The following is a 72089-nucleotide window of genomic DNA, read 5'->3' as shown; positions in this document are numbered from 1 at the left end:
AACACTCCACAATATTTTGGAGTGTGTGGACCTTTCATAAAAACAGAAATGTTTGCATCATGTAATTTATCAATGTGGACAATGTCTTGATTTTACAGAGAAAGGCAAGGCTGGCATAACTGAAATCAGTCCAGTGGGTCTTTATTATCCATTGCAGTTTGGTTCCAGGACCCTTCGTGGATGATAAAATCTGTGAATGCTCAAGTCCCATTAAATACAATGGCATAGTAAAATGGTGACCTTTATATAAAATGGCAAAATCAAGGCTTACTTTTTGGAATGTATACATTTTTTGAATATTTTCAAGCTGTGGATGCTTGAATCCATGAATAAATAACTGTGGATAAGGAGGGCCAACTGTATGGTCACCCCTCCATTTTTGAGGGGGATCAGTTCTGGAACACACACCCCCAGCACAAAAAAGAAAATCTGCCGATATTCAAGCCCTATTGGCTTGAATGGCAGCGCAGCCCTGCAGGCACCCATGGGCGCACACCCCATTTTAAGTCACTCCATTTGCCCCTCGTGAGTAAGCAAGGGACACGGATTCAAAGTCTGCACAAATGGAGGGATGACTGTACTTTGATTTGGTATTTGGATAGAACGTGAACTTGTGAATGGCTGCTTTTTGATTGTCAACTCTGCATCTGCGTCTACACTGCAAAAATAATCCAGTTTGATGCCACTTCAATCGTCATGGCTCAATGGCATGGAATTCTGGGAATTGTAGTTTTGTAAGACATTTGGTCTTCTCTGTCAGAGAGCTCCGGTATCACAACAAACTACAGTTCCCAGAATTCCATACCATTGAGCCATGACAGTTAAAGTGGCATCCAACTGCATTATTTCTGTGGTGTGGATGCAGGCTCTGTCCTGAATTTCGACTACCCCATATTTCTGTTTTGAAAACCTGTCACTAGCACTACTGGAGAGTGAAATGTTGAAAATAGTTCCCACCTAAAACTCAGATTGATTGTCTTGCATTACTTTTGTGCTTTTGTCTGTCCCTTTTTTTTTGGATGCCTAAACTGTATTCTGAATGCTCAACTGAAGTTTTAAGTTACTGCAATGTTAGAAATTTGAATGAAGGACAATTTCGTTTGACAGGACAGAATTCCTAATTTGCAGGGCAATGATCTCATTTAGCCTTTCCTCTGTATCCATACCCCAGTGGAATAAAAATGCCAGCAAGCAAATAATACACACTGCAATAGTGCCTTCTTCATAGGGAATGAAGCATGAGAGCTGGGCATAAAGCAGCAATGTGTAACACATTCAAACTATATTTTCCCATGTTTTTTGGTGGGTTTTTTGGGCTATGTGGCCATGTTCTAGAAAATTTTCTTCCTGACGTTTTGCCAGCATCTTTGGCTGGCATCTTCAGAGAATGCTTTGCCTGGAAAAAGTTGGGTGTATATATACACCCAACCAACTGTAGGGGGCAGTACTCATCTCCATTTCTAAGCTGAAGAGCTCGTGTTGTCCGAGGACTGCTCTGGCGGTTATGTGGCCAGCATGACTCCACTGAACGCTGTTACCTTCCCACTGAGAAGTGGTACCTATTTATCCTACTTGCGATGTGAAGTCGAAGGCTTTCATGGCTGGCATCATAGTTTTTTGTGGGTTTTTTGGGCTATGTGGCCATGTTCTCTGCTAGAACATGGCCACATAGCCTGAAAAACCCACAAAAAACTATCCTACTTGCATTTGCATGATTTTGAATTGGTAGGTTTTCAAACTGTGCTAGTAGATGCATCTTTTTTGAGATTCTGCAGAGAGAAGGCAGCCAAAATCTTCTTTCTCCGATGCCTTGTTTCTCCAGTGCCTCAGTTCCTTAATAGCTACTGAGCCTGCAGCCTTTTCTCTTGTGCTCTCTTCCAACTCTATGATTCTATTATTCCCTCTGTCTTCACCTATGCTGGCATAGCCACACCAAACAGAGTTTTAGAATCATAAAATTAGAAGGTGCTGCAAGGATCATCTTGTGCAATCCCCCTGCCATAGAGGAACAAAGAACTTCCAAATAGGTGGCCATCCAAAAGGACTTCCAAAGAAGAGTCCAGCATCTTCCAAGAGCCTGTATACATGGACCCAAAGGCCTGTCTTTCACCTGGTCTAGCATTGTCCTGTCTGGGAGATGTAGGCCTAGGCCAGGACTGGCCAGACAAGATGCCAATCTAGCAGTCCTGGCCTAATTCTGGCCCCAAAGTGCCTTAATCTGGTCCAAAACAATCAGCTATTTGCAGCATAGTTTCTACGAAATTCTGCACAAACAGACTGAACAGCAATGCATGCTCCTTACCTACCACTACCATCATGTCTATTCTGAAGGTTCCTGCCTTGGCCCCTGATGTTGTAAAGGCGTACATGGCCATATGGATGTGGTCAGGTGCCCCATTTCTCCCCTTATGGGCTGCAGGAGAGGATAGAGAGGCAACAGTGGTGTGTGCACAGCAGCAGCAGCCCCATGGCACAGTGACAAGCGTGCAAGTAAACATCTGCTCAGTGCCATGCCAGCCCAGGGAATGATCTAGGTTAGAACCAGGAGCAGGATGCTATGGCCTTGGCTTGTGGTATTCATCTGCTTAGCCCCCTAAGGCAGTCTGTTCCACTGTTGAATAGCTCTTACAGTCAAGAATGTTGTAGGTGAAATCTTTTCTTGCAATTTGAATTAACTGGTTCATTGGTCTCTGAAAACAAGCCTGCTACATCTTCCACATCACATCCCTTCAGGTATTTTAAATATGGTAATTATACCATCTCTAAGTCTTCTCTCCTCCAGGTTAAACATACCCAGCTCCCTAATTTATTCCTTACAGGGCTTGATTTCCAGACCTTTTATCATTTTGGTCAACCTCCTCAGCTGCTTAATGCAGTGATGTTATTAAAAGTGCAATTTGGGATTCAGGAGAATCCCCATTCCTTTTTAATTCAGCTGGCATCATTGGATGACCACTGATCTTTCAAAAACAGCTCTAGAACCAATGTAGCTGATGATAAGACCTACGAGGAACAGGTTTTTTTATTATAAATATTTTATATGGAACTTTTCAATGTGTGAAGTCGAAGGCTTTCGTGGCCAGCATCCATAGTTTTTTGAATATGGCTACATAGCCCGAAAAACCCACAAAAAACTATTTTCAATGTGTGTTTTTGCACATATATTTTTCAGCATGTCCCATACAAGAACCCAGAAAATTATTACTCTCCCTCCCTGCTCATTTCACAGATAGAAAGTGTGAGGCTGAAAACAAGTGTTTTTTCTCAATGAGTCTGTGGTGACGTAGGAGAGGAACCCCACTTTTTCAGAAGCAGTAATAGCACCCCTTTCGCTATACTGTTTTGATTTTAAGGCTGTGTACAGTTTGATCCCATGATTTTTATTTTTCATTTTGTCGAACAGCTTGTTCTGATCCAGGCTGTTCCATAAAAGGAAATCCCCTGCTGCTCAAATGGAGCGTGCCTCTCCTGCCACAGCATCACAACCTGGGTGTCATGAAGAAGAACAAATCTGTCAGTTGCTTCTGTTGAAATTAATGGACTGATGCACAACAGGGAAGCTTTGTGTTAGCATTAGATGTGTTGTAAAGAAGTGTCCAAAAATATATTCTGGTACTAAATGTAAGCGTGAAATCCACAGGACTCCTTTCTGCTGTGCAGTATGTGTTTATGTCAGAGTTTGTAAGTCCTACATACAGTAAATGTATTTAGAACACAAGTCTTGCTGATTTTTTTTAAATAAAAGAGCGATAGAATAATAGAATCATAGAGTTGGAAGAGACCGCAAGGGCCATCCAGTCCAACCCCCTGCCATGCAGGAAATCCAAATCAAAGCATCCCTGATAGATGGCCATCCAGCCTCCATTTGAAGACCTCCAAGGAGGGAGACTCCACTACACTCCGAGGAAGTGTGTTCCACTGTTGGACAGCCCTTACTGTCAGGAAGTTCCTCCTAATGTTGAGGTGGAATCTCTTTTCCTGCAGTTTGCATCCATTGCTCAGGGTCCTAGTCTCTGGAGCAGCAGAAAACAAGCTTGCTCCCTCTTCAATATGACATCCCTTCAAATGTTTAAACAGGGCTGTCATATCACCTCTTAACCTTCTTTTCTCCAGGCTAAACATACCCAGCTCCCTAAGGTGTTCCTCATAGGGCATGGTTTCCAGACAATTCACCATTGTAGTCGCCCTCCTTTGGACACGCTCCAATGTCCTTTTTGAATTATGGCGCTCAGAACTGGACACAATATTCCAGGTGGGGCCTGACCAGAGCAGAATATAGTGGCACTATTACTTCCCTTGATCTAGACACTATACTTCTATTGATGCAGCCTAAAATCGCATTGGTCTTGTTAGCTGCCACATCGCACTGTTGACTCATGTTCAACTTGTGGTCTACTTGGACTCCTAGATCCTTTTCACATGTTGTCTCCTTAAGCCAGGTGTCCCCCATCCTATATCTGTGCATTTCATTTTTCCGCCCTAAGTGCTTGTTGACAAGAGAAAACAAGTTATAGAATAGAAATGATAAAAAAGAAATTGTCTGATCTTAAATAAATGTAGAGCAGGTCTTTTATTGGTTATTTGAATTTTCAAAAAGTACATTATTTACTGTCTTCAAATTCTCAGAATTTTTTTTTTATTGCAGATGGGAGACTTGATTTCATACACATCTGGCACCTCCAAGGTTGTTGGCCAGAAAAAGTTTTGGTGAAGTGCAGTTTTATTTTGGGCGTGATGCTAAATGAATACATTCATGGAGTGCTCAGAGCACTTCACACATGTCATCCCAGTTAACGAGAAAGCACCAAGGGGGGCTTGAAACAGGATAGCCTTCCATAACCTGACCCACTCCAGATGTGCTGGCCTCCAGCTCCCATCATCTGCAGTCATCATGGCCAGTTACCCTGCAGGATGTAGATGGTGGTAGATTTGGGCTGCATCTACACTGCAGAATTAATACAGCTTGACATTGCTTTAACTGCGATGGCACAGTATTGTAGAATTCTGGGATTTGCAGTTTTATGAGATATTTAACCATTTCTGTCTGCCACAACAAACGACAAATCCCAGGATTCCATAGGATGGAGCCATGACAGTTAAGGTGTTGGATTGCAGCTCTGGAGACCAAAGTTCAGTTCCCAGGTCAACCATAAAAACCACTTGGTGACTAGGATGTCACACTCTCTCAGCCTTAGGGAAAAGCAAAAGGCAAACCTCCTCTGAACAACTCTTGTCAAGAATACCTAGGATAGGTTCACCATAAGTTGGAAACAACTTGAAGGCACATAACAACAACAAAGGTTGAACTGTGAAGATACTAGCCACAGCTGCTGGCGAAACATAGGAATAAACTCTTCTAGACCATGGCCTTATAGCCCCAAAAAACCACCAAAAACTAAAGGTGAAAATGCCTTGACAGCACACAGCAACAGCAGATTTCAGCTAAAAGTTGGGAAAGAGTTTGACCCAATGAAGCAGACTGCTTTGGAAACTGATGGACTCTCCCTAACTGGGAGGCATTTTAGCAAAGTTTGGATTATCATCTGTTAGTGAATGTGTTGATGTACGTCATAAAGGAACAATTTAGATCAGATGACCTCCAAGGAAGTTATAAAAGTACAAGGCACTGAACAATAAACTTCTAAAAAGGCACTTCTATGCTTGTGGAACTTTGAACACTGTAACCCTGTAAGTATCCCAAGCCATAAGATTCTCAGGGGATTCTGGAAGTTATAGTGCCCAAACTGGCATATCCCAGCTCTGCTATGGATTGTTTGCTCAAATAGACAGGTGATTCTAAGTACAAGTAAAGCTTTTGGCCCAGAAAATTTGAATAGCAATCTTGTTTTGTAGTAATTATATATAAATATTTTTAATTCACGTTTTACCAGTTTTGCTAAGTTGTCACACAGTCGCTTTTGGGAGTTAACAAATGGCTTACTCTTGAGGTAAAGAGATGTTCAGCAGAATTGCAATTTTTTGCAAGAATGCATTAAAATGCCAGTGGTTCCTAAAGTACCTTCTCTCAAACATTTTGTACTCTTCAGTGATTGATCAAGACTGCCAAAAAATTTAAAAAAGGGAAGAGGATCTCATTCTTACATCTCAGGCATGTTTTTTGTGGTGGTGGGAAGGAATGATTTTCCAGTGCGGACAGCAATGGCATCAGTAAGAATTCTGGCAAACAAAACTACTTGGTCTTAAACCCAGGAATTTCAATTTAACTGGCTCCAGTTAAATGCATGGGGTGGGGGAAGATGCATTGTTGCTATGCTGGGGAATGAGTGGCATATGGGGTTGCCAAGCAGAATGCACAACCAGAAAATCCCAAACTGGTGTAAAAAAAATCAGAGACATAGCCATGTTGGTCTGGAATGCAAAGGGATCTTGTAGCACCATTGAGACTAGCTGAGCAAAAGAGGTTGTAGCATAACTTTTGTAGTCTTGGCCTGCTTTATCATCATCTGAGGCCCATTCTCACTTACTGAAAAATCCAATTCCTGATCCATCTCCGCTCTGTTTTGCTAATCGGTTCCAAAATGTCCCTCATTCACATGAGGAGTTGGGACCTTTTGGAATCACTGCTTTTTGGCATGATTTTCGTCTCCATTAGTTGGCACCTGTTCCCCAGCCTGGCCTTGGCACCCCCCCCCCCCAGTCTCCATGCCCCCTCCCCCCAGCCTGACCTTGGCCCCTTCCCCGGTCTCTGTGCTCCGTTCCCCGGCCTATCACCCAGCGTGAATCTGCAGGCAGCCCCGAAGGCACTGCCGCTCTGGGAGAGGGACCAGGCTCAGCGCTTGGGGCCCAGGTAGGCAGCTGGCAGGAAGTCCTTCCTCCGTCTCTGCCAGGCCGGGCCCCTCTCACCGCTCTGGAGTGCATGTGGTGCCAGCTCTTCTGGGAGGACCTCTCGGCCCTGGACTTGATTTTTGGAGCGTCAGGCCTGTTTAATACTTAGCCTACTACAACACCAGTGAATACCTTGTGTTGTAGGCTATATTTTAGAGGAAGGAAATGGTAAAACCACCCCTGAGTATTCCTTGTCGAAGAAAATCCCAAGAAATTCATCGGGTTGCCATAGGTCGATATGTGAGTTAAAGGCACACACACACACACATATTGCCCACCCTGGATGTAATATTGTCAAATAAATCTTGCAAGCTTTGATAGCACACAAAAGGTGACCCTTGAATATCTGTTTTTCTCTGTTCCCAGCCTCAGAACAAGGGAAATGGCATTGGGAAATGACTGATTACTACATGCAAGAGGTTTTTCATCTCTTGCCTGTACGTACTTAAGTCTCCTGTTTGAGAAAGAGGTGGAAATCACACAGGAGTCATTTGTGAGATTCCTGGCAATGGCCAAGCAGATTCCATACCACAACACTGCCTTACCCAACCTAAACCTAATCTAGATCCAGCACTGAATGTTTGCTTCCTTGACCTGTCTCCATGCATAACACATCTGGGATTGTGGTGATAGTTCTGAATCAAGCTGTGCCAAAGGATTAGAGAGCAAAACATCTCTACCCTGTCTTTGGAAATAAATGTCTCACACGCTGTAATTTATTGTTAGCTCAAATATGTATTTCAGACTCCCCCCCTCTCAACTTTCTTCTTGTGCCCTAAGAGGAAGAAATGAGATTGTATTGTATTCAAAAATGGATCTCAGGCTGGTGTGCAATAAAATCATGGTTTTGATGGTTTTTGTTGTATGCCTTCAAGTCATCTCTGACTTATGGCAACGCTAAAGTGACCCTATCATAGGGATTTCCTGACAAAATTTGTTGAGGGAATTCTTCCACCGCCCTTGTTTGCTGCATGAGGGAGCTGCAGCGGACAAACCACGCAGCTCCCCCGCACAGCAAAAAGAAGCCGCAAAAAGTGGCTTCTTTTTCCGGTGCTGTTATGATGCTGCAAGGCGCCAATGGCACACTTGCGGCATCATCAAGGTGCCGCAACATGTGGATGCTAGGCATCTGTCACGTCAAAATGGCGGTGCCCATGTGTATGAGGTGCCTCCATTTTTACGCCCTTGTTATGTGCAAGGGGCAAGGCGTGTCAGGAAGCGCCACCCCTCACACGTAATGACGGCGGCCAAAAGGCCCCATCTATAGAGCACCAAAGATATAGCCGTGTTAGTCTGTAGAATCAGTATGTAGAGAGATCTTTTAACACTTTTGAGCCTAACTGAAAAAAAAGAAGCTGGCAGCCTGAGCTTTCGTAGACTTCAGTCTACTTCCTCAGATGAGGGAGTTTGCTTTTGCCTTCTTCTGGGGCTGAGAAAGTGTGACTACCTAAGGTCACCCAATGGGTTTCCACGGCTGAGTGGGGATTCAAGTCCTTCTCTCTAGGGTCATACTCAAATGCTCAAGCTACTACATCATGCTAGCTTTTGGGTTATATATGGCAGAAGGATTTTGTCTAGACTGTTGTTTCATACAAGTCACATTCTCGTCAGAGCAGGAGCTGAGATACCAAAGCCTGTGCCATTAGCTGGATCCAACTGGTGTTTGGTTCATGGTGTCCAAGGACATTAGCAGTTACCCGTCACCCATCACCCCTGCATCAGGGGGACAGGTGAGACAGAAAGCTCCTTCAATCAGGGGGCTGAATCTGAGAGAGTGGCCAGAGTTTAAAAAAAAGGCAGGGTTCTTATACTTTTAAGAATTATACACAAAAAGAATTTCATCAGCTGTAGCTAAATGAAATGAGTTAGGAGTCAATGCAGTCCTTTTATCATTGTAGTTTATCACACGGGAGGAATTTCTCTTAATTTCGAATGAAAAGAAAGTGGGGCCAGAACGCATTCACGTGAATTCGCTAGTTCAGTGAATTTATGTGAATTCGAATTGCATTCAAACTGACTTCCCATTGCCTGGAAATAGCTTGCTATTGCCTGAAATTGCGTGTGATCATCTCTCACGCAATAACATGAAATCTCATGACTGCTTTCGGACTGACTTCCCATTGTCTGAAATTGTGTGTGGTAGTCTATCACGCAATAACGTTAAACCCCATGATTGCGTTTGGATTGCCATTGGATTATATTTCCAATTTCCCTTGTCTGATAAACTCCAAAGTTACATCAACTAATGGCCCAGAGTTTGGAACATCAGATAGCTTCTGACAATGCAGATATTTTCCACCCATGCTGTATGAATTATATGTCATCCAAAGTCTGGAACACTGGATGGCTCTGGAGAATACAAATATTTACAATCCCTGCCATATGCACAAGAAAAGCTGATACACATATTTTGGCTTCCATGGAAATGACTGAAAGACTAAATAGTATGTTGCTCATTAAAAAATGTTCCTTACCCTCCCCCCGCCTTAAAGTCATGCCAGTAGGTGTTCCCTTTGTTCCTGGTATTTGAAGATTGCAACAGTCCTTTACATGTACAGCCAAGTTAGGTCCAGATGTTGTATTACCCTTTCATATTTCTGGGGTTCCCCCACTCCTTTGAGTAAATATTCACCCAGCATACCTAAGGAGTAAGAGCATAATGTCATCTTAAATTAAGTTCTCTTGTTATCTCTTCCCCACCCCTGTTAGTTATTTAAATTGTTACCTTAACTTACTCGGAAAGTTAGCACACCAGTGTGGAATTTCTCATAAGCAGAGCTCTGAGTCATGGTGAGGGGGAAGGGAGGAAAAGGAGATAGCATTTTGTTAGCATGTTAAATTACTTTATGGTGGGGGAAATCCCTGGGTACACCAGCTTCACTTTATTCTCATCAGTGGAAGGTCAACTCCATATAGTCATTATGCCAAAGCTGTTTTTTATAAAAGATTTATCTTCCATATTTCCCAGTATGGCCATTGACCATGTAAAACTGAAGTTTTTGGAAGCTGTAATGCAAAAATAACATGCCAAGCTCTGCATCCTATTATCTGTATGGGTTCATTCCCTGATTATGTGACTAGCTAGACAGCAAATCTCGGCTCCACTGGCCATCAGCACCACCCATCATCACAAGAAGGAAGCATCAATAAACAAGATTTGAAAGTGGCCTAGATGACTTTTTAGGTGTTTCTTCCAGCCCTGTGATTCTGGGCAGTAAGACTGTGGTAGATTAGGAAAGCATCCATTAAACCAACAGAAAGACTGTAGCTGAGAAGCACAGTACATGTTTGACAATGCTGAGGTGCACATCCCAAAGCAGTTCAGTGACTAAGGTATATGTTTTTCTTTTTTTAAAAATAGCTATTGCAATTGGTTTGGAGGCATGCTGTTTCAATGATGCACCCCTCCAAAGTGGCCAGAAGCTGCACCGAAGCCACACTTTAATCCTTAGGGCTGGAGCAAAAAGGAGCCAGGATAGTCTGACTCCTGGTGCCACCTGTCGGCCCCTGCGTCCACGCTCCGCCTTGGGAGCAGGCCACATGGACAGTGGGGGTTCTGACCTGCTTCTGGCTGGAGAGGACTTGGGATGCTTTTTCATGCCAGTCTCTTCCACCCCAACATCAGTAAATCAGATGTTATCAGATTCATCAGTGGCTGCTTCCACTTCTTATTCTGTAAGCTATATGGGGAACGACTGAATTGGTATATTTAGACTGAATATGGGGGGGGGGGGGGGAAGCTTTCTGATTGTAGGTCATGTAGATAAAATTTATTTAGATGTTATTCTCTTTCCATATGTAAAGTTATTATATTTCCTAATAAAGAATTTTTAAAAAAGATTTATTTATAAGGGCACAGCAGTGAACAAAATGGGATGAAGCATAACATAAAACTGGGGTTGTCAGATTGTAAGGGCCTGAAGTTCCAGTTTTCATAGATCATTTTTAGGTAGGAGGCAAGAATGCAGATTCTTCAGTTTTGGGGGCCTTAATTTCAGACACGGGGAAAGGACAGTCTACAAGCTCAGCTATTAAAGCAACAGCTAGATATAATTGGCAAGGCTTCATCGATTTGGTTCTGCAACTTGCAAAAATTCTCTCTTTATTTACTTAGCTTCTTCTTTCCCTCCCAGTTGTTTTACTGTCAGGGTTCATTCTCTGCTTTGTTCTGTATGGACCTTCTGAAATATGTAAGTTAGATTAAGTGTTCCTGTCTACTATGTAGGAGAAGTGTTTCCCCTCCTGTCTGCCGATGTAGTATTCATTTCACCTTGCTCTGGGAACAGCTGCTTTAGCTAAGATTTCAGTCTTCATTTCAAAACAGGAAAATGTGTTCTGTCTGTTAATTTGAATGATAAGCTGTGAGCAACTATGTTTGGTACTTAATGCATAATGCGGAATGACATCACTAGCAGCTCTCTCTCTCTCTCTCTCTCAGGTTTTGACCTACCTCAGAGCTAGGGTAATCCTGAAGTGGCAATCCTACCTAAAATGAAGGCCAAAACCCCACATCAGGTCTTCATCTGCTCTGCAGAAATAATCAGAATTCCATAAGATGTTTCCATGGCAGTTAAAGTGGGACCATAGGACTATAATAAAAGGTGCAGCATGTTTTACAAAAGGCCCCTGAATAGTATATTTTACCATATTTGTGGCCAGTAGCGCAATTTAAGACAGAGATTGGACACAGCACATTGCAGGTAATGGTGTTTCCTTCAACATCAGAGAGCCCTCTCCCTTTGCCCTGCACTTTTAAAAATCTATGTTATCTTTGCAGCGATGCCTTAGTACGCTCCTATTCAGTGGCATTGCTAGGGCTGGCATCACCCAGTATGGTAATTCATGGTGTCACCTCCCATCGACTCCCCCCCATACCACACCATACAGAATCCTCAGTAATGATTTTTTGTACTATTGTTACTCATAAATTATACCATATATACTCAACTATAAGTCGACCGCATGTATATGTCGAGGGCAAGTTTTGGGGGCAAAATTATGGATTTTGCTATGAGCCATAGATAAGTCGAGGGTAAAATTTAGGGGCATGTAGCAAAGATCTAAAGGATGAAGCAAAGCAAAAGAGTGTCAAAGAACTTATAAAATTCCATCAGATATAACTTTTTGTGCTTACTCTTAAGCCTGGGTGGATGAGAGAGTAGAGGAGGTCAGTGCTTCACATATTATACTCTTGCTTTTTACCAGGATATGGTTCCTTTTTTAAAATAAGAGTTAAGATCCAGTACTTACATTGACCCATGGATAAGTCGACTCAGGTTTTTTGGGTCAATTTTTTGACCTAAATTTCTAGACTTATACATGAGTATATACGTAATTCCCTTATATTACTGAATGTAATAGAAGTAGTTGGGACATATACAAGTAGCAGAATTAAAATTATACCTTTAGATTACAATATCATACATGTACATTGTTTCATGTGGTTCAGGTCAACATTTGGTAAGATGTGATGTTTTAAAGAAAATCTAAAAAGAGTAATTAAAAAAAAAGTCTAAAAGGCAGATGTTAGAGGAGCAGTGGTGTCACCCACCTGAAGGTGTTACCTGATGTGGTCCATATCCCACAAAACTTCTACTGATGACCCTGCTCCTATTTACCCAAACCATTTCTTGCTGCAGTATCTCAGTGCTTCCTGGGCTTGTATTAATACACCAAAAGGCATCCACGAGGCCTCCTGTTTTCCTACCACCACTTTTTCCCCAGATATCTCCCAGTGTGCTGATGGCAATTAAGGCTAGGGTTGTATTTGAAGATGGAGTTACAGATCTGGGCTGTGTGCTAAAGAGAAAGTTGGATTAAGGTGGAAAGGAGCCAGGACCAATTCCCCAAATAGGGCCTGTTTGTCCAATGTCCACATTTGCAAGCTCCCCTGTTGTAGGGCAGGCTTTGCATGGGATCAGATTAAGCTGGGCAGCACTACTAGGCCAAGAGGAGTCTCCTTAAGACTTGAGTTTAACACTTTGAGGTTCAATAAAGGAACCAGTTCTGGGCCTCTCCCTGCCCTTGGCTCAGCTGGCATGACTGAAATCAGAGAGCATGACAATAAAACATTCACTCATTCTGCAGCTGAGCGGTAATGCAAGCAACACTTGAGGGCCTCTTGCCTTTTCTATCTTTTAATGCATCACAGGACATGAAAGGTAAATGGGTTGATGGAGGCACCTTGCAACTAAGGGTTCTAGTACATCTGCTCCAACTGCTCCGTTGTTGTTGTTAACTACCCTCAAGTTAGCCCCAACTCATGGTGACCATGAAGATGAGACATCTCCCAACTCCCCACCTGTCCTCAACTGCTCTGCTCAGATCCTATAAATTCAGACCCGTGACCTCCCTAATTGAGGTGTTTATCCCATGAACAAATAAGCCGGCTTACCTTTTCCGGCTTGAATTCAGGATATGGGATGCTCCCAGATGTTATCAGACCTAAATCACCACCTATCTACATGGGATGCCACTGCCTGAATGCATCCCAGGTTGAAGCCTCGCTCAGCCAGAACTTTTTTGAACTTGGGGAGCTTAGCTTCCAGCTTCAAAAATTGGTTGGCTGAGCGAGGCTTCAACCCGGGATGCATCCAGGTGGTGGCATACCACATTGATAGGTAGCAATTTAGGTATGATTAACATCACGGGGTATCATGGATCCTGAATTCAAGCCAGAAGAGGTAAGCTGGTTTATTTGTTCATGGGATAAACTCCTGAGTCTATCCATTTGGTGTGTGGTATTCCTCTCTTATTTCTGCCCTATATATTCCCTAGCATTATTATTATTATTATTATTATTATTATTATTATTATTATTATTTATATACTGCTTTTCCAAAAGATCAAAGCGGTTTATATAGAATTAAAACCAATTACAAACATATAATAAAATAGATAAAAATACAGATATAAAAACAATCATTAAATAGGGTTATTAAATCATTAAATAAATTATTGTCTTTTCTAGTGAGTCATGCCTTCTCATGATGCGGCCAAAGTACAACAGCCTCCGTTTCATCATCTTGGCTTCCAGAGGGAGTTCAGGCTTGTTCTGTTCTAGGACCCATTTGTTTATCTTTTTTGTTGTCCACAGTATCCCCAGCACTCCTCTCCAACAATACATCTCAAATAAATTGATGTTCTTCCTATCAGCTTCCTTCACTGTCCAGCTTTCACATCCATACATGGTGATGGGGAATAAACATTTCACAGATGAAAGCAGGAGCACATGTAGCCAAGTAACATCAGAGTGTAGTCAAGATAGAAAAACTTAATGTTGAGGAATTAGGAGAGGTTGCAACAGTTTGCTTTTGCCTGAGCCTACTGGGGATTTCAAGACTACACTCCCTCTTATCATCTCCATCCCTCCTTTTCCACAAGTTAAGTATAAACTATTTTTCAAAACTTTTAATTCAATTTACAACTAATGAAGTAAGCTGAGGACAAAGGGGGAAAGTAGGAGGAAAGAAAAAAATGGGGCATTTTAAAAACAGTTGGATAATAGAGGATTAATAGTACTGTCCCTGACAAATTGGGGCAGTTGAAGTTTATGCTTGTTGCTGTGTGTTGTTAATTGCCACAATGTTGACTGTGACATATGATGACCCAACGAATGAGAGACCTCCAAGTCACTCTATTATCAACAGGCCTTGCAGACTCAGGGTTGGGATTCCAAGATTGAGTTTATTCATCTGGTATTCAATCTTCCCCCTTTCTTTCTGCCTTCTACTTTACCAAACATTATTGTCTTTTCTAGTGAGTCATTTCATCTCATGATATTGTCAAAGTACAATAGTCTCAGTTTAATGATCTTGGCTTCTAAGAAGAGTTCAGACTTGATCTAGTTGAGGACTCATTTATTCGTCATTTTTGCAATTCATGATATCAATAAAACTACATTTCCAGCACAACATTTCAGATGACTTGATTTTCTTTCTATCAGCTTTTTTGAACTACCCGTGCATGGAAACTGGAAATGTGATGACACGGACAATCCTGACTTTAGCATTCAATGAGCTATCTTGACATTTCAGGATCTTGTCTATTTTCTTCATAACTAGTTCCTTCATAGTTGCCTTTCTCCATAAAAGCATAAAGAAAACCATGCTGAATTAGTCAAAAGGCCTATCTAATCTGCATATCTTCTCAAGTTGGCCAACCAATTTTTTTTTTATTCTAACAGGTTTTAAAGAACAGTATGGATTTTAAAAAAAAAGAAAAGAAAGATTTTAAGGCTGTTCTGTACTGTTTTAACTGTACTGTTTTTAAACTGCTTGTTAACTTTTTAATTGCATGTTTTCAATTGTTTCAGTGTTGCTAATTATTTAATTCTATTGCAATATTGGATTTTTGTATGTTTTGTATGTTTTGTATGTTTTGTATGTTTTGTATGTTTTACACATAGTTTGATTTGTAAACTGCTTTGAGTCCTGGTTCGGGGGAACAGGTGGGTATCAATAAAGAAACCACTACACCAACACCATCAGAGGTATACTAGAAGGCCATAGGTAGACCACGAGGGCATCAAAATTAGCTTCCATTTATTTCAATTGGATGTACTTATTCCTGAATAAATGTGGCTAGGATTGCACCGTAATCCCTCTTTAAAGCTATCTAGGCTAACCTAATATAACACATGGATCAAATTGACAGGAATATTATGCAACCTCCTTCCAGTGAAGACTTAAGTCTGCCCCTGGAACAGATGCTTGGACATGATAGATCTCAAGGACTTTTTCCTGCACTATGGTTCCATAATATCAAAAACTTTTTATGGGATGAAGTCAGTGCCAGCCATTCCACTTCCCTTCCGTGCCATTCCATCCCAACAAGGGTAGCCTTGCCTGCCATGATAAATAATCCAGGGCAAAAGAAAATAATATCTTGGATCCTAAAATGAAAAGAAAAGCACACTCCTTGGCTGTTAGTGGATATGACTTGGCTCAGCTATCAATCTATCATAAAATCAAGAACTCCAAACAAACAAGGAGAGCATTTCAGCTGAACAATGATCATGTCATCATGGTCTTTGGATGAGCATAGGGTAAAGAATGAAATAGACTTTGGGTTGAGTGTCTGCAGCAGGGCTTCTAAAATGACACCATATTGAGCCATGCATGTTTAATAAGCAAAAACATGTTGCCCACTCCTTAGTCCACATTTGCGAGAGGAGTTTATAACTCTTGGACTCATAGGTTTCTATCCCTTTTTTCCTCCAGTATGGAGAAAGCAAGTACTTCAAACTCTGTTGTAAGCCACCCGGATTCCCAGTGCTTGGGTGGCATAAAAATAAATCCTATTATTATTATTATTATTATTATTATTATTATTATTATTATTACTGCCACTATCAGATATTTATAGTGAAGGCTAACACTGGGTTAGTACAATGCAAACCTTAGTCCTCTGGGCCTTCAGGATTTGAACTCCTTGAAGCCACAGCCATTGTGGCCCATGGCCATAGATTTTAGGGTCTTAGTAGACCACCAGCTTAACATGAGTCAACAATGTGATGTGGCAGTTTAAAAAGCTAACACAATTCTAGGCTATCCCAACAGTAGTGTCCCAAACAATGAAGTATTACTGCCACTGCTTTGGTCATTTGAAATACTGTATCCAGTTGTGGGCATCACAATTCAAGAAGGATATTGACAAGGTAGAGGATGTCCAGAAAAGGGCAACCAAGACGATCAAAGGTGTGGAAACCAAGCCTTATAAGGAATGGCTTAGGTAGCTGGGTATTTTTAGGCTGGAAAAGAGAAGACTGAGACCCACATTTAAATATCAGAAGGGGTGTCATGTTGAAGATGGAGCGAATTTATATTCTGCCACTCCAGAGACTAGAACATGAACCAATGGATTCAAATGCCAAGAAAAGAGATTCCACTTAAACGTTTAGAAGAACATACTCACTGTGAGAGCTATTTAACAGTGGAGCTGACTGCCTCAAAGGGTAGTGGACTCTTCTTTGGAGATCTTTAAACAAAAGTTGGATGGGCATTTTTTCAAGTATGCTTCAGCTGTGTATTCCTGTGTAGCAACGGTTTGGTCTAGATACCCAGTACAGTCCCTTCCAAAACTAAGGAGGTTATCACATGGGAGAGAAGTGCCCAAATCCTGTGGATAAATGGGGGTTAAAACCAGGAATATCCCGCAAAAGCTGGATTGTTTTCAGACGATGTCTCCTGATGTTGCTATTATCCTAGACTTAACCTGTTAATTAAAGTGTGTGTTTTGTCCGTTTTTGGCCATTTTTTACTTTCAGGAAAATCCTGAAAGTAAAAAGAGGTGCATTTTGACCACTTTAATAATGGGTTAAGTCCAGGATAATGGCAATGTCAGGGGATGTCATCTGTAAACAATCTCACTTTTGCAAAATATTCCCGGATTTATTCTTCATTTATTCATGGGATTTGGTCACTTTGCCTTCCATGTGATAAACTCCTAAGATTTTATCATTTTTGGAGCTGAGATCTCAAACACCTGGAGCACAAAGTTTTCTGCTGTACTAACATATTTACAGAGCACAGAAATTGTCAAGGAGTCGTCCTGGGGTTTATGTGTGGCCCGTGAAGTTTGCCAATGCCTTGAGACTCAAATTGCCATGTCTCTGGACAACTCCAGGAGTGGCAATTTGCTTTTTAAATATTTTTCAAATGATCCCTCCAATATGTGTTATTTTTGTTATTTTAAATACATTCTTCAAGACTTCTTCCCCCTTCTTTATTTTTGTTTTTGACTTCTGGCAGTGCATGTAGCTTTTCGAGGCTCCCACTGTCAGAATGGTTGGACTTATTTATACCTGCATATGTCAGTAACAGTGTTCTGGCCCATGTCTACAAAATAATTTTTTACGCTTTGTAAGAAACATTCACATTTTCTATCTCTCCCACTATATCTGACCACTGGGCATGGTCATTGTGTGATGGTTTTCCTCCTCCTTCTATCACTACTCCTTGTTCTAATCTCCCCTGCCTTCTCCTCCTCCTCTTTATTCTTTTAGTTTGCATTTCCTCAAGCTTGTTGCTACTCCCCTCAGGGACACACATTATAAAATTTTGGCAACATAATTTACAGCATTTGTAATCTGAAATGGGGGATGATTTTGTTTGTGTTTTGCCCCATCACATCTCTTTTGACAATGGACGCTGTTGATGGCCATTCTCCATAACGTGACATATACAAAAATCATCACTGTAATAATTTGTGACCTCCATTTCCACCATTCTAAAACAATCAGATATTTGTTCCTGATTCATTCAATTCCTGCTCTTCCTCCTTACCCCCCTTTGGCTTCCCCTGTAGTGAATTTCAGATTGTAAGATCCTTGTGGCATGGACTTGGTCCCTTGTACCCTATAAAGGACCATTATTAGTGCTATACAGACGAATTTGGGGAGGAGGGTGATGGTGAGGATGATGTAGTCTATGAAACTGTTGTGGTATCAGCAGCAAAAACCATCTCTTTGCACAGTGAAGCAATAATTGATTTATTTAAAATTGGTTAGGAAAGTGGTATTAATTATTATGCTTTTGTTGTGTGACTTCAAGTCGCTTCTGACTTATGGCAACCCTAAGACAAACCTATCATGTGGTTTTCTAGGCCTGAGAGTATGTGACTTGGCCAGTACAAGATGGGGGACACCTGGCTAAATGAAACTATGTGTGAAATGGATCTAGGAATCCAAGAAGACTACAAGTTGAACATGAGTCAACAGTGCGATGCGGCAGCTAAAAAGGCCAATGCAATTGTAGGCTGCATCAATAAAATGATAGGGTCTAGATCAAGGGAAGTAATAGTGCCACTCTATTCTGCTTTGGTCAGGCCCCACCTGGAATATTGTGTCCAGTTCGGAGCACCATAATTTAAAAAGGATGTTGAGAAACTAGAGCATGTCCAAAGGAGGGCAACTAAAATGATGAAAGGTCTGGAAACCATGTCCAATGAGGAACGACTTAGGGAGCTGGGGATGTTTAGCCTGGAGAAGAGAAGGTTAAGAGGTGATATGATAGTCCTGTTTAGTTTAAATAATTGAAGGGATGTCATATTGAGGAGGGAACAAGCTTGTTTTCTGCTGGTTCAGAGAACAGGACCCAGAACAATGGATGCAAGCTGCAGGAAAAGAGATTCCACCTCAACATTAGGAAGAACTTACTGACAATAAGGGCTATTTGACAGTGGAACACACTCCCTCAGAGTGTGATGGAGTCTCCTTCCTTGGAGGCCTTTAAGCAGAGGCTGGATGGCCATCTGTCGGCGATGCTTTCATTGAGATTTCCTGCATAGCAGGGGATTAACTGGATGGCCCTTGTGGTCTCTTCCAACTCTATGATTCTATGATTCTAAGGTCACCCAGTGGGTTTCCATGGCCAAGCAATAAATTGAACCCTGATCTCCAGAGTTGTAGTCCAGCACTGAAACCACTACACCAAGCTGGCTTAGTTATGATGCTTACAATTAGTTTATTGATAAGGCAAGTGGTTGTGTTCTGTTATTGGTAAGTTGGAGTAATCACTGGGCTTCTTCTCCATACTTTGTTATTTATTGAAATAAGTGTTAATTTTTCTGGAACCATCAACCACCAAAAAGATCATATAATGTTGTGGAGAACATTACATGAAGATCATAATGAAACTACACCTTCTTTGTTAAAAGGCTTTCCTTTCCTTTCCTTTCCTTTGGCTATTCTGGTGCAAATAAATTGCTACTTTCAGCTATCGCACTCCTAAATGTTTGGGATTCAAAGTCAATAAATGAAGGCACTCTAGTTTCTCCAGGCAAAACACTCTTTGACTATTCTGCAGAACCGCTGAGATAACTAGAAACTATTTTAAACAAAAGATGCTCCAATCTAAGCATTAGGCTGCCATTTTCATTTGAAAGAGGTTGTAATTGGAGGAGACATAATCTGGTGGCTAAAGGAAGGAAAAAGAAATGTGGATTTCTTTGGACTGTCAGCAGCTCATGAAGAATACCATCAGCTATGCAACTCTATGAAGCCCTGCTCCAGATCCACTGCACATATTGACTGTATTTCCCCTTTCAAAAGAGTGATGGCAATTTTAAAGACACACAGGTTAGCCCTACTGCCACCATAAGCACTTTTTTTGCATGTGGAAGCAAGGTAGTTCCAAAATATTTTGTAGTCTGAGGCAAAGAACAAGATGGTGCTTCTCCCATTCCATATACAAGAGCTGGATGAAGTGGCTTTTTCCAACACTGATGATGGAACAGGATCTTATAACACTCTTTAAGGCAACATGGCAAGTCATATGGTTGAGCTGGGCAGGCACAGAGTGGCATACTTCTCTCTCCTTCAACACTTCATGCCCACCTCCCAGCATCTGCTGCCTGAGATAATTGCTTCACTTTGCCTAATGATAGGGATGGACCTAGTGGGAATGGACTATATCCATGTACCAACATTGATCTATAGATATTTTCTGTATGAAAGGGAATCCTGGCTTCCAATATCCACTTTTACATGGGATTCTGTTGGTGACATAAATTAGCATACATAACTTTATACGTGCAGCTGCATTTTTTTAGAATGTTGTGCAAAGGTTGTATCTTGATTACAGCACAACTGTTGCACAACAGAGAGCCAGTGTGACATAGTGGTTTGAGTGCTGGTCTCAGGGAGACCAGGGTTTGAATCCCCACTCAGCCATGGAAACCCATTGGGTGACTTTGGACAAGTTACATTCTCTCAGCCTCAGAGGAAGACAAGGAACCTGCCCCATGAATTAATTCTGCCAAGAAAACCCCATAGTCACCATAGCTTGAGAAATGAGTCACCATAGCATCAGAAATAGCTTGAAGGCACACAACAACAAACAACAGTTACAGAGCCAGTTGCATTTTTCAAAGCATTGTGTAAATTGATCCCCTTACACTACTGAAGCCTATTGACACTGTGCAATGGGAGTGTGTATCACCTTGATATAAGCTACATGACTGAAGAACAGTGTGATCTAATATACAGAAAGTATAGTGTGACCATAATAAATTATAATAATACTAAAATTTAATTTTTATCCTGCCTCTCCCACAGGATCGAGCTATGCTGGCACAAGCCCTTCTATTGTTTCTTGGTTCCTATGTCCATACATCAGCACACATGTAGAGCCCTTTTTCATGGCGACCAAACATATAAACTTGTGGAGGTACAATCACTGACTATACTGGGTACAGATCTAGTCCTGCTCCCATGGCACATTTTCTTTGACCACTTAGGGGGAGTTCATCTGAACTCGGAAAGTGTCATATTATACATATTATACATATTATACTGTATACATACAGTAGTGCTTTGCAATGAGGACACTTTTCCTGTTTGTTGGCAAATCAAATAACAAAAAACTGCTCCATAAATATTGGCTACTGTAATCTCTTCCGCATGTTAGAGAAAGTGTCTCCTCCTTCACAAGGCAAAGAGAATGGAGTGCACAGGGAGATCCATAGGCATAAAATGTCCCCAGTTTGTATGATGTGAGATTCCCTCTGCTAAATGTATAGACCACACCACATATTGTGCAGAGTTGTATTGTGGAGAGCAGGATACTATGGCGGGATACAAACCACGCGGCTCCCGCGCGGAGCAAAAAAGAAGCTCCATTTCGGAGCTTCTTCTTGCTGCGCACTGATGACGTCGCGAAGCGCCGCTGGCGCATTCGCGACGTCATAGGCGCCGCGACACGTCTGGACGCTATGCGTCCAGTACGTAAAGATGGCGGCGCCCATGTGGAAGGGGTGCCGCCATCTTGTACGTATTGTATACGTACTAGGGTTAGGGGGGTGCGGAAGCACCGCCCCTTCCTAACCCTAGTACGTATACAATACGTACTATATGGCGGTGTGTATCCCGCCACTGTCTGCTACTCCAGCACTAGATTTTTTTTCCTTGATGGTGTTTCTAAGATTTGTCAAAACCCATTCAAATAAAAAACACCAACGTGAACAAACATGAATACCTCCCCCACACAAGACATGCATATATACCTAATTATGTATGTATTTTTATTTCATTCCTTTCTCCCAGAAAGTGACCCAAGGTGACTCGTACAAATACCAACCAGTGTTTCGTATCACCTGCCTAGTTTAGTATACTGGGGCCCATTCCGCACGGGTGTAAAGTACATCCCCAGGACGTACTAGGGTTAGGAAAGGGCATCCTTTATGCACGCCCCTAATCCTAGTACGTCCTGGGGATGTACAAAATGGTGGCGCCCGTTCTACACGGGTGCTGCCATCTTGAAGTCGGGACATGTAGCGTCCGCACGTCCTGTGACAGAAGTGACGTCGCGAGTGCACCATTGACCACTTGTGGCACCACTTCCAGGGTGCAAAAAGCAGCCGCTTTTTGCGGCTTCTTTTTGTTGCGTCCGGCAACCGCGCGGTTTGACTGCTGCAGTTCCCAGATGCAACAACCAGCAGCGCCGGCAGACCACCGTTTTCAGGCGGTCTGTAACGCGCCTAAGTATACTTAACTAAACCCTCCTGGCTTGATCCCTACCAAACTGTTCCGAAACATAATTCACCTGTACTCCAGTCACCAGCAGAATGGATCTCCTTCTCATGCAGTTGATGCCCATTACTTCTTCTTCTTCTTGGCTTTACTTCGCGAACAAAGATTCAGGAAGGACCCATCTGTGGTTTCTACAAGTGTGTTGATGACGTTGGATGTATCCTTCGAGCCTGTGCAATGGATTTTTCTGGTGGAGCGCAGTGAGCACAGAACTGGCCTGACCCTTTAAACCAGAGGTTTGACTGCTGGGGCCTTGACAAGCATGGACGGTGGCAGCAAGGCTGGAAATTGCATTGACACAGACAACTAATTCTACTCAGGGTATCCCTGGCTGGTGATCCAATTCCCTATGGCTGAACAAATGGGGACCGCCTTGGGTGCACACTTACCTGAGCAAGGCCAATGGAGGATAGACTTCCAAGGGTTATACATTTCAGAAGCAAACAAGAAACCAATGGACCCAAACTGTATAGGCCATAACAAGACCTTTCAATCGTGCCTTGAGGCAGATCAGTAGTCAGCAAAGCTATTGTAACGGTTGGTGTTAACAGTGAAACTGTTTTAAGAGTTTAGCCAAGTTTCGGCTAACCTGAAGTCAGCTCAAGTTAGCAGCCCGTTAGCTAAATATGCAGCTGTCCTAGATGTATTTGCATCTTGATAAACCTCAGCAGCTCTATTAGTTTAGCCCTGTGGAATTGCACCTGAAAAAAAAAAGTGAAGTCACATATTGGCCCCAGGCCAACCAACCAACATGAATCTCCAGGAGCAATGAACATTTCCCTTCCGCACATTGCTGAGCTGGCCTACAGCAAAGCCACATGAAATGGGTGTGAAACTGACACTGGCATTAATTCAAACAATTATTCCCCCACCCCCACCCCAAAGCACGAAAGCAATAATTTCTGTCAGCCCCTCTGAGGATAAATTGTGTCATTTCTCTTGCTAGCTATTGCCATTTGAATCACATTTAAATTTCTTTTTCCTTCCCCCAGCTAATAATTATTTGAGGATGTGCAGAACTTTCCCTAGGAAATTTCACTCACTTATCAAGCTTTCCACAAAATTACTCATGTCTGAGTATAAACTTCCAGATTTACCTCAAAAATTCACTTCAGGTGAAATTCATTAGTTAAGTCTGATTTCAGTTTTGCCCAAGGTATAGAGAATGTCTATCCTGCAAATCTTAATTTTCAGATTCATTGTGGTGATGAGATGATGCTGGCATGGAGGACAAGATCTGGCAGATTCCACCAAGCTGATCAGTCTTTCAGCACATCCCTCATAGAATCATAGAGTTGGAAGAGACTCAAGGGCCATCCAGTCCAACCCCCTGCCATGCAGAAATACACAATCAAAGCACCCCTGACAGATGGTCATCCAGCCTTTGTTTAAAAACCCTAAAGAAGGAGACTCCACCACAGTCCAAGGCAACATATCCCACTGTTGAACAGCTCTTACAGTCAGGAAGTTTTTCCTAATGTTTAGGTGGAATCACATTTCCTGAAGTTTCAATCTGTTGCTCTATGTCCTAGTCTCTGGAGCAGCAGAAAACAAGCTTGCTCCATCCTCAATATGACACCCCTTCAAATATTTAAACATGGCTATCAGAAAACAAGCTTGCTCCATCCTCAATATGACACCCCTTCAAATATTTAAACATGGCTATTATGCCACCTCTTAACCTTCTTTTCTCCAGGCAAAACCCAGCTCCCTAAGCCTCTCCTCATAGGTCATGGTTTCCAGATCTTTCACCATTTTGATTGCCCTCTTCTGGACACCCTCCAGTTTGCCAGTATCTTTCTTGAACTGTGGTGCCCAGAACTGGACACAATAATCCAGGTGAGATCAGACCAAAGCAGAATAGAGTGGTACTAATACTTCCCTCGATTTAGACACTACACTCCTATTAATGCAGCCTAGTACCATATTAGCGTTTTCAAACTGCTGCACCACACTGATGACTCATGATTTGCTTGTGATCTACTAGATTCCTAGTTCCTTTTTGCTTGTACTACTGTCAAGCCAGGTGTCACCCATTCTATATCAGTGCCTTTCATTTTTTTCTGCCTAAATCCAATATCTTACATTTTTCCCTCTTGAAATTTATTTTGTTAGTTCTGGCCCAGCTTTCTATTCTGTTAAGGTCATTTTGAACTTAAGGGCATAGCAGACTGCAGGTGTCATCCAAGCATTTTCCCAGCTAAGGATGGAGAGCTTTCTCGCCAGAACAGCAGTTCTGAGGGATGGAATTCTCTGGTGCTGGAGACTGGGGTAGTGATGCAACCAGCCCACTCCCACCAGCAAGAAGTATTGCATCAAACAGAAGCAAGGTCCATCCTCCTCCCTCTCGTGAGCAGCAGTGTTCAAATGAGTTATGATAAGATCCTGTAGCAGTTCCTGTTTCTTGTTGATGCACCATCTCTTGTTGGTGGGAGGAGGCTAGATGCATCATCCTTCAGTGCCCTTCTTACCAGTGCCATAGAACTACATCACTTGGTGTGACTGGCTGGATTTTAAGGTGGCTGTTGGGGGTCAGATCAGGAGACATAGCAATGACATTGTGGCTACTTGTCTACTGAAGGATCTCAGCTAATATCTTCAAGGTATTCAAGGGATAGAGACTTTCACCAGTGTTGTGCTCCCAACAAGACCTCTAGTTCTGTGGTAAGAGACAGATGAAACTTTTATAATGCAACCCAAGAAACAAAGTAAGTGGTTTCCCATGTGTTGTGGATAGGGAAATGCCAAACACACACATAGTGTCCTGCATAGGCCAAGGCATTTTGCTTCCTGAGAAGAAGGTGAGGATGGTGCCCCCCCTCCACACCACATGTGGAGAACATGATGGGAAGGAGACAGTAACCTCCATAGAAATGTAGATCCTTGATTATTTTGTATTCATATAAGAAGACAAAAAATTAAAGTAGCCTTCTCTCTCCTATGAGAGAAAATGAATATTCCTTTATAGTGTTCTTGTATTTTAACATCCTGAAGTCTTGCACTGGAATTCATGTACAGATAAAAACATGTGTGGGATGTTTGTGGAGTTTTTGTACAAAAACTTGTTTTCTATTTACAGTGTTTGTTTCCTGCACAGGAAACATTTTTTTATGCACAGAAAACCCATCTTCTGTACGCAAAACTCATCTTTTTCTGCAGCTCTCCCCAACTCCTACATAATAACAGAATAATTCATGTGATACTAAATGATTATTGATGTGTGCATTCAAGTCATTTCTGACTTATGGTGGCCCTATCATGGGATTTTATTGGCAAGAATTTTTCAGAGAGTATTTATCTTTGCCTTCCTCTGGGGCTGAGAAAGTGGGACTTGTCCAAAGTCATCCAATGGGTTTCCATGGCTGAGTGGAGATTTGAAACTTGATCTCCAACACTCAGACCACTACGCTACATAATCCTAGCTCTCTGGGACATCAAATCAAATAAAATTGTGCAAAATTTTCATTGACCTATTTTTATTCTTGAAATTTTTCAACCCAGGAATGCATAATTACAAATATTCTTAGGAAAGGTCCTTCTTTGGTATGGTGCTTGGTTTATGGATTTCTTTCCCCAGAAAGGTTTGTGTGACATGTATATTAATGTCTTTTCAGCACCATGGAAATACCTGTTTTCAGTACCACGTATCAGTTAGCAGCTTAGCTGCTGCTTTCTGTACCATTTGATACATCAGACATTCTTAAAGGGTAGCCCTATGTTGAGTATATTGCAACAGTCAAGTTACAGAGTAACCAAGGATGACTACTGCCAAGTCAGGCTGCCTAAGGAAAGATCTTAGGTGGTGCTCTAAATGGAATTATGAAAAAGTATTCCCCAACATTATTGCTACTTGCAAGTACAGGTCCAGCACAAGTTCAAGGTATATTCCCAGATTAGTGCTCCACTGGCATATCTGGGGTGGTCTGTTGGGTTATTTCTTGCAGTTTCATCCAAACCCTTATTTGCTGCACCTTCCTGTGAATTGCAAGTAATTGATTGCACCCAAAGTCTATCATTTCAAATCATGCTTCTATTCAGCTTGTTCACAACTTTCAAGAAGACCGGCTGCTTGCAGTTTTTGTATGTTTTTTTCTTCCTTCCATCTCTTTGCCAAAGTTTGTTATACTACAGGCAACTCATCAAAGGAAATAGTTGGAGAGATGCTGTGGAGAAAACCACAAGGGTCACACTATAACATTTAAGCCTTTGGAACAGTCAATATTTTTTTAGATCCTAGCAATAGGAAATATTTTAATTCTTGCTTTTTTACTTCCCTGGATTTGTTTCTTCATAACACTCCACCCTTCTCCCATCTGCTAACAGTTGCCAGCAATCTACAGCAGCAATTGTAGCTAAGTCCAGCTCATTAGAAGAAGCTATTCATCAGTCCTCTAATCCATGGTGGATGGGACAAGCTGGCTGCGCAGCTGCCCCTACCTGAAGCACTGATGTCACTAAAGAATGCATGATTTTTCTCCTTGCAGCCTGTGAGCAGTGGATAGATCAGTCCTTGGATGAGGCTGTGTGTACTTGGTAATGTCAAAAGTCAAAATGTTGCAACAAGATAACCCCAAATTCCTCACCAAGACAAGCCAACATCTGTGATTGGTACTGTAAAGTATAACATAATACATGTTTTTGGCTCCAGACTCTAATGGCATAAGTGATAAGATTCCTTCATTTAGATAGCTGGAAAAAATATGGAGGGAAACTTGGAATTGTTCTAAAGGTTGGAGGGTTTGGGGTTTTTGGGGGGTGGGGGATTTATTATCTGTTTTTCTTCCTTGGTGTTCCAAGTTACACAGACATTGCCAGCTCCTATCCAAGCATTGAAGAGACACAGGCATACAGAACATAATGCAGCAACTGTATTTTATAGAAATTCATCAAGTTACAATAAGCATGGAAAGAATATTTCAAAACAAAAATTAAAAATTGCTAAAAGACATGTTTTCTGAGTGTTGAGAAAACCTGATGAGAAGAATCCTGTTGTTTAGGGCTTGCCATTCCAAGACTTATTCTGCATAAAATTTGCATGGGATTGTTTCGTGCAGAGAGTATCATTTTCCATGGAGGAAAACCCATTTTCTGTGCAGAAAACATTAATACTGAATAGAAATCTTATTTCATCTACAGAAAATGCTATAATTGAGGAGTTGTTTTGTGCAAAATTGATACATGAGTGATTTGCAAAGAAAATAACTTTTCTGCACAGGAAACAGCAATTTCTCTGAAAAAAACCCTACTTCTAAGCAGGAATATTATTTTATATACATAAAATGCTATTTCCTGTGCAGAAAAGGCTATTTTCTGTGCAAAACATCTACAAGTGAATTTTGCATGGTATATGTCCCAAATTGCAAATAGGCTTTGAAAGTTGTGTAGTTTTCAAAAACCTTATTGTAGGGGGAAGAAAATTGCTAGTTTCTTGCTGCTCCTTCTGAAAAAAAAAGTTAATGAAGACTCAAGTTTCTTTACAGTTGCTGCCTTGTGTGACTTCCTAACATGGAAGGCTGCATTAGAATCTCCCATTGATCAGCAACCAATGGCTTCAACATCAAGAGTGTGATGGATTGACTTTAGATTTTATTGCAGACTTTAAAGGAACAATATATGTTGGTGAACCTATTCAACATTTTTTTTCCTTATTTTGGAGATAAGGTCCTGAACTTTGAAGTACCTTTGAAGTTGGAATAAAAGTCAAAGTGGATACCTCTGACATAATCCACCAGCTGTTCCTGCAAGAGGGGTTACATTAGCCCCTCCTGTACACAAATTTACTATGGGGCTGCACCACTACCTCTGCCACATAAAACTGGTGACTGCCACAAAGATTGTTCCCACTGCCAGAGTTGCCAACAAAATTCACCAGCAACTGTATTATTACTCTGTGGTGAATAGCAATGTGTGCAACATTGTTTCCCTTCTGGGAGGAGGAAATGGATCCTTTTGATGGCAGCATTAATTTTGGGGCCAAGTTTGTGTCAGTGATGGTGGTAGCCCCACTGATTTCAGCAGTAGCAGTGACAGGGACAAAATGCAGCCCTTGAGCCATGTTTTTCCAATCTCAGTTTGACACCATGCCCTGAAATTTTGATTTATGTTGTCTGGATAATAGTGTTAGTGCCAACTACATTGGATCAGCAGAATTAGTTTTGACTTATCACATTATCATTGATCCAAAGGGTTTCCTCTAGTTGGAATTAATAAAAAGCAAGAGTGAGAATTCTGCAGCCCACCAGATGTTGTTGAATTGCAATTCCCAGCATTCCTCACCATCGGCTGCACTGTCTTGTATTGTTGGATGTGGCAGCTCAACAAGCTCTGTAGGGCTGCCCAATTGCCATCTCTGAAAAAGATTTAGCATGGTAAGGTCTCACTCCATATTACTAGAGTAGAATGAGCATCCTTGTGGTGCCTCCGAAAAGGTCTTGGATCTGTTCTGAATGTTCTAGGAGCATGTTTGGAAACCACATGAATGCATAAAAGACATCCAACATAGAAAACATGTAAGATATAAAATAATATGTGTGAACGTATTCCATATGAGTGCTTGTGAAATGCTCGCTAACACTACATTTTCCTTCTACTATTTCCCCAACTCCTACCTAGGGCAGGTGAAGGAGGAAAAGATGAAGACTGACTTTGAGCTGCCTAGTGATGTGTCTTTTCTGAACAAAGAATGGATATTCTGAGGCTACAGGTGTCAATAACTCTGGTAGGAATGTTGTGATATTAGCTTACATGTCTGCTGGGTTCCCCATAAGCAAAGGGGTCAGGCAAGGCTGCATCCTATCACCTTACTCATCCACAGGGTCGCCATGAGTTGGAACCAACTCGAGGGCAGCTAACAACAACAGCAGCAAACTGGACACATACTTCACAGCCTTATGGGCTAGAAACCTGATAAAGAAAGGTGGTCTAATACCCTTAGGAAGCTGACTTCTTTACTCCAGACCAGTTTCTACAAGCATGTGTTGTGATAAAGCTACAACAGAATACATATAACCTTGTTGCAAGGTTGCAGCTGTGTCTTCAGCACCAAGTTTTCTTTCACTGAAACAGTTTGCAGTGACTGAAATCTTTTTCTCACAAATGAAAACTCTAGGTTGGCTTTGAGGGGAAGACAAATGGACAGAAGCCAGCAAGCATCCCATCAGCAATCTGCTCATTGATCTTTCTGGAAACAGCCACAGATGCATAGAAAGATGTTCCACTCTGTTGTAAAGTTTTCCGTGTTTATATCTCCATGGAAAACATTCCCATATATTCCCAGGGGCACATAGGAAGGGGTTATATCACAAAGAATCCTAACGGTGCATGCGGATGTTGGTCTGGATCCAGCTCTCACTGTGCTTTGGGGCATGAAACCACTCCTGGTTGCCCAGATGGGGATTTACCTACTGGTTCCCCAGATGTTTTCATCAAATTTAGAAGTAACTACATTAGAATCACACATGTGAAGTATGGTATCTCTCAGTATTAGTCTGCATTGGTTTTGAGATCCTTAGAGGGCTGCTTACTTTTGATCCCACAATTATCCCAAGCAGGAGAAGGACAGAAAAATTCTCTTCCACACACCCTGACTAGAACCTGAACAGGCCATCTTCACCTTATCCAGATGCTGGCTCTTAAGGTGGGCTGAAATAGCATTTACATAGTTTTACAGTAAGATTGTGTGTTCTTACAGCTGTAACTTGAGTACTGAATGACAGCCTAAGAGCCTTGTCACATGAGAAAGAAAGCTGAAACAAAGCAGGGCAGAAGCGGCTTTCTCCTTGCCTCTTTGCATGGTGTAGCACTTTTATTTTTCTTTCTTGAGGGAGAGAGTTGTAAAAGTGTGCTTTTTGCCAAACAGATTTCTCCAGCACAACAAAAGACAATCTTTTATGACCATCTCCCTTGGGAAGAGAATGGAAGTGCTTTGATGGCATACAGAGCAAAAAGGAAAAAGCCACTTGTATCTTGTTCTGTTTCATCTTTCTTTTCTAATGTGATATGGTTCTACATTTCTAAATGAAGGAACTGACCCCAAACTAATGGGGTGAGTGTGGGGAGAATGTAAAATTGAAAGAAGAGAGGGGCCTGACTAAAGCCAAAACATGTAAGATGCGCACTTATTGTGTGCCTTCAAATAATTTCCATCTTATGGTAACCTGAAGGAAAACCTGACATGAGGGTTTCTTGACAAGATTTGTTCAGATAGGATTTGCCAATTATTGCCTCCCTCTGAGGCTGAAAGAGTGTGACTTATCCAGCGTCACCCAGTGGATTTCCATAATAGAGCAGGGATTTGAACTTTGGTCTCCAGAGTCATGTGTGTGTCCGCACACACACGCACACATACAGCATTGCTTCTCTTCATTCCCCAGTTCAATAGATTATTTATTTTAACCAAAATGGCTATTTATCCTAATGCACTCATGGATGTACCTCCAGAAGAATTGAATAAATTTAAGCTCATGAAAATTTATGAAAACTCACTTGTTCTGGACTCCCTCTTACAAATGCAAGGGGGTGCAAGTCTACTCTAACAGAGCAAAGAACTTTGGCTGAAGAATTTTGCTTTCACAGTTAATTAGAAAGTTTTAATCTATCACCAAAGCTCTGAATCAAGCAAAAGAACTGTTTATATCCAATGACATTCATTAATAGACTTACTTTGTGTCTAGAATGTTTGCATTACATCATCAGCAGTTTTGGGAATGGCCAGTATAAATAACAGGATGGTCATTGTTGGTACTTTCTGCTCTGAACTCAAAACAAGCTGTGGGCCAAAAGAGACATGATTCCATCCATGCAGCCACCAATTATGTGAGTGGCTATTTAAAAGATTTAACATTATTCTGAGGACTGTATCCCCCAAATCCCTGTCATATGAGCCTACCCTGTGTTTTGAGATGCTTTGTGAAGGGCCTTTGTCCCACCACCTTCACAGATATTTCCAGTGTGAGCATAGGAGAGGGTCTTTTTGATGACTGTTCCCAAGATGTGGAAGTCCTTTCTGGGATAGCAAGGGGAGTGCCAGTCAAACCCATCTTTCCTCAGACAGGTTAATATATTATTAATATTAACATTAATGTTTCAGTAGGCCTTTGAGGACTAATTGCGCAAAGGGACTGGGCCTTGCAAGATCATGTTACTGTCTAGCTGTGTTTTGTTTATTTGCTGTTTTAATACATATGTTTTTAATTGGCTTTATATTGTGACTATTGTTGTTGTGTGCCTTCAAGTTGTTTCTGACTTATGGTGACCCTAAGGTGAACTTATCATGGGGTTTTCTTAGCAAGATTTATTCAGAGGAGGTTTGTCATTGCCATCCTCTAGTTTAATGATATTAAATGTTTCTTTTAACTGTTGCAAACTGCCTTGAGTCTCAGGCTGGGGAAAAAGTGGGATATGCATAGCGAGCTAGTTGGCATAATAGTTTGAGTATTGGACTGCAACTCTGGAGACCAGGGTTCGATTCCTAGCTTTGAAAATGAAACCCACTGGGTGACCTTGGGCAAGTCACAGTCTCTCAGCCTCATGGGAAGGCAATGGCAAACCTCTTCTGAACAATTCTTGCATAGAAAACCCCATGGCAGGTTTATTTTAGGGTCTACATAAGTTGGAAACTATTTGAAGGCACACAATAGCAACAATGGAGGAAGAGGAGGAGGGGATCCAGATCCAGACTGGTGGGGGAGACTCAGAGTATGAAGAGATTTTTTTTGCACTCATCTCCATCCCCAACATGACCAATAGTGTCTGGGATATTCTGAGAGCTGTTGTCCAAGAAAGTGACCACATATTTAGTATTCACATTTGCTTCTGTTGACTTCTGTTGGTGAATGGTTTTAAAAAGGAAATCATAAGTGCATTTCCTTGAGCTCAGACAAGGGAGGGGCAACTCCCTCTGAGGTCCTAGTTGGGACTTGGATCAAGACCCTACATGACCAAGCATAGTGAAGAGTTTTGCACGTGAGATTTTGCTATGGCTTCCCTGTTACCACCCCAGGATTCACGGTGGCTCTGAAATAGTCACACAGCCATCCTGTTGCTGGTGGAAAGTGTGAAGGAACTGGAGAAGCAGCTGGCTGGATTTCCAAATTCAGAAGCGAACTGAGGACACTTCCCACCTATGCTTTTTTCTTTTAATTGTATCTTGTTTTATTGCTGTAATCCACTTGGATTCCTCGAGATTAAGCGGAATATTAATATTAATAATTATAATCATTATTATTATTATTAGGATCTTAATAATAATAATAGAGGTCTCAGTGAAAAGGATTACAGAGTCATAGGAATTTATCACACTGGGGAAATCCTGTGCAGAAACGGGGGTTTAAATTGGAAAAAACCCACAAAAGTGGGTTGATTTTCACACAACGTTCTTGTTAAAGTGGCGTTAACTCAAACAAAAAATAGACAGAGAGCAGACAAAAGCCGCTCCTGTTTACTTTCAGAAAATCCTGAAGGAAAAACAGAGTGGCTTTTGTCTACTTTCCGTTCGGATTAACACCCCTTTAACAATGATGTGTGTGAAAATTAACCCACTTTTGTGGGGTTTTTCCAGCTTTTATATCCCGTTTTTGCATGGGTTTCCCCCCATGTGATAAACTCCATAGTAATAGAATTGGATGGAGCTGCAAGGACCATCTGGGCAAATCCCCAGCCAGGCATGTATACAAACCGAAAGCACTCCAAAAAAAGATGGCCATCCAACCTGTTTAAAGATTTCCAAAGATGGAGAGTCAACCACTCTCTGTGGTAGACTATTCCACTGTCAAACAGCTTTTCCTGTAAAGAGGTCTTCCTAATTGTCTAGGTAGAATTTCTTTTCTTGTAATTTGAATCCATTGGTTCATGTTCTCATCTCTGTAGCAGCAGGATACAGGATGGTTCCATCTGTTCCATGACATCGCTTCAGGTATTTAATAATGACCATCTTAATTACAATTCAGTCTTTCCTTCTCTGGGCTAAATATGCACAGCTCCCTAAGTTGCTTCCCTGATTTCCTCTGCTCTCCACCAGCATAGGAATGGCTGGGCTGTGTATGTGGAATTACAACACAGCAGTGTGTGTGTGTGTGTGTGTGTGTGTGTGCAGCTTTGCATATTATGGAGGGAGGAAGGCAAACAACAACATGAACAACAACAAATATAATACCAACATCTGTAACAACCAAAAAAAAAAAAAAAAAAAAGACATCTACCAGCCTAAGTTCACCTTACACCCATAAATGTCTTTAGCAGTTGTTGCATATCACTACATGCAACAACCACCAAGCTATTTTGGACAATAGTTCCCAGAATATCCCAGTCACTTTTGATCATGTTGGGAAGGTAATGCAAAATAACTCTTCCATGCTCTGAGTGTCCCCATCCCAAATTCTGGATCTGAATTCAGACTGTAGCAGAAGGCAAAGGGTTCAAGCCCTCCTCTCCTGCTTCCCAGGATTTTAATCCAGATTGCTCCCCAATGCATGTTGCCTTATTTAAAAACACTCACACCAATTTTTGAATTGTGCAAATCATGCCCAGTCTGACCCTTAACAGAGATCTAACATCACAGACGCAACTTTTACGTCTCTCCCAGCACAGCAGCAAGTCTTCAAGGTCTGATAATTTCAGATATACTTGTTTATCCCTCGATGGGTATAATCGTTAAATGAACATTGCACATATGAAGAAGCCATTATAGGCGTAAAACTCAACAGGAGATTTACAACACAGTAACACACTTCTTCAGACAGTCCTCTTCAAGTGATTGTCTTAACAATGAGCAGTCAGTGAAGGATGGTGGTAATAATAATAACAATAATATCAAGTAAAATATTGAACAGTTTTGAACCTGAAAATTAAGGAGAAAATGCAGAACATAATTTAAAGAATGTTTTATTTTGTCTCTCCCTCCACCCCTCTATTTCAACTCTCTCTGTTGTATCTTCACTCTTTTTTTTTACAGTCTCCTATAAACGACAGAGAATGTGTATCACGAAGTGTCAGCTAAGGTTAGAGCTCCATCTAATGTTGTTAAATGGGAAGAACATATTACTGATTTAATACTCAACCATCCTCCCAGATCCTGGAAAGTTCCTTTTGAAAAGTGCTTTGTTATCATTCCAAGGCACCCAAAGCAGTCAGTTCTTGTTATAGTTACAGTTTTAGAAGTGCACTTGTCTCTCCAAATCGCTGGGGTTAGGGGCACTGGACCCCCGTGAATGTGGAAAAAACACAAATAACAAAAACACTATGTTTTTACCTGAGAGAGAACACCTCTCTAGGAATCTCTAGGTCCTCCATTGTCTGCCAGACATTGACCATAGAACTGCACTGGAGGAGCTACAAAGGCCTAGTGGCGTGTTCTCTCTAGGAAGATCTAGGTCCTTCAATGTGACTTTTGGTTAAAGTTGACCATAGAGTTGCATTGGAGGACCTAGATATTCTTAGAGAACATATATTAATAAAATCTGTGAATAATCAAATCTGCAAGAAGCAAAGGTGCAAATGTGGAGGGATGAGTGTGCTTCTGTGTTTTTGTGCTGTGCAAAAATAATGGCTGGACTGCTACATCAGCAATTTAGTTAAGTATACTTTATTAAATAACTTCTCCTGGCCTGACCTTCACTCCTCTCACCCAAACCTGAGGGGAAACATCGTTCATCTAGCAGAATGTCCTCATGCTCTAAAAAAATAGAAGGAAGATTTGTGCGCTGTTTTAAAACATATAAATTCCAAAAAGCAAACTTGATCTTGCCATTTTATATAAGGGACACTATTTTACTATGCCACTATATTTCATGGGCCTTGAGCATCCATGGATTTGGGTATCCATGGGGGGGGGGGGGGTCCTGGAACCAAAACCCAGCAGATACCAAGGGCCCACTGCATTATCTACTATGCTGTTCAGCATCTCAGGTAAAGGTTTTCACTAATTTGGGGTTGTGCTCAGTGGAGCAGTGAATCCACTCTGGGTTCTAGCTTTAACTTAAGGAGCTGTCCAGGATGCTGTATCTATTTAGAAATAAAATTAAGCAGCTTGGACAACTCCTTTAACATGCAGTTTAAGACTGCATCTACATTGCACGATTAATGCAGTTTGACACCGCTTTAACTATCATGGGTCCATTCTATTGAACCCTGGGATTTGTTATTTGTTGTGGCACCAGAGCTCTGATAGAGAAGGCTAAATATCTCACAAAACTACAAATCCCTGATTGCCATAGCACTGAGCCATGGCAGTTAAAAGTGTTACCAAACTGCATTAATTCTGCAGTGTTGATGCAGCCTAAAACTCTGAGCAGATCTACCACCCCACAGATAGGGAAATCATGTACTGCCCCTGCTTGTTATTCATGGACTGACGGTGCAATATTTTTAAACCAGAGAAAGAGGCTAGTCATGATGACTACAGATGAGCTCCTGTAAGAAAAGGAGTCTGACCCTGCATACCAGTTGCTGGGCACCAGAACTGGGAAAATGTTCTTCTGTTAATGCCCTGTTTCTAGGCTCCCATTCAAATATTTCATTGGCCTCTCTGGGAAACAAACTGAAACAACATTCTTTCTCATTTGCATCAGCTAAATTTGGTGGGAGAGGGTCATATTGTACCTTTTTAACCACATAGCTCTTGAAAGATGTCATTATTATGTATGTTCAACTAGATTCCCAATTTAAAGTAACCCTGTCCTAGGATTTTCCTGCAAGCCTGATTCAGAGGTTTGCCATTGCCTTCCTCTGTGGCTGAGAGAGTATGACTTGCCCAAGGTCATCTTCTGGGTTTCCAGAACTGAGCGAGGATTCAAACCCTGGTCTCTTGTAGTCCTAGTCCAACACCCAAAGCACTGTACCACACTGGCTTTCTCTTAAAGTACTTTTAAAAGATGAAGAGCCCTCACCCAAAAAACAGTTGACAAACCCAAATTATCATCACTAACATGATTGAATAGGCTGGCATTTGATATTTTAAGTACTGAGAGACCTGGGACAAATATGTTCCAGTTTTCCCCACATCTGACGGTTGCTGGGTTTTTAAAATTCTTGTTCTTTCCATTCTGTATATCAAGAACTTTCTGAATGTTGGTAAATTCTGATTTAAAACCCCCAAACTGAAACAAAATTCATAGGATGGTTGGGGGAAAAGTCCTAAACCGGTCTTCCTGCACTGAAGAGTGCACTTAAAAGGTGCAAATGCATTTATTTCATGGACACAGATGATCAGCATATGAAAAGCTCAAGAGGTTCTTGAAGTGGAATGTATGTGAATAAAGCTTTGGGCTAGATAGACCTTGTTCTGACCCTGCAAGTGATTTCTTAAGTACTTAAGAACCTATGTTTGCACTTATAACACTTGAGGTGAAGTATGATTTTACAAATAGAGTAAGAGAAAATAAATGCAAATCCTTGCTTTAAGTTTAAAACATAACTGGCAGACCATAGGGACTTGACAGTTTAATTAGAATATATTTGTGTTTGTATGTGTGTGTGAGAGAACACAAGATCAAAATTTACTACTCTGTTTGAATCACTCTTTTCTGTTTTTGGTAACTTGTGCTTAGGTTCCTGCAATGTGCAGATCTGTACCTTTGATGAAACTTTTAATCTTTCAGTTTGACCTCCTAATTGTTTCTTTTAAAAAAAAATCACTTGTTCACACAGCCTGCTTTTGATATTGACCATGAATTCATCAGTAACTTCAGTAACTACCATTTAGGTGACTTTAATGTTGGTCAGAACATAAATTTTTAATAGGGAGAGCAGAGAACGTTCATGTTATACAAAACAAAAGCAATGTCAGCATTTTGAATTCTGCAATATATACTGCTGGACAGGAAATTGGAAAAGTCATTCATCAAAGTTTGGATATGCACAAAGAATAAATATGCAAATTGGAGAAAATAAATGACAGTCTAATGCCAGGGCATTGGCAATATTGTAGTGGCATTAATGACTGTAATGCATGAATGATAAACCAGTACAAGACATATAGAGAAAATCATTACTTTTTGGAACTACACATCCCAACACACAGCCAATTGCTGGTGGATTATGAGCTGTCATTCAAAAAAGTTACTTGTCCAAGTTACATGTATGTATATGTTCAATGTGAGAAAATCAAGTGTCCTTTTTTACAAGCATTTTTACTTCTAGAGTTTGGAAATAATATGTTTTTGGACCACAACACCCAGAATCCTCTAGCTAGCATGGCCATACATTCATGCAAAGAGAACTTGCTTGAGCTCTGGCTTTGCTTCTGCCCTGTGCTTTTAAATTTCCAAGTTTAAAGACTGCTAAAAATCACCAGCCTTCCCATCTTATTGGCACAAATACTTTGAAGTACAAGTACTTTGGAAGCAGGACTATGAAGCAGAGGAATATTCATCACAGAGGTTTTAGTAACTGATTTTTTGCACTCCTAACCCCAAAATGAAATGCTTCTGCAACTAATCTATTCCTGCCAAAGGACAAGACAGTTAAAATGGTAATTCCTTCTTCCTTCTGGGTGTCTGATTTAGCTGCAAACACATTTTTAATTTTCAGGCAGGAGAGCTAGCGACTACTACTCACTCTTGCTCTCCTTCGCCTCCACCCCCTTTTACCAGTATGGATTTAAGGCACATGCCTAGGATATTTTAAAAACAATTTTGGAGTTAGAAGGGTGAGATGGTAAACTGAAAATAATAATCTTGGATGGGCTGTAGTTCCTCATATGGGTGACCTTTAGCCTCTCTGTATTTCTTTCCTGCTTTATGCAAGAGAAGGGGGTGGGAGGGAACCTTGGACCTAAAAACTATTTCAGTCCCCATAAACCAGATCCATCAAAATAACTGGGACTGGGTATTCACCACTTATACAAGTTCCAAAATAATATTTAGCTCACAATCTTTTACTTAGCCGCCCTAGCTATCCAGCTTTTAAGAACTGCTGATGGCTACAGTCTACAGACCTCTTGAGTTCTGTACCTATCCATGGATCTTGGTGGTGCCATGTGAAACACAACTTGTTCACATTTTTCATAATACAGTAATTGATCAGGTGGTGCAAAAGCTTTTGGTATCATGATGGTCTAAGAAACATACAGTGCATCCCTGGTCATATAATTACAAGTAAGTCTCACCCATTTCAGTGGTTCTTTCTCCTGGACACATGTGCTTAATATTTCAGCCTTAAATAGCTTTGGTAAAAATAGCTTTTTGTAGCCTGCTGGAATTTATTGTTTAGATAGTTCTCTTCCCTGTTTTATATTTTTGGCAATTTCAGCTACAAAGTTATTACTGCTATATTTAGGCTGCTCACTGTGTAACTGGGCCCCTGCCTTTTTTAATCCAGGAAATTATCAAATGCCGAGTGGCCACCAATAATCATGTTCAATATTGTTCCCATTCTCCCTAGAAGTACCAGACATTCTTCACAGTGTCCTGCATGTGTCGATTCAAGGAGGTCTGGACAATATGATGCTGCCTTTTAATATCAAAGTTTCACTCCAAATGAAGTTGGAATCCCTCATGTCTTGCCTGGATTCAGCATCCCTCTTAATACGAGTCTCCAATTTTTTTTAACAATACAGTAATTTTGATTTGTGATGGGAGTTACAATGCAACAAAGTGAGACATTACAAGAAATCAGATCCATTTGCATGTTCTTTCAAGAACTTGCACTAGAAGAAAATACAAATGCAATAGTGACCTGTGAGCACTTGATTCAAGAACCTGGAGGCTCAACTATAAAATAGTGCAAACATTTATCATCATAGGAAGCAAATCCACACAACAGTTAGCCACAAATATACATTTTCACACTCAAAACAAATGTATCAGATGTGTTCTATAATATAAATACATTTGCTACAATGATATCTACCAACATAAGAAGCTATAGGCTTTTAAATAGCTAAAGTTGTTTCAGACAAGGACAGGAAAATATACTATAAATTAGCAATTATGAGTTAAAAGATATTGGCACAGAAAGAAAAATATATATCTGCAAAAACTTGCTTTCAAAACTTGGGATTCTAGATTATTGCAATAAGACTTGTACAGCAACAGCACACATAAGATTTGTGTTAATGCAGCACCCACTGAGATGGGCAGGGCATCCATTTTGTGAACTGAAAACCATACAGGTTATGGAACTAAGCAATGTGTTTTTTGAATAAAACACAGGGTAATCATTTAAAAGTGGGCTTTAAATATGTTGGCTCAGTCTAGAAGAGTAACAAAAAAAGAAGAAGAGCTTAACATAAAATTTTCAATCCAGGACACATTTTTCAGGTTAGTGCTCTAACAGAAATCAAATTGGTAAAACCTGTGTTCTGTGAGTTATGAGATTCATGAATTAAAGTAATTGTCTTGTTTAAATGGTTTCATCTCTAATACAAATATTCTCAGTTGTTTTAAACCAAGAAATAATAATAATACAAATCAATTACAAAGGTACACTTTTGATTTCTGCCAATGGTACAGGCTCTGCTATAATCACTCATTAGAGCTATAATAATAACCTTTTCCCTAAACTGCTTTGAGCTTTACAGGTGAAGCCCTCTACCACAGCTAGACTCCTGTATGTAGTGAATGAATGTTAAGCACTTCCCCTCTCCCAAAATTACCTTTTAAAAAAGGGAAGCCAAAAGATTACACTAAGATAGCTAGTACAAAACCCGATGGCCCAGCCTGCATAGACATAAAGAGCAAACGTGTCAGGAAATGGACATATTCACCAAATGCTGCTACTGAACAATCTCTAGTCATTTCAACAGATTGACATGGGAGTCAAGGAGGAGGCACGTGGTAAGGCTGCCAGGATTTTGGAAATCCAAAGTCTCAGGCTCATAGTGATCATAGCTAAACAGAAACATCAAATTTGTGAGACATTAGTAAAGGTGTGTAGAGCGGGGGGTAACAAGAGGGGACAGATTCACAGAAGAATGTTGATAACAAGCCTGGCAACTCATGTTCCATGCAAGTTCTGTTGAAATGAATGGAGATTGCTCAGTATCTCATCCTGAAGGGTTGCAGTTGAGCATTTTATAGCTGCCTTCCTGTGTTTGCATGTGTGTTCATTGTGCAACACATCTGCATGGATTTCTTAATTTATCCTGCAAACATTAGTTTAGCACCAAAAATCCAGTTGTCTGCTAATGATATCCCTCACTCAGCTTTATTATAATACTAACTGTAGTAGAGGATAATGTTCGTAGTAGTTCAATCAAAATAAGGAACTAAAAACTAAATAAATAAATAAATGGAAGGTGAGCAAAAATATTCAGCACAGCATTTTTTCCCAGCCCCAAATTATGTGAATTTTGTTTTAAATGGAGAGAGTAAGGGGAGAAAGGGCAGATGACAGAGAAAGAGGGAAATGCTGATAGCAGCAATGGTTCACACGTGTGTTTTCTCTTTAACAAATTGCTCTGCTTATGCATTATTAGGTAATGGAACTGCTAATTGGGGTTATGATGCCTTGCCATGTTCTTCACATGAAATGAGGCTTTAGATGTACCATGGGCAGGAAGGGGGAAGATGGCAGCTGCACATGATAAGGAGCAATTTTTGCTTTTTAAAAATCTTGCACACAAAGGTTACTGCTGCTCTCATCATGTCTGTCAAGGTAAACCTCCTCCATGGTCCAAAAACTGTAAGGATTTCTCCTGGCTCCAAAGAAAATGGCCAAAACATTTTACTGTTGCTCCATTTTTGAAAGCTGGAAATGAGGCCATGAAAGCAGAGTGGCACATTCGACACAGCTTGAAAATAAACATGTTTTTCCTCTGTCAAAAAAAGGTAGAAATTATGACATGGACTTTTATTTTTTTGAATATCTACATTTTTAGAAAAATATAAATGTATTCCAATCATCCTTTGGAATGCCACTCTTATTTGATAAGCACACTGAACACCGTTTGATCATCTGAACAGGAACACAAAGCAGATGGGACGCTTTTTAGCTCTCTGTCTCTTGCTGTCTCTCTCCTAGTGCTATAACTTCCATCTTCTTAAAGCGAGGGCTGTGCTGCACCCATAACACACTGTTGTTGCAAAAGCAAAAATCTGCAAGGCAGAGGAGGAAAAGAAAAAAGAAAAACAAAGTGAGTTTAACATCAAATTGGGCTATCTATACATTTTTACTATGCCATGGTTCTCATAGCATTCTAATAACGTATAGTGATCCATGTCTCCAAGGGATAATCCTGTGCTTGGTTTCATTTAGATCGGGGCGGGAATTCTCCAGCCCTCCTGGTGTTGCTGGACTGCACTTCTCATCAGCCCTAGCCAATGTAGCCAGAGGGAAAGAATGCTAACTGTTGAAGCCCAATAACATTTGGATCATCCCGATTTAGATGAAACAGAGTACATGCTAGAGACCTAGACATTTGCTTTCTTCCAAAACATACAAGGAGTGGAGGCAAACAACTGGCATCCCTGTAAGATGGAGTGGGCAATTTCCGGAGATCTGGGGGCTCCAGACACCTTTCCTAGGATCACAGAGGGCTATGCCTCATGCCCCAAATACATCTCTTTTGTCTTGACTTTAAAAGGCCCCTTGTTCTTTCTAGGTGGACTAGAAAAAATATTTTGCCACAGTTCACTCCCTCCTCCTGTTTTAGACTGAGACAGACCCCCCCCCCCAACAAAAAAAGTAGAAATGTCAAAAAGTCACTTCCTATTTTTTGGGGGGGGGAAGCCCTTCCTATTTGGCAGACCATATCTCCATATATGAGCCGGCCCGGGCTCTGAGATCCTCAGGGGAGGCCCTTCTCTCCGTCCCATCCCCATCACAAGCATGGTTGGTGGGGACACGAGAGAGGGCATTTTCTATGGCTGCCCTAGACTGTGGTACTCCTATTCCCACGGAGACCAGAATGGCCCCTTCCTTGATGGCCTTCTGCTGACAGGCAAAGACCTTCCTCTTCAGACAGGCATTCGAAACAGAAAGCTTTTAAAGAATGGGCTGGGGTGTTATATTGTTTTAAGGTGTTTTAAATATTTTATCTTTTTAAACTATTTGATATTTTAACATGTAATTTGTTTTAATTAATTGAGTAATTTAATTCTGTTTTGACGAACTATTTTTGTATGCTTTTAATTGTACTGTTTTTTAATACTGTAAGCCACCCTGAGTTCCAGTCTTGGGAGAAGGGCAGGATGATGATGATGATGATGATGATGATGATGATGATGATGATGATGATGATGATGATGATGATTCCTGGGCCTCAAACAGCTCAAGATGTGGGTGAATGCATGGCCCTTTGTTGCTTCAGCCAGGCTAAGGGATAGACTGCATCTTTCCCTATGAGCACACTCAAACTTGGGATGTGTGTGTGTGTGTCTTGATCCACTCCCTTCACAGGCATATTTGCAAGAAATGGAATTTTTTTAGTCTTTTATACTGCTTGTATTCTTTGCTTTACATTAATGATTTCAATGGTTTGAATTTTGGTGATAGTTTAGTACTATTTTAATCATAACCTTTTGCATGTTTTAACCATGTGTGTTCTTATTTGTGATTTTCTCCATTTTGCAAGCTGCTCTGAGAGTCTCAGGTTGGATGATGATTGATGGCAACAGAGCCCCTGCACTATACGGGGTGTGATCAGTCTTTTAAAATCAAAACAAAATATCTTGTGATTTATCATACTGTATTTCCTTCAGACAGGAATAGGGAGATCTGGGTTCCAATTCCTGCTCAGTTGTGCAGATCACTAAGTGACTTTAGGCCAATCATCATCTCTTATTTCTAGGATAAACTTGTGGGGGAGGATAATCTAAGAGAAGAAGAATCATGTTTGCCATGTAGTGCATGATGGAGAAATAGTAATAATACTGTAATATGAAAATAATAATGTAACCCTCAGCTTTCTCTGTCTCATTCATTTCTTCCAAAAACAAGTTTAAACAAACACATGATTGACTAAATTCAAAAAGCATGCTTAAGTAAGAATGGTTAGCATTGCAGCCTATGTGTTATTCTTATAAAAAGAAAACAGATCTCAGTTTCTCATTAGTACATGTGACCTGTGAGTCACAAGGTGCAAATGCAATGACTTCTTAGTGCTTGGCATGACTATCCCAACACCAGTGACATATCCATTCTACAGATTGAGAGAAAGAATCTTGGGAATCAAAATCTAGTAATACAGGTTGAATCTTTCTTATCTGAAATGTTTGGGACCAGACATTTTTCAGATTCTGTATTTTTTAATTTTAATTTTTTGGATCATCTAAGAAACTCCCCTCCTTTAAACCAGGGTGTCTACATTCTCTGTTGCTTTCTCACCAATTCAAGCACAACACAAGAGGGCTAACCTTTTAGGACTTTCTGTTCTTCAGGAACAAGGGGAGGTAGACTGGAAGGTATAACCTCCCACTAGAATGGGGGAAGGACAGGTATTTTGGACAACAATTTCCAAAATGCCTTAGAATTAGCTAAATGGCCAATGGCTGTTGGAGCACAAAAGATCTTGAGGGCCAATGATTCTCCAGCCAGGTCTTCCCAAAGAAGGATATTTTGAAAGACGTCTGGTGAATGCAAGACCTTGGACCAAGTGATCTGCCTGGAGCTATCAAAGGTCCTTCCGTTTTAGCTTAATCCAGTATATCAGGCTGCCTAAGCCATTGTCTGCCATCATTGTACCATGCCGACTTGTACTCATAACTAAGGCAAGACAGGAATACACCATCTTCCTAAAATTTAGAGATTTAGAGGCTCTTATTTCATCATCTTGCCTGCCTGAATTTTTTTTTGAAGCCTCACTGAGTACAGAATGTGCATATATGTAATACTTACAGCAGCAGATATGCTCAAGTTGTATTCGTGGTCATTTAGAACTGATTCATATATGGTGGGGTGGGAGATGTTGTGGAAGGTCAATTTAAATGGATAAGCATGCAAAGAGGTGGTGGCTGCTTGTAGAAGAAAGGTCCCAAAATAAAAGACAAAGACGGCTGCATGGTAAAGAAAATCCTGAAAAGAAAATAAGATACAGGGTTGGTTTGAGCTGAGTGAAAATATCTGTATTTGGTATTTTAAGGCAAAAGTGGGGAACACAGTGGCACTCTAAATGTTCTTGGGCTGCAACTCCCATCAGCCCTAGCTGGAGCAGATAATGGTAAAGGATGGTGGAAACTGCAGTCCAGTAACATCTGGAGGGCCACATGTTCCACATCCTTGTTCTATAGGGCATAATAAATTGGCTATAATTATGGACACAGCTGTAAAAAGATTAAAGGCAACCTTTTCTGCAAATTAAGTGTGGAAAAGGAATGTGCATTATCTGTTTAAATTGAATGATATTTTAACTAACTATATTTGTTTAAGGAAGTATTTGTTATTTGCTTCCCTACCCACCAAGTACCATCAGATTTTCCCCATCTTTCAAATTATATAGGCAAGTAAGCCCACTTGATTAAATATGTGTGTATTTAAAATTGCACATGAAAACATTTTAGTCTCTATATAATATAATAATATAATAAAAGTTTATTTATATTTCCCGCCTCTCCCTACGGATCGACGTGGACTTACAATAATAAAAATGGAACACCAATTTCCATATATAAAATACATCTTAAAATCAAGACAGCACATTAAAATCCATCTATCAACATATCATTCACTTACTCAGAGTGGGATATTCCTTCCCACTCTGAGTAAGTGAATGATATGTTGATATATGGATTTTAATTCTATTTTAATTCTATTTTTGCATGCAAGAATAAAATAAACAAATATTGGCATTCTTACTATTTTATATGCCTCAGTGCAAGATGCAGAGCATGGAAAAAGTAACTAATTCCCACAGTCCCTCATCCACAGCCACTTCCCAGCACTGTCTGTGGAATTTGGGCAGTTGTGTTGTGAAAGAGTTACTTTTCTACGCTCTGATGAAATTGCTCAGAGATGCAGTGCACTGGCCAGGATCCTTGCAATATACAGGTCATACAAAATTTCCCCATGTCACACAAAAGGGTATTCTTGTAGACTAGCGAAAACATAAAGCAAGAGAAGCAAACTAGTCTGTTGAGCAACTTCTAAAAACAGTCTGTTCCCAGCTCTTTGGCTCCACTGTGGCTTACACAGTGAAGCCATGGTCCTTTGTAAGAACCACCACCCACAACTAAAATACAGCATAATATGCATATTGTAATAAATATGGACTAAGAGAACCACCATTCATGTTCTAGGCTGTCAAGCGCTCTACTGTACACCATCTTTGCCCAACTTTCTGGCACCTTCATGGATGAAGGAAGCATACACATCCTTATGAGTGGTACAGTGTGTGCAGAATTTAGGAGACAGATTATTTCATTTCCTTTGCCCAGTTGCCCTGATTTGGAACTCCCTTGCTTCCTTGGCAGCTCTTACAATGGAGTTCTCTGTCACCAGAAGAAGTGAAAACCCAAGACTTTGGTAATGAAGAGAGAAACTTCTCCTAGAGGGACACAAGTCAGAGTATTAAGCTCCCAGTTTATTACAACTTTGTAACATGTTGTTACTTAAAAACGGGAAAACCAAGAAAACACACATTTAAATGCATTGTAGAGAAATTAAATGGCAACTGCACCAGCGAGAACATCTTGAGGACCTTTCAGTGGCACTGCTGGGCTGCCCCACCAGCACTGGCCCAGCCACATCTGGCTATTGTGGGAGAAAGGCAGGATAAAAAATAAATAAAATAGTGTTAGTGTGGCTCCCAATGAGGACCCTACGAAACCATGGGCCAACCCTGGGAGCAGGATGCTGGTGCCCCTGTACTTCACTGCCATTCGATCTCTTATAACTCAGGTTATAAAGATGGAGCAGTTTGTTTTTTGCAGCTGCAGAGAATAGGACCCCGAGCAATAGATTCCAACGACAGGAAAAGAGATTCCACCTCAACGTTAGGAAGTACTTCCTGACAGAGCTGTTCAACAGTGGAATATGCTGCTGAGGAGTGTGGTGGGGTCTCCTTCTTTGAAGGTTTTTAAACAGAGGCTGGATGGACATCTGTTGGGGGTGCTTTGATTCTGTATGCCTGCATGGCAGGGGGGTTGGATTGGATGGTCCTTGATGGTATCTTCCAACTCTATGTTTCTATGCGGATTCCTCTAAGACAGCCTACCAACATACACAAGGCAGTAACTAAATCTTAACCTCATTTTTGTTCAAACAGATCATTTATATATTATGGATGAGTAACTTCAACGGTTTGGAGAGCCAATTTTCTGCTCTTCTAAAGGTCCATGAGTTGCACAGCTCTCCCAAAAATACAAAAGAGACTTTTGGGATTTTTAAAAATAGTAGTACAAAATGGTACAAAAGGCCCTTAAAGTAAATCATTATTCCTTGAGGCTTTGGAAACTTTTTTTTCCTGAAAATTCCTTGAGGGTTGGGAAATCCAGGGGTTCATTAACAGTCCTGGACTAGGCAAACTTTTTCTGTCCTGCCCTAGCTTGAGATTTTAGGCCATCACTGTTTTACATAGATTGGCTCCTGCCTGAAGAGATTCATTCTACAAAAACATTAGTAGTCATGTTCTTTTTTCCCTAAACCTGCTTCACATCTCTGACCTCTCTTTGCAGAGTTTAAGAGCCCACCTTCCACTCCCTGTCCCTAAAGTCCTTATCTCACTGGAAAGAAGTGACTAGAGTTGCTGAACTTTTTCCTTCATCAATGCATACAGACAACTATTTCTACCTCTGTCAAGGATACCAAATCTGCATTTCTTAAACCTACACAGCAATCAGAATTCAATAGGCACTTTTCTACATTTTGCAATACAGTTCATCAGTTAATGAATATATATACAGCTCATGCTCAAAAAAAGGCAAGTATGCACCAAATATAGTTCATTAAGTAAAATTTACTAGCAAAACAAAACAAACCCTTATCCTAAAAAATATGCCCATTGTGGGTGACAGTCTGGATGTCAGTAGGGTGGTGAATCTATTCTGTGTTTTAAGGAACTACCCAAGCTGCTGAACTCTGTTCCCTCAAATAGATTCATCACCCAACATACATTCAGTGAGCTGGTAGAGCTGATGTAGCAGAAAATGCAGATATTAGGAGAAATGTGCATTAAAACACACACACATCTTTGTGTGGAATTAAAAAAATTAAACTAACATGGAAATGGGAGAGAAACTGAGCAGGATTGCATTTTACAGTATGGTGCTGATATGTGCCATAATAATAGAAAAAGAGCCACAGCTTGAAAAAGCTATTTTTTTTATTTTTATTTTTGGAAAAGAGCTTTCAGCCTCCCTCAGCCATTGGGAGAGCTGAAGCTAGCCTCTGTCTCTTTCTTAATCAGACACACATGCACTTACTTTCAAGCTCTGAAAAGACTCTTCATGAGCAAATGCACCAGATTTTGGAATATTAGGTGCTGGAGAAAACCAAATCCCAATATGTTCTATCTGTTGATTGACTGGAAGTCTCTAGGGGTGGACAGTGCTGGGAAAAGAGTGTTGATCTTTGTCTAATCCAGAAAAACAGTTCTACTGTTTTTAAGACAAGGCTTTAGCAACAAGCCACACTACAAGCAGGTCTGGGCTTGTGCTAGTCCATATCCATTCAGTGTCTTGTATCAGACAAAAGTCAGTAAACATTAGCTCTAGGTGACTGTGCTAAGGATAGCTGAGAAGTCTGCTTTGATTTGTTTTTGAATTGGGGGGATGCATTCATTCATCTCAGTCTGCAGCTGTCTTCCTATTTTAATTTAAAACAAAAACAAAAAAATGGACACAAACCACCCTGAATGCAAAGCCTACATTTTACCACTGAGATGCTGTAGGTTACATTTCAGAGGAAGGAACTGGCAAAACCACCTCTGAGTATTCTTTGCCTAAGAAAATCCTATGAAATTCACAGGTCACCATAAGTCAATATGTGACTTGAAGGCACACGGACATAGAAACACACAATTGGATTGCCGTAAGCATTTGTGACTTTCCAGATCAAGTCTCCTCTTACAATGCTTCCATTCCAAAAAAAAAAAAAAAAAAAAAAAGGGGGGGGGTAGGCCATGGGTGCATGCAAAAAAGAGCATGCATGCACACAAACAAACTGCAGAACAATATTTCAAGATTGATATGCCAGCACATACTTTATTCACAAGAAGCTGACAAGCTTATTCACAGTTAAAATTCATTTCCAGTGCCATTCCCCACCCACTGGTGTTATAACACTGTTCTATTCTTTAGATTTGGGTCTCTCCTCTCAGCAATTCCTCATGAGGCTTATATCATGTGCCAGGAATGTTGCTGGACTACAACTCCCATCAGCCCTTGTCAGCAGAGGAAAGGGCAAGGAATGATAATATGTGGACCACACCTGTCCTACACAGTTGCTCGACCTGCTTGCCATAGAGCTTGCTGCCAAAGCGTTGTCTTAAAACCAGAAGACTTTTTATTTTTATTTTTAGGAATTGGACCAGGGCTGCTTTAGCTACCTGATGTGAGGGACTGAAAGGGCCCCTCAAAACCACAAACCAAATTTGCACGCAGTCAGTCTTGATTAAAAAACAACCCCTTTCCCAAAAAAGAGACCCTATGAATGAGAGTCTCAACTGTCTCCTCAACCCTCATGTTCTTGGCTCAAGTCTATGAAAGCTCATTCTACCAACTTCTTTCTTTCAGTTAGTCTCAAAGGTGCTAACTGCCCTAGTGGTCTCACAACTTGATTACTGTAACATCCTCCTGGCTGGGCTTCCTCTTTTTCACCTCCGTCCTTTAATTTCTGTCCAGCATTCAGCTGCACGCATTATCACATCCACCCACCGCTCTGACCATATCTCTCCTGTGTTGGCATCCCTTCACTGGCTCCCCCTCCCTTTCCGTATTCAGTATAAGCTCCTACTCCATGGGCTGGCCCCTCCTTACTTATCAGACCTTATTTCTCCTCACCTTCCCGCTAGGACCCTCTGTTCTGGTAGTCAAGGTCGGCTATCCCTGCCCAGGATTTCCTCTGCCCCTTCTCGAATTCGCCCCTTTTCACTCGCTGCCCCTCGCTCCTGGAACCTTCTTCCCCAAAGAACAAGAGCCATCACTTCTTTAACCAGCTTCAAAACAGAGTTGAAGACCATCCTGTTCAGAGAAGCATTCCCAGGCATTGCATGATTGTCATTTGATATTTGATGTTCTTTTGTTGCCTGTTTTATTGACTCATTTCCTGTATTGCTATGTATTTTATATGTATTATCCTATTATTTCTTAGGCAGGTTTACTCTTTTATATTTATTATTTTATGTACAGCGCTGTGCAAATCTACAGCGTTATAAATAAATAAATAAATAAATAAATAAATAAATAAATAAATAATACAAGATCCCATTGCATACTGATTTTCCAGACTAACATGGCTATCTCTTTGAATTCTTCCTTCAAGTTCATAATTATTCAACGGGATTTTGACTGCCATGCAAATGAAATTGTATTCAAAATACTTTTTCTGGGATTTAATAATGTGTGTGAGATAGACTGTGGTCTAGTGGTAAAGTGTTGGACTAAGATTAAGAAGAACCTGGTTCAAGTCCCCATTGAGCCAAGAAACTCACCGGTGACTTTGGGTCAGTCATTCTCAGCCTGACCTACCTCACAAGATTGTTGTGAGGATAGAATGGGGAAAAGAGAGCTAGATAAACTGCCTTGAAATTGCAGAAGGCAAGGTTCCAGTGCAATCAATCAATTAATCAATCCAAAAAGACAGGCCACATAAAAGAGTGAAATTAGCAACATTTGCCCAGTAGATCGGCAGTTATCAACCCCTGATCCAAATTCCTACTGTCTCAAGCAGGCTTGCTCACAGTCAAAGTTTTTAAGACCACCAGACCAGTTCCCAAATACCTTAGACAAAGCCTAGAAAAGTTAAACCTTACAGCTCCTAGAGTTCCCAGGCATCATGGTTATAGTCCAAAAGAGTAACATTTCTAAGCTTCAAGCCAAGGGCATAAGCGTATTCACCACTTGTTGACTGAAGTATCATGTTACAACTTGCGTAAGCATGAATGAAACATCACAAATCAACACCCACAAACCAAATTTGCACACAGTCAATCTTCATTCAAAAACATCACCTTTTCCAAAAAAGAAAGCATATGTTCTGCAGGGAGCCCTAATACAATTTGTCTAAGTGATGAATACACATACATGAACCATTTTTCTTTTAATAAAAGGGGAAATTTATCATAGCCTGATGTTAGACTGGGGTGTCCATACTGTATATACTCGACTATAAGTCGACCTCATGTATAAGTCAAGGTCAGGTTTTGGGGCCAAAATTATGGATTTTGATATGACCCATGTCATATTAGTCAAGGGTAAAACTTAGCAGCATGTAACAAAGGCTGTAAAATCTGAAGTAAAAGAAAACGATGCTTAAGAACTCTAAAAATGTTGATAGCTATAACTGTTTGTGCTCACCCTAAAGGCTGGATGGATGAGATAGTAGAGGGGGTTGATGCTTCTTTTAGGTGATCCGAGAAGAGATTAAGCTTTCACCTTTCACAATGGCATGGTTCCTTTTTTGATAAGAGTTAAAAGTACAGTACTTACATTGACCTGTGGATAAGTTGGCCCAGGTTTTTTGGGTCAATTTTTTGACTAAAATTTCTAGACTTTTACATGAGTATATACAGTATTTATCTCTCAGAGCTATATAAGCAAATTATTATTGAGCGATCATCTATACTTCAATTGATTCATTATGCAAACTTTCAAAGCTTCACTGGATTCGTCATCAGACAAAAATGTTAAAAACCATACAGGATAAAAATGAGGCTGATATCAGGCAGTTTTTCCAGATGTAACAGTACAGAGTGACTCCTTGAGAAATCTGGTGGTTTTTTTGCATAAGAAAGGAGTTGGTTTTTGCACAGGACAAAGACAGGCTGGATCTCAAGAGAAGTTACTTTGTTGTTGTGAATAGAGTTGAATTTTTCTTACCTGTCTCTTATTACAGTTTGGGTTTATCTAGACTGCAAAATAAAAAAACAATTTGACATCACTTTATCTGCTTTAACTACTTTAACTTTAGTTTGGTGAGGCACCAGAGCTGTCTGACAGACCAGGCTGAATACCTCATGAAATTACAAACCCCAGGATTATGTAGGATAGAGTCATGGCAGGAAAAGTAATGTCAAACTGCTTTAATGCTGGAGTGTGGATTCAGGCTTTGCCTCTAGTCTTCACATGGCCAATAAGAGGAGTGGTCTCTCCCTGCATTGAAATTTCTCTATACCATCTTAACTGTTGACATCTCAGACAGAAAGTAGGCCTTGACTCTATCATCACCATTTTACTCCTGTATAATTTTTAACATCTTTGCCTGCTGAAGAACTCAAAGTCTGCATATGCTTTGTAGTTAGTCCAATAAATGTATCGTTACTTGTGAATTTTGTTTTATTCTGCTGTACAGCCAACACGGCGACCCCTGAATATAAATTGATTCATTAGTTGATTAAATCTGAATGAGCCAGAACAAAATGTCAGTTCTGAATGGGGCTGGGATGATCGGCAAACGTGTTGCAACAAGAGCTATGCTAGAGGCAGCACTCTCCCTTTACTTCCACAAAATGCTAGAATGCCAGATGGTGGTGCAATTTAGCAATTTCCCAGTACTGCACCTAGGCCATTCCAAGCAGAACACATGAAACCCTTTTTGCAGATTTCTGTCCCTCTCACTTCATTGTTTCATTGTTTCATACTTGAAAAAAAAGAACATAAACAATTACAGTCAGCCCTTCTTATACACAGATATTTTATACACGGATTCAAGCATACATGGTTTGAAACTGTTCAAAAAAATTGTAAATTTCAAATATCAAACCTTGATTTTCCATTTTTATAAGGGACACCATTTTGCTATGTCATTATATTTAATGGGACTTGAGCATACACAGATTTTGTTATACACGGGGGATCTTGGAACCAAAACCCAGTGTATAACAAAGATCCACTGTACTTATGAACCTCTTCTTGGAGAACAGCCTCAGTCTGTGAAAAGCTGAGAGAGGAAGTTACTACAGCACAGTGCCATAATAAAGCCCACATACAGCAGAGCAAGTGACCCGAAAAATAAAACCAAAATAGCTTGCTCTGTTCCAATACCTTTTAACAGCAGCTTCATATGCAGCAATTCGAAAATGAAACTTTTCACAACAGGAAGTGCATCTGCACAATTATAACAACTTCATACCATTTTAACTGTTGTAGTTCCATTTATTGAATCTGGGAATTTGCAGTTTGGTGACTTAGGTCCAAAAATACTGCAGAAACAATCCAGTTTGAAACCCTTTAACTGCTCTGGCTCAGTGCTAGGGAATCCTGGGAGCTGTAGTTTATTGTGGCACCAGAACTCTCTGACAGAAAAGACTAAATGTTTCACAAAACTACAGTTCCCTAGCACTGAGCCATAGCAGTTAAGGCAGTTTCAAAATGGATTATTTCTACAGTGTGTTTTGGACTTTAGGCTTCATCTGCACTGTAATAATAATTCAGTTTGACACTGCTTTAACTGCTATGGTGCAATGCTATGGAACTGTGGGATTTGCAGGTTTGTGAGATATATCCTTCTCTGTCAGAGAGCTCTGGTGCTACAACCAAGTACAATTCCCAGAATTGCACTGCACTGAGCTATGACAGTTAAAGTGGAGTCAAACTGAATTATTTCTGCAGTGCAGATGCAACCTCACTTAAGAATTCTCCATTGACAGACACTAGAACTCCCTCACAGGGAATTCTAAGCATCTCATTAAACTACAGATCCCAGGATTCTTCACAATGGACATAGGATAACTAAAATGACATGAAACTGATAGAATTATTATCTCCAGTGCAGACCATCATGTAGCTATTAAAGGCACAAAATGGAGTTAAAATATGGCAAGATGCATCTTGGAGGGCTTGTCTGTTTTAACTTGGGGTTGTTGAAAGAGCAGAATAGCATTTATTAAGCATTACAAAATCAAGATTCAAAATATTAAATTTAAATATATGTATCCTCATTCACTGAAAATCTGGGTTTTCTCATAAGTGGCTTCTAAATGCTTACCAAACGGTTCCAATCAATAGAAATTCTCTCTCTGTAACTGAAGAGAAACACGCAGAGGAAGGCAATTGAGGAGAAACATGCCGTCACAGACACAAACATCACCCATCCTTGTAGCAGTGGTAAGGGGACTTTGGTTGCAGCTACTAAAATCCAAACTATTGCTCCAAAAAGCTGTAGAAGAACATAAAAAGGGGGGAGGGAAATAAGTTTGTTTAAAATTGAAATTAAGTCTCTATGTGTAAAATATAGTGAAAAGAAAAGAACAACAATTCTACCACAAGAGAAGCAGAAACCTTCTGGGATTTATTTTGAACATTAGCATTTGCCAGCTGCTCAGTTCTTTACCCATGATAAAAAAGAAAGCATACAAGCAACATCTTATAAGCAATGATGCTATCTGTAACATGGTAATTTTCATTTAATGATGTTACTAACATTGTTAATTTTTTAAAAAAATAGTAACATATACTGGTAACATTGCATCTTCTGGGGTGTGATGTTTACTTAAGTCGTAGGAGCAGTAGTATGCTTTTAAACCATTTCCAACTTATGGTGACTTTAAGGTGAACCTATCACAGGGTTTAGTGGGGCTAAGAGTGTGTGATTTGCTTAAGGTCACCCAGTGGGTTTCCATGGCCAAGTGTGTAATTGAACCATGATTTAGAGTCATAGTCCAATGCTCAATGCACTACATCATTCTGTAGTTACTTTCACTATATATTTTTGTGGGTCATTTTGGCAAGTTCAGTGACCCTGGGATTTGTATTCAAAGATATAGCTGTGTTAGTCTGGAAAATCAGTATGCAAAGGAATCTTGTAACATCTTTCAGACTAGCTGAAAGGAAGAAACTGGTCACAAGAATTTTCATAAAATTGAGTCTACTTTCTCAGCTGCATGGGAAAACAGACTCAAATCTACAAAAATTCATGTTACTAATTACTTTCATTAAAGGTGCTTCGAGATCACTTTGCACACTGATTTTCTAGACTAACGTGGTTATGTCTTTGAATTCTGGACAAACATGTAGTTTATTTTTTTATGTTGCAATGTTCCCCTATGAACCAGTGTGGAGGACTGGTGTGAGTTTTCGATTAGAACTACAGCAGACCTGAGTTCAAATTCCCACTCAGCCTTGGGAAAATCATACTCTTGCTATCTTAAGAGAAAGGCAATAAAAAAATGCCTCTGAAGAAACTTTGCCAAGAAAACTCTATGATATTAAACAGAGAGTCTGTGGACATCGAGCAGGCAATTCCATAATCACAAAAAGTCAACATGTGTTTCAGAAAAACAAGTCATGCCAGAAAAATCTGATCTCTCTCTCTCTCTCTTTTTTGGATAAAATTACCAGCTTGGTAAAGGGAATGCTGTGGATATAGTATATCTTGATTTCAGTAAGGCCTGTGACAAGGTTTCCCATTACATTCTTGCAAACAAGCTTGTAAAATGCGGGCTAGACAAGGTAACTGTTACATGGATTTGTAACTGGTTTCTCTGGCAGAACCCAAAGGGTGTTCAACAATGGCTCCTTTTCATCCTGGAGAGAAGTGACCAGTGGGGTCCCACAGGGCTCTGTCCTGGGCCCAGTGTTATTCAACATCTTTATCAATGACTTGGATGACAGAATTGGGGACATAATTATCAAATTTGCAGATGACACCAAATTAGAAGGAGTAGCAGCTTGTTTTCTGCTGCTCCAGAGAACAGGACCCAGAACAATGGATGCAAGCTCCAGGAAAAGCGATTCCACCTCAACATTAGGAGGAACTTCCTGACAGTAAGAGCTGTGGTGCAGTCTCCCTCCTTGGAAGTCTTTAAACAGAGGCTGGATGGCCATCTGTCGGGGATGCTTTGATAGGGAGTTCCTGCATGACTGGGGGTTGGAGTGGATGGCCCTTGTGGTCTTTTCCAACTGTATGATTCTATGATTCTATATAGTCACCATATGTCTGAGTCAACTTGAAGATACATAACAACATGCTCTCCATTTCAGCAGTTGGACCAACAGTCTAATCAGAGTAGCATGAGGTAGTGGGATTTTGTTTGTTTGTTTGTTTGTGTGTGTGTGGGGGGGTGTTAGCGTGAAGGAAAAGGGTCCATGGCCCTTTAATACACAGATGACAGCAAATAATTCAGTAGTTGAAGTCTTTGGTATCTATTTCTCTGCACAGCAGGAAGCAAAATCATGTTATGCACTTCTGTTTGCCATACAGTTGTTTATAATATAAGGTTCTTGCCAAGGAAAATAAAATTAATATTACATGTGGCTCTTTTCTACTGCCTTTAGTTTGTTCTAAAGAATTAGGTAGATGTGCTTCCTCTTTCATTTTATCTTCAGGGCAGGAATGCTTTGTCTTCATCTCAGTCTCACTTACCTAGAATAACCTTTACTACACTCAAAGCAGTTTATGTTTTAGTAAATAGGCATAGAATTCCTCTGTAATTTCATATGTTACATTGCGGTAAATAGAGGTGGGAAGCACGAGGCCTTCCAAGTGTTGTTAAACAACAACTCTCAGCACTCCTCACCTTTAGCTTTGTTAAAAGGGATACTGGGAATTGCAGTTCACTGACATCCAAAGGACCACATAATTCGCACCCTTGCTTTTTTAGTGAAAGAGAAGTAACAACCCTTGCATTAGAACAGGTCTAAGGAGCCTTTGGTCTTCAGAGGTTTTGGACTACAAGGCCTTTATATTTTCTCTGCCCCGTCCCGGATCTGTCCCTTCTCTCTTGCTGCCCCTCATTCCTGGAACCTTCTTCCTCTGCATGCACTGCTCATCACTTCCCTAACCAGCTTTAAGGCTGAGCTGAAAACCATATTGTTTAGGGAAGCGTTCTCAGGGAATTTGTGATTATCATCTGGCTGTCGGATAATGTTTGATGTGATGTGATTTGCTTTTATAGTTGATGTTTTTAATTTGTCTTTTCTTTTCTACATGGTAATTTTATCTATTCCTTTATTTAATTGTTATTATCTTAGAGTGTACGCCTTGGGCAGGCTTTTATATACTCCTTAATTTTACCGACTTTGTACAGCGCTGTGTATAATTACATCGCTCTAGAAATAAAGTTTAATAATAAATAATAATAATTTATATAAATACAATTGGCTCTCTGTGTCCACAGATTCTTGTTGGAAGATTTTTGCATTGTCTTTTCCTCTCCTTAGATAGATAGGGATTTCCTGCATGCAAACTCTCTCTCTTTCTCTCATTCAGACTAACCATATGATTTAGTTACAGGCATTCTATCAAAGATTTTCTACTGAACTGTTGGTCCTCCATCTTCCACTTTTCCCAACTTTCCTTGTAAAGATGGTGAGATAATGATTTCTTTTTACCTGAACAATTCACTGGCTAGATTAGGATATAGCTTTTATGTATATAAAGATTAAATCCATTAGTAAACTTTTGTTTTAAACTACAAGCTATATGTTTGTTGTTTTTAAAGTTAGTCTCAGTTCTTAGGAAAGCATAGTTAGACAAAGGCACATTTCTGCTACTCTGCTAATTTAAAGCTAGATCCTAACAGGCTTGGCTTTGACATTTTTGATAATATTTTTATTTCCTTATCAAAGGTTGAATCCTTAGGAGAAGTAAATTATCCTACAATTCTGCTTCAACAGATTCAACCAACCACGGTTCAAAAATATTCTCTCTCTCTCTCTCTCTCTCTCTCACACACACACACACACACACACACGATTCCAAAAAGCTAATCTTGATTTTTCCATTTTATATAACGGACTCAATTTTACTCTGCCATTGCATATAATGGGACTTGAACATCCATGGATTTTGATATCCACACAAGATCCTGGAATGAAACTTCAGCAGATACTAAGAACCCACTCTCTTGTTGCAGCAGCTTCACTGGTTACCAGTTTCTTTGCAGGGACAATTCAAAGTGCTGGTTAGCACCTACACAGGCAGGTCATCTGAAGGGATGCATTCTTACAAATGAGCCTGTCTGTGTCTGGAGACTTTCTCTCTGCTTCATGACCCTCACAGATACATCTGGTGGAAACACAGGCCTTCTTGGTTGTTCCCAAGCCACGGAACTCCCATCACAGAAAGATTATTCTGGTGCCTTCCTTTCTATCTTTCTGTAGACAGGTGTAAACTTTCTTGTTTTGGCACAACTTCAAAGACTGATGGCTCAAGGAAAACAAACTTTGCATAATTACTGTATTGTTTATTTACTGTTTTCTTTTTAATGGTTATGCTTTGATCTGGCTTTAATTTTATTGATAGTGTGATTACATTTCTAACTTTTATATGAGATTTTTTGGCTATATTTATTTTAACTGCTGTAAGCCACTTTGAGTCCCAAACTGGGGGGAAAGTGGGAAATATATAAATGTACAAAATCAACGAGGTGTAGTGGTTTGTGCATTGGGCCACAACTCTGGAGATAACGGTTCAAATTCCCACTTAGCCACAGAAACCTTGGACAAATCACACTTTTTCAGCCACAGAGGATGGCCAAAGTGTCCCCCTCTGAAGAAATCTTTCCAAGAAAACTCCATGATAGGTTCCCTTTAGGGTTGCCATAAGTTGGGAATGACTTGAAGACACACAACGAAAAACATTATTATTTAGATGGCTAAATGCTTCCTAGCTCTGCATTAGAGTAGGGATGGGCAAAACACAGCCTTTCAGATATTGCTGGACTTCAGCACCCATAATTCCCTTGGCTATGATGGTGTGGGTTCAAGGCAACTGAAGTCTAAGAGTCTTAGAGAGCTGCTAATGCCACCTGCATTAGAAGCAAGGTTTAGAAATACAGAAGTGATTTTTATGGGAATGAACAGGGTGGAGGTCACATTACAAGTTTTATCAGTTTCCTTTTCAAAAGTCTCTCTTCCTGCTTTGGAGTGTGTGCTCCAAAAACAAGTAAACATAACATAAGATTGTTTAAACAAAAAACACAGAAAAAGCACATTGGCAAATATGGGGCATGCTATACTTGTACAATAAAGTCCACATCAGATGACACAACTACTTCCAGCATGGGCAGATGCTGGATACAACTGCCAGTATCATGTAATAAATGGTTAGGAAACAGACTGAAATAATGCTTTCAATGCCATTTGCCTCAAAAAGAGACAGAAAGAAAGAGATTGAGGCTGCAAGGCTCTCCTTTAACTAGGAGAAAACCCCAGTAAAATCAATGTGTCTCACTCATAAGAAAACATGTGTAAAATTGCGCTGTAATTCTAATCCCATCTTACATCCCACTGAAGTCAGTGACAAACAGCTATTAATTAATTTTTAAAATGAAATTGACACAAGAATTCAAGGGGAAACGATTTCAATAATTAATTTCACTGATGCCCCAGTATGTTCACTTTGGAATAGTTCCCACTGAATTCAATGGGTTTAGTCCTAAATAGACATGCACTGGGTTACAGCCTTATGGCTAATAATCTGTGAAGTGCCACAGGGTTCCATTTTATCTCCGATACAACTTAATATCAGTATGAAGGAATTTTGAAATTGGGTACCACTAATATACTCACAACTGTTTGCTCTACCTCTCTTTGTCATCAAAATCAACTGGAGCTATGCTGGACCAGTGCCAGAATGTTGTAATGGGCTGGATAATGGGCCAATAAACTGGAGCTGAATGTTGATAAGAAGGAAGCTCTCAGGCCCAGGAACTGGGTAAGCAGTCTGTTCTGGATGGGGTTGGACTTCCCATGAGGGAGCAGGTAGGTAGCTTGAGAGACTGTGCCTGGATCCATCTTCATCACCAGCTTGGTATATGTACCAACTATGGCCTTATCTGGGCAAAGATAACTATGCTACAATAACTCATGCACTGGAAATCTCCCTCATCCAAAATTCCAAAATATCCCCAAATCCAAAACTGTCCTCATTGCTTTCTGATGGTTCAGTGTAAACTTCGTTTCATGCTTCTTGTTGTTGTTGTGTACCTTCAAGTCATTTCTCACTTATGGCAACCCTAAGGCAAACCTATCACATGATTTTCTTGGCAAGTTTCTTCAGATGAAGAATCCAGAGATACAGAATCTGTGAATGCCGAGGGCTGACAGTAAAAACATATTTATTCACTAAAGTCTTGGAGGCCTAAATGATTTACTCCCAGATGTTTTACATACATGATTTTAAATTGTTTCAACCTTCTTGACCTGTTTTTAATTTGTCAACTTGTTTAATATGTTTTAAATCTATTTAAATTATTTTATTGTTTTAAAATGTCATCTGATATACTGATAATACCTGTTTGCTTCCTGGATATCTTCTGCTAAAAGGCTTGACATAAATATTTAATTAAAAATCAATAATTAAAAAAACTCCTCAAAAATATGGCAGAGGATGGTAGAACTTGCAGCCCTCCAGATATGTTGTAAGACCCCAAGTCCAACTCAGCAAGCATGGCCAATCAGCAAGGATGATGAGAGTTGGAGTCTGACAACCTCTGGACAACCACAGGTCCCTTACCATGCTTTGAACCTTTGAGTATGTTTTTGAAAAAAAGACTTTGGGGTTTTCACAAGAAGATCTTCTATGTTTTATTGTTTTGTCAGGGCAAAATGAAGAATCAAAATGACACATTTTGATGTGAGTGAAATGGCATCAAAATTATTTTTGGATTGAGTCACCCCTGCTAACAAGTATTCTATTTATTTATTTGTTTATTTTTTAAAAAGCATGTGGTATACATTATAACATTCTCACCTTGTCCCTTGTACAAAACAGGCCTGCTTAAAAAAAACTGATACAAAACAAAACAATGTTTCAAATGGGAGTACCCTCTTGGAAACTTGATAGGACTAATTTAAAGATATATTATGGGAAAGGAATTATCTTGAGGAGCTATTTAGCTTTCATGCAAACTATGGATTCCAATATAGGTTCCACATCATTCAACAGGCATTTCACTTGATTATGTATGCACTACCTTGCCATCTTTTTTAAGTGGAGAAAACCAGCAGTCTTAATTATGGATCCTAATCCTTATAGTACTATGATTGTGTTTTAACTAACTTGTTTGCATCCTGTGGAATCCTGAGATTTGAAGTTTAGTGAGAGCTATATAGAAATCTAGATTTCCAATACCTTGGATCAAATATGGACCAGAATGGTGATTGCAGTCAGGAAATCAGAAGACTAGGAATGAGAAGAGCAGCTATGAAAGAACTAGATAAGATCCTAAAGTGCAAAAATATACAATTGAACATTAAGGTTAGAATAATCCAAGCCACTGTATTCCCCCATCACCATGTAAAGATGTGAGAGCTGGACAGAGAAGAAAGCAGAATGGAAGAAAATCAATTCATTTGAGATGTGGTGATGGAGGATACTGTGCTGAGGATACCATGGATGGCAAAAAAGACAAACAAATGGTCCTAGAACAGATCAAGCATGAACTCTCATTGGATGCCAAGGTGATAAAAATGAGGCTATCGTACTTTGGACACATCATGAGAAGGCACAGTTCATTAGAAGACAATGATGCTAGGAAAGGTGGAGGGCAGTAGAAAGAGAGGCAGACCATACATGAGATGGATATACTCAATCAGGGAGATCACAGGTATAAATTTACAAGACCTGAGCAGAGCAATGGAAGATGGGAGGTCTTGGAGATGTCTTATCTATGGGGGTCACCAAGGGTTGGGTTCAACTCAAAGGCAGTAAACAACAACAACAACAATATAGAATTCTCAGCCAGAGAGCTTTACTCCAGACAACAAATCCCAGGATTATACAGGATGGTATCATGACAGTTAAAGTGCAGTCATAACATTATAATTGTGCAATGTTAAGAAGTAAGCTCTGAGATAAGAGTAGTCAGTTTCAATATCCTGGGGAAAGGAAACAGGGCATACTTTGTGGTACTAATTTTTGCTTGATTTTGCTGTTCTTGTTGTTTCTTCATGCTCCTTGAAATCTGCATACTTTTTTTCAAAGAAGGTTCGAAAGAGAATATCCAAAAAATACATGCCCCTGTTACCAAGGAAACAGAATCAACAAGATCCCAGTCATGCTGTGATAGAAATCACTACAAAAAGCCAGGGAACATTAGCTTGGTTGTCTCAGCAACCGGGGCATGCCCCTACCCTCCTACGCCAGGAGGGCAATGTCGCTTTGTTAGCCCTCCGTCATCAGGGTGTACTGCCAAATCATATTGGCTACACAGAGTTGGAGAATCATCATGTTCATTAAGTGCTCCCTGATTGGTTGGGTTTATGTAGCAATGGAGAAAGAAACAGCATTGAAGAACAACAGGGAAGAGGAAGAAACACTGAAAGAGAAAGCCAACGGGCTTCATCTGCACTACAGAAATAATCTGGTTTGACAGCACTTTAACTGCCATGGCTCAATGCCATGGAATGCTGGGATTTGTGGTTTTGGAAGATATTATGCCCTCTCTGTTAGAGAGCTCTGGTGCCACAACAAACCACACTTCGCAGAATTCCATAACACTGAGCCATGGAAATTAAAATGGTGTCAAACCAGATTATTTCTGCAGTGCAGATGCAACCAGAGAGGCATTTAAACTCTGGTTTAATATAAGCTCCCCTCCCCTTAACTGTGAGCATATTTGTAGGCAAATTTCATTAAAGTGTCACTTTTTCTCTAAGTTGTTCAGAATTCAAAGGGTTCCCAAGCAGTCTCCCATTCAGGTTCTGATGACACTCAGAGAAGTTTCAGTTTCATCAAAATTAAACCACAAACTGGAGTCATTAAAACTGGTTGTTTTGCTCTTCAGACACTTAAGCTTTGGACTGCATCTGCACAGTAGAAATAATGCACACTACACACCACTTTAGCTGTCATGGCTCAAACCTATGGAATTCTGAAATTTGCAGTTTGTTGTGGTCCCAGTGCTCTCAAAGGAAGAAGGCTAAATCCCAGAATTCCACAGCATTGAGCCATGGCAGTTAAAACACTGTCAACTTGCATTATTTCTGTGGGGCAGATTAGACATTGGCTTTTCTTATAGCTTGTTGGATGGAGGATTCAGAGATTCTGCAGTCCTCCAAAGTAACTCAAGTTCTCTTCTAATGGTTCCAGTGCACAAAAGACATACAATGTTCCAATTTAAGAATCTTGGACAGACAACAAGTATCTTTACAGCTTTAGTTTTTTTGTGGGTTTTTCGGGCTATGTGGCCATGTTCTAGCAGAGTTGCTTTCTGACGTTTCGCCAGCATCTGCTAGAACATGGCCACATAGCCCGAAAAACCCACAAAAAACTATGGATGCCGGCCATGAAAGCCTTCATCTTTATAGCTGTCCTCAGATTCAGTAGGGTTGTTAGTGCCAATATCAAGTCATATTTAGGAAAGAGGTCAAGTAAGCAGGGGTACTAGAAGTGTAGTGGTTAGGACTAGGATTTGGGGGGGATCCAGGTTCTAGTCATCACTGAACCATAAAACTCATTGACTGGACTTGAGTTAGTCAGCTTATCTGACCTGATCCACCCCACATGATTGGGAGAAGGTGGAGAGCCATATACACCAACTTGAGGTCACTGGAGGAAAAGTGGAACATAAATGTAACCATTGAGCAAATAGTTAAATTGAAGAGGGCTCTTGTATGAGCTTTGTTGTTGTTATTTGCCATCACATTAGCTTTGACTTATAGCAAACCTCCAAGTCTCCCAGTTATTGACAACACTGCTCAGGTCCTGCAAGCCCAAAGCCCTGGCTTCCTTACTGAGTCAGTCCACTGGTGCTATGATTTTCCTCTTTTCCTACTGCCTTGCACTTTACTGAGGGATGTCATATCATCATATGTTCACAGTACAATCACTTCAGTTTAATCATTTTGCTTCTAAGAAGAGTTCAAACGTGATTTGCCCTAGGGCCCATTTCTCTGTCTTTTTTGACACTTCAGGGAATCTGTCAAACTCTCCTCCAGCATTACATTTTTAAATGAGTTGACCTCCCTGTTAGCTTTCTTTTCTGCCCTGCTTTTGCAACCGTACATAGCAAGTTGAAATACTATGGCATGGATGACTCTGACTTTTGTATTCATTGATATGTCTTCCAACTTGAGAACCTTTTCTAGCTCGTTCATAGCTGCACTTTCAAGTCTCAGCCTGATTTATGACTGAGCCAAAGTATAGAAAACCTTTGCCTATTTTAGTTCTTAATCATCCACTTACAAGTTCCATAAATCTGACATAAATCTGCTGACATGCCCACAGTTATTATAGGTGCAGGAGTGCTGTCTTCTTTTTGTATCTAGCTACCCTAGTTAGTTTCTCAACATCCTCCACTCACATGCATATGAGGTGCATTGATTTTCTGCCCTCTAAGTACCTGAACTTTGCTGTGTGTTTGCTTCTCACTTCAATATTTGCAGTCCTACTAACCAAACAAGAAGATAATTTATTTTCTATCTCATGGAGGAAACACTGCCTTGATCTTAATGAGCACAAGCATGTTCCATATCATCCATTCTTGTCCTGATTTGGCAAGAACAGTTCCAATTAATCTTCTGTCATGCCTCTTTTTCAGCTGCTTTTAAAATGTCCTAGTTTCTCTCTCCTCTTTCCCACCTTCCTCCTTTGTCCCTGGCTAACTTCAAATGCTGCCAAATGAGTTCAAAGGGTATAAGAGGTTTGCATTAAATTAAATCAGTGGATAGAGGGAGGAGAGGAGGAGTGGAATTTTAGCCTTCCCAAAAGGCTCAGGCAAAGGCAAACTGCTGCAGCCTTTCCTAGCTTCTATGTTCTTCCTAATTAATAATTTTTGCCATCCTAAGGTACACTGCTGTTATCTGGCCTCATGTGTCTTGTTTTTCATCTGTGAAATGTTGGAAGATATGCCACCCCAGAAAGTTCTAGCCAGTTTTATGTACTTCATAATCTTATGCTTGTGTACTAAGGGGCTCACCAGACCGCCCCGAAAGGGCAGGCTGGAAGCACCCATTTTTCCTCCAGAGGGACGCCGCAGCAGCCAAACCATGCAGCGTCCTTCGACACCAAAAAGAACCTGGAAAAACCAGGTTCTTTTTGGTGAGCGTGGATGACATTATCAGTGTGGCATTGGAGCACTGTGGTGTGTCAATGATGCAAGCATGGCACCTGGACATGTGGACGCTGTGCCATGCTTACATCATGGATGCGCACCCTGTGTGGATGGGGCCACATAGCCATGGCACCACCAGCATGAACTAGGGCCCCAGAGCATGCAGTTGCTGTGTGCTCCAGAACCCTAGAATCGGAGCCGGCCCACCATTTTTGGCCCTTTTGTACTGGGCCAAAGTCTCATTTTACTCACTGGGGCTTATTGCTGGTAATTTGCATAGTGGGTTTGCCAATTTAACTTGTTAAGCAGATGATCTTGTTTAGCACTTCTTGCCTATATGCAAAGGAGTCCAAACAGAAACCACTCACTTTCATAACTACTTCTTTGTACCTTGATGGCCCCATCTCTAAGACATATCATCCTCTGAGACAAAAAAAAGCATATGGATGTATGATATCAATTACTCCAACGTACTATCAATACTGTAACTAGATGCAAAAAACTATGTTACATTTTTAAAAGCCAATCAGTTTGTATGCAGACAAGGAAATTGTAAAAAGGAAACCATGATGTAAACGGTTTTTGAAACTGTTGTCCTGACTCTTCTCCAACTTACTAGTAGGTAAAGGGCTGCCTACTTACTCTGAAGGCACAAGATCCTGTCAGCTCTTAGAAACTAAGTAGGGTCAGGTCTGGTTAGTACTTGGATGGGCATGTCATTGGCAAGCCATCTCTTGAATATTCCCTGATGAAGGGCACTGGGCTATCATGCAGCAACAGGGGACTTGAAGGAACAGATGCACAAGCTGAAAACAGCTGCAGTTAACTGAAACACCATGCAAGATTGTTAAACAGACAGTTGGAAGGCAAATTTGCATTCACCACTGTGTTAATTGCACATTTTAAATCAGGATCAAGGAACATTGTTTTCAGACAAAGGTTGACAAGTACCTTTGGGCTAATTTACTAGGGGCTACATGCTTGCGGTAGATTGAACCAAAGCTACCAAAGGGTGAGGCTTGTGCCCAGAGTAGGAGGACCATCCTTTTTCTCATTCTGTCCAATGAACTGTACTTGGCAGAGGTTTGAATATGATCATTTGCAGAGAAATGATCATTTGCAGGGGCTGTAGTGTGTCCACTGGAAAATCAGCAGTGCAGAAATAATGCAATTTGATACTGCTTTATTTGCCATGGCTCAGTGCTATGGAATACAGTGATTTGTAGTTTTGTGAGACATTTAGCCTTCTCTATCAGAGAACTCTGGTGCCACAACAAACTACAAATCTCAGAATTAAAGCTATGCCAAACTGCAGTATTCCTTCAGTGCAGATGCAGCCCACCTTTGCTCTGGATTAACCAACTTTATGTGCTACTAGTAAGCTTCCATCAGTTAGCTTTTCTGGTGCTTGAGGAGAAGGGACTGGGGTGGATACGTCCTGCTGGTACCTCTGCTGAATAAATGTGAAATAATGAAATTTAAAGAAAAGAATGGATGATTCAGAAGAAGAATCAAGGCAGGAAGGAATGGAAAATGTTATAACCAGGAGAGATGTTTCAGTGATGTAGATGTGTTTAAGAAAGATGTAGGTGGTATCTCTGGAACAGGCCTCCTTAGGAAAAAAAAGAAAGAAAAATGTAGGATGGGATGGTAATCATGTAAATCCTAACAGCGAGACTTGGGTAAAAGATTCAGTTACAAGTATATTGGAGGGGCTACCAGTCAGATACTATTTCTTTGTGTTTATTTGATTTACTTAATTTGTATCCCAACTTTCTCCCAATATGGGGCCTATGGTGGCTCACGATTAAAACAATGGATGCTACAAAGGTTTAAATGAAACAGTTAAATAAACAACCATACCACTGGGCTTAATGGATCATTTTTGAAATTGATAAATCTAGTGAAGAGAGAAAATGCAGGGGCCAACTTCCTCCAAACATTTAATTTCCTTTTAACTTTTGTCAATTAATGTTTTTGTTGGATCTTCTAAAAATTATTGTATGCCGCCTTGGATCCCATTTTGAGAGAAAGGCAGGATATAAGTGCAATAAATAAATAAAATTAAAATAAATCTAGTATATTCCAAATGTGTTAACCTCAGTGTCCATCATCCTCAGTTGGTATTGCCTCAGGGGTGGAAGGCATTTGTAGCACAGAATGAACCCAATGGACACTTTTAACTTTTAACCAATTTTGTGGCCCTCCAGATGTTGTTGACAATCTCCCAGAATCCTTAACCATTGAATAGTATGATCAGACTAATGGGAGTTGCAGTTGACAAACATCAGGAGGGATGCATATTTTCCCTCCCCTGGATTAGGAACTTAAAGTAGAATTTAATGACACTGAGTAGAATATTGTAGTATATTAGTATTATATTTATAGTAGGCTGAGCACTATATTGTAGTATATCAGTGTATTATTTTAGCATTTTATGGTGTTGTGTTTTAGTGTCTGTTTTTGATTATATATGTTTGTTGTTCCACCCTTTGGTGGAAGCGTGTTATAAATGTTATTATTACTGAGAGAAGTGGTTTCATTGGAAAAGCAGGTAAAAAAAGGAACTGTCTTAACAAATGGAATTTATATATTAGTTACATCATATCCTGCCTTTCTTTGATGAACTCAAGACAATAGACATAGCTCACCTCTTCTGTCTTTTATCCTCACATCAACCCTATGGACCCATCTGCACTGGAGAAATAATGCAGTTTGACACCACTTTTATGGCTCAATGCTATGGAATTCTGGAGACTGCAGTTTGTTGTGACATCAGAGCTCTCTGACAGAGAAAGGCTAAATATCTCACAAAATTACAGTTCTCAGAAACCCCAGCATTGAGCCATGGCAGTTAAAGTGGTGAAAAACCACATTATTTCTGCAGTGTGGATACAGCCTATAAGGCAGGGTTAGGCTGAGAGTGTGTGTGTTTGCGACTAGGCCATGGCTACCTGCTAAGGGTATATCCACGCTGCAGAAATAAAGCAGTCTGGCACCACTTTAACTGCCATGACTTAACACTATGGAACGCTGGAATTCGTAGTTTTGTGAGATATTTAATCTCCTCTGTCAGGAAGCTCTGGTGCCACAACAAACTACAAATCCCAGGAGGGGATGGAGCCATGAGAGTTGAAGCAGTGTCAAACTGCTTTATTTCTGCAGTGTGGCAGCAGCCTTCCTTCCTTCACTGAGAAAATCTTGTCAAGGAAACCCTATGATAGGTTTGCCTTAGGGTCATCCTAAGTTGGAAATGACTTGAAAGCACACAACAACAAGGACTAAACCATGGAGGCTCTCTATGAATATTCCACTGTTAAATACAATATGTAGAGAGAGATCTTGTAGCACCTTTGAGACTAACTGAAAGAAAGAAGTTGGCAGCATGAGCCCTCTGCATACTGATTCTACAGACAAACATGGCTATATCTTTGAATTCTTTACTGTTAAGACAATTATTTTTTATAACATTGGCAACTTATGCATCAGGTCATGCAACCACCATTGGGGGGGGGGGAGCGGAACAACTCCTAAGCATATGACTGAGAATAAAGCAATTAAAAAAACAACAACTAAGAAGAGCTGGAGCTAGGAGGGAGAGAAAGTAAGAATTTGGGTCTGTTGTATGTTTTTCTCTTGTGCATAACAGCTCTGGGTGACACACACAAATCCAACAGATGTACCTTTCTGCCCAGCATCAGGATTTTCTTCTGAAAAAGTACATTGTAACTCAGGGCCGAAACACACAGCAGACACAATCCAGTTTGAGACAGCTTTAATTTGCCAGGCTCTATGCTAGGGAACTGTAGTTTTGTGAGACATTTACCCTTCTCTGTTGGAGAGATCTGGTGCCACAATAAACTATAATTCTCAGGAATCCCTAACACTAAATCAGGGCAGTTAAAGTGGTCTTAAACTGGATTATTTCTGCTGTGTGTTTTGGATCTCAGTCTTCCACCTTAAAATTCAAAGTGCATGTGCATGTATATGTGTGTGATACACACACACACACACACACACACACACACTCCTCCATCCACATTTGCTGGGGTTAGGGGCATAGGACTGCCATGACAGTGGGAAAACTGTAAATAACAAAAACACTAAGGAGTTTATCAGACTGGGACTAATTTCAGCATTAAAGAGAAATAAAAGCACATTTAAAGCATCCCACAAAGAAAGTGAAAATGGTGAGCAATTGCTCAAATGATTATCACATTCAATTGTGCAAATAAACTGATATCGGAAATGCATTGTCGCTGAAATCCTGAAAGTAAAAAAATGTGCGTTAATGATTCTTTGTGACCACGTTAATGGTGGGTTTTGTGTGACGTTGTGTGAAATCATTTCACGTAATTATGAGAGTTTTCCAGGATATTCACGTGATAAACTCCTTCGTGTGATAAACTCCTATGTCTTTTACCTGAGAGAACACCTCTCTAGGTCCTCCAGCGCAACTCTGTGGTCAACATCTGCCAGACATTGACCAGAGAATTGCACTGGAGGAGCTACAAAGGACTAGTGGAGTGTTCTTTCTAGGAATCTCTAGGTCCTTCAGTGTGACTTTTGGTTAAATTTGACCATAGAGTTGCACTGGAGGACCTAGAGATTCCTAGAGAGAACATATTGATCAAATCCGTGAATAATCAAATCCTCAAAAGTCAAAGCCACAAATGTTGATGGACGAGTGTGTGTGTATGTGTGTGTGTGTGTATACACACTCCATTGAAAAGAGTCAGCCTGTGCTGCAATAGTTTGATCATCTGACAACTATGCAAGAGACCAGGGTTCGAATCCTTGATCGGCCGTGAAAACCTATTGGATGACCTTGGTCAACAAGTCACACTCTCTCAGCCTCAGAGGAAAGTAAGACAAGCCCCCTCTGAAGAAATCTTGCCAAGAAAGCCCCATGATAGGTTTGACTCAGGGTCGCCATGAGTCAGAACGGACCTGAAGGCACACAACAAGAAGAAGAACAACCCAACCAGGTACTTTAGAGTTGCAAGGTGTCTGCACCATGTGACAGTGACAGGTGGGGATGAGGGAGGAAAAAGGATCAGCAGTGATTTTCTTGCAACCATAAAAATAGTTGAATTGCAGCACGTGGGTAAGAGAAAAGAATTGAATTATGACACTTGGACAACCAGAAAGAAAGTAGCCACTTGTTTTCAAAAAGTTTCATCATGCCAAGTATATTCCTCCTGGAAAACAATATCAGAAGGGTCTGTCTGCCAAGCCCTTCAGGCGATGCACAGTTTGTAAAGCGCCTCCAAACCCCAAAGGGTGCATCTACACAGTAGAGATAATGCAGTTTGACACCACTTTTACATGCCCTGGCTCCATCCAAACAGAATCCTGGGATTTGCAAAGGGGCACCTGCATTCTTTGGCAGAGAAGTTGAAGGACCCTGCAAAACTACAAATCCCAGGGCTCCATAGGCTGGAGTGAGTGCACTTAAAGTGGTGTTAAGGCGCATTATTTCTACAGTGCAGATGCACCCACCGAAGCGCTCTCTGGAGGAGGCACACCAACTAGCAAAAGAAAAAGAAAAACTCTTTGACGACCCACTTGTTGGGCATTCGGCATGCTCCCTCCTCCCTGCAGAAGTAATCCACTTTGACACCGCTTTTACCTACCCGGGCTCAGGGCTATGGAATTCCGGGAAGTGTCACTGGCTGTGGCACATGAGTTGAGCTTTAAGGTGGTGAAATGGTTGGAGCCTTGGACTACAACTCTGGGTTCGAATCCCTGCAGCCATGTGAATCCACTGGGTGACATTAGGCAAGGAGTCACACTCTCTCAGCCTCTGGGTTCGAATCCCTGTGGCCATGGCAACCTACTGGGCGACCTTAGCAAGGAGTCACACTCTCTCAGCCCTGGACATGACCCTGGGTTCAACTCCCTGCTTGGCCATGGGGACCACTGGGTGAGTCCAGGTCTGAGAGAGTCATACTCTCTCAGCCCTGGACTAGGATTCTGGCTTGGAATCACACTTTGGACCGGGGGTCACACTCTCTCAGCCTCGGGGGAGGGCAAGGCCACCCCCAATTCAGGAGAAGAAAAAGCGGAGCAGCCAACTGGTTAGTGAAAGCGGGATGGAGCCGGATTGCTCCTGCAGTGGGGAGGCAGCCAGGGCTCTCCATCCCCGAGGAGTCTTGGCGACTTACGATCTCTAGGCAGATGAAGGCCCCGGAGTAAGTGCGGAGGATCTCCAGGCCGGAGGGGAGGGTGATGCGCGGGGGAGGGTAGTAGGCGGTGGCGCTCGGGGGAGGCGGCATGGAGCCCCCGCCTCGAGCAGCGGCAGCAGCTGGGAGCATGGCTCTGGAGCCCCAGCAGAAGGAGAAGGAGAAGAAGGAGGAGAAGCCCCCGGAGCGGAGCGGAGCAGAGGAGCGCGGCAGGTGCCTGGGCCGGCTGCTGCCTCTTCTTGGGAAGGGCCCTCGGTCCTGGCTGCTCCGGCCGCCTCTCTGCCGCCACCTGCTCCAGGCGCCTGCCCTGCTGCTAGTGGCCGCGGCCCTCCTCCTCCTTCCTCCTTCCTCCCTCCAACAGCCCCAGCCCCTCCTCTCCTCTCTCCTCCCGGACTGGAGGAGGGAGCCCCACCTGGAGATAGAGCCAGGAGCAGGAGGAGGGCTTTCGCTTGCCTGCTTTGCTGCCCTCCCTCAGTCCCTCCCTTTTCCCTTTCCCTTTCCCAGGCCCGACACCTTCCCAATACCCTCCATTTTGAGCAGGACTAAGAAGCATCGATTTGCATTGATAAGAGGACTTTTAGTTTTTATTTTGTAATAATGCCCTATATTTAATTGCCATGGTTCCATCATACAGAATCCTGAGATTTGTAGTTTAGTGAAGCACCAGCACTCTTGGCAGGGAAGGCTTGTCAAACTACAAATTCCAGGGTTCCCTAGGCTGGAGCTACAGCACTTAAAGTGGTGTCAAATGGTGTAGATGCACCCGAGCCTACAAGTTCAGGCTTTGGGACAAGCACCCCAATTCACTTCTCAGTGCTAGGCACTCAAAGGCTGCATCCACACTGGAAAAATCACCCAGTTTGGCACCACTTTGACTGCTCTGGCTCAGGGCTATGGTATTCTGGGAGTTGGAGTTTGTTGTGGGCCCAGAGTCGCAGGCCTACATTTTAGTCTCAGATGTTCTGCTGTCAGTTAAGATGGTCTAGTGCAGTGATTCCCAAACTTTGGCCTCCAAGTTCTTGGACTTCAACTCCCAGAAGCCATAGTCAGCTTGGTCAACAGTCAGGAATTCTGGGAACTGAAGTCCAAAACATCTGGAGGGCCAAAGTTTGAGAACTGCTGGTCAAGTGGGATCTCAGTGTAGGCAGAGGTCACTTCTTGGCCATATTGGGAGCAGGGCAAAGGACAATAAAAGACAATAAAACTTGTATGAAAAACAACTTCCCTTGAGATTCATGTTGTCCAGTGGAGAAGTCTGCCACAAGTCAAAGCCCACTTGATGGCAGTTAAAATAATCTTCCTTGCAGGCTTATAATGCAGAAAGACAGACAACAAAAGGGAAAAGGGGGACTGCAAAGGGAGAGCTGTAGGTTTTTGCAAAGGTGTGAGGTTTGTCAGCTTAGTGGAGTCGTGGGGAGTGGCAAAACCTGAAATCTTGGGGAGCTGGATGACACTTGGGGAGTGGTGAAACCTGAAGGAGCTGGCTTCTCCCAAGGAGAAGTGT

At 40.9% G+C, this 72089-nt stretch overlaps 1 protein-coding gene across 1 annotated transcript; it reads right to left on the bottom strand.

The window, feature by feature from the left end:
* Positions 1-37094: 37094 nt before the first annotated feature.
* On the bottom strand, positions 37095-70856 carry MAL2 (mal, T cell differentiation protein 2). Its single transcript, XM_089517873.1, has 4 exons — positions 70568-70856; positions 53390-53560; positions 44147-44323; positions 37095-41406 (listed from the first exon to the last, which is right to left on the bottom strand). Exons 1-4 carry the CDS (start codon positions 70715-70717, stop codon positions 41335-41337), a joined length of 570 nt encoding a protein of 189 aa, XP_089373999.1. The 5' UTR covers positions 70718-70856; the 3' UTR covers positions 37095-41334.
* Between the last annotated feature and the right edge of the window lie 1233 nt (positions 70857-72089).

Source organism: Sceloporus occidentalis, unplaced genomic scaffold (genome assembly GCF_023333645.1).
Source record: "Sceloporus occidentalis isolate IW3139 unplaced genomic scaffold, rSceOcc1.0.p SCAF_3, whole genome shotgun sequence".
Taxonomy (NCBI): Eukaryota; Metazoa; Chordata; class Lepidosauria; order Squamata; family Phrynosomatidae; genus Sceloporus; species Sceloporus occidentalis.
The sequence above is the reverse complement of the archived record's forward strand: the minus strand, read 5'-3'. Positions and strand labels throughout refer to the sequence as shown.

What these genes read in the sequence shown, in the direction of transcription:
- MAL2 (XM_089517873.1), bottom strand. Translation starts at nt 70,717, where the DNA reads ATGCTCCCAGCTGCTGCCGCTGCTCGAGGCGGGGGCTCCATGCCGCCT. An exon ending in CCTTCATCTGCCTAGAGATC is followed by an intron (nt 53,561 to 70,567) that starts GTAAGTCGCCAA and finishes GTTCTTCTACAG; the next exon opens with CTTTTTGGAGCAATAGTTTG. An exon ending in CTATTGATTGGAACCGTTTG is followed by an intron (nt 44,324 to 53,389) that starts GTAAGCATTTAG and finishes TTTTCTTTTCAG; the next exon opens with GATTTTCTTTACCATGCAGC.